This window comes from Leptonychotes weddellii, chromosome 1, assembly GCF_054177405.1.
Source record: "Leptonychotes weddellii isolate Sample4059 chromosome 1, ASM5417740v2, whole genome shotgun sequence".
Taxonomy (NCBI): Eukaryota; Metazoa; Chordata; class Mammalia; order Carnivora; family Phocidae; genus Leptonychotes; species Leptonychotes weddellii.
In genome coordinates, this window is record NC_138369.1 from 183,466,028 (window position 1) to 183,531,663 (window position 65,636).

The 65,636-nt window shown below is 40.3% G+C and overlaps 1 protein-coding gene across 4 annotated transcripts; it reads left to right on the top strand.

The window, feature by feature from the left end:
* The first annotated feature begins 18,042 nt into the window (after positions 1–18,042).
* On the top strand, positions 18,043–52,664 carry SLC5A3 (solute carrier family 5 member 3). Of its 4 annotated transcripts, none has more exons than XM_081799678.1 (3): positions 18,431–18,645; positions 23,421–23,521; positions 41,077–52,664. In XM_081799678.1, exon 3 carries the CDS (start codon positions 41,415–41,417, stop codon positions 43,569–43,571), a length of 2,157 nt encoding a protein of 718 aa, XP_081655804.1. In that variant the 5' UTR covers positions 18,431–18,645; positions 23,421–23,521; positions 41,077–41,414; the 3' UTR covers positions 43,572–52,664. The 4 variants fall into 4 exon arrangements, with proteins under 4 accessions (XP_081655808.1, XP_081655804.1, XP_081655803.1 ...); XM_081799680.1 differs by lacking the exon at positions 18,431–18,645 and adding an exon at positions 18,996–23,298; XM_081799682.1 differs by lacking the exons at positions 18,431–18,645; positions 23,421–23,521 and adding an exon at positions 18,043–18,206.
* Positions 52,665–65,636: the final 12,972 nt, after the last annotated feature.

A 65,636-nucleotide genomic window follows, 5' to 3' on the forward strand; every position in this document is an offset into this window, starting at 1 on the left:
AGCGCTTACCAGAGCACATACCCTCCCCAATGTCTATCACCCAGTCACCCCATCCCTCCCACCCCACCCCCCACTCCAGCAACCCTCAGTTTGTTTCCTACAATTAAGAATTCCTCATATCAGTGAAGCACAGGGGTTTTAACTAAAGGCAAAGAAGGGAGAATTAACACTAGAAAACATTTGGTAGTCATCCACCATGAATCTTAAGAAATCTCATTCACTAGGTTTATGAAATTTTAATAATTACTGAAAGGCTTAGAAAGATTTCACTTGTCAGTTTTAGTTTGCCACATTGGATGTTTCAAGTATTTTAGAGAAACATATATCTTAATTTTAAATGCACTTAAAGTGTTTTAGCGAATTAAATAATAAGTTCCTAAATAGAGCTAATTACTTAGGAGGACTTACTACTTAAACTTTGTCAATTTGACGTTAATCAGACAAAAAATGAAAGTGATTAATATTATTTTTACATAAAAGTTACTAGATATAAATAAGGGTAAGATTTGTGAATTAAACATAAAGGCTTTGGAAGAACCCGGGTTTTTAAATATTGCAACTTTTCAGATTGGCCTCTTTTACTTAGGAATATGCATTTAAATTTCCTTCATGTCTATTCATGCCTTGATAGCTCATTTCTTTTCATTGCTGTATAATATTCCAGTTTTTGGATATACTATGGTTTCTTTATCTATTCCCTGCTGAAGAACATCTTGATTGCTTCCAAGTTTTGGCAATTATGAATAAAGCTGTTATTAACATCCACGTGCTGGGTAAATACCAAGGAGCATGATTGCTGGATCATATGGTAAGAGTATGTTTAGTTTTATAAGAAATTGCCAAACTGTCTTTCAAAGTGGCTGTACCATTTTGCATTCCCATCAGTGTTAAATGAGAGTTCCTGCTGCTCCACATCCTCACCAACATTTGGTGTTGTCAGTGTTCTGGATTTTGACCATTCTAATAAGTGTGGAGCAATATCTCATTATTGTTTTAATTTGCATGTCCCTGATGATGCATGATGTGGAGAATCTTTTCATATGCTCAGCCACGTATGTATCTTCTTCGGTAAAGTATCTGTTAAAGTGTTTGGCCCATTTTTTTTTGTATCAACAAATTTACTCAATGTTGGTAGAATACAAAATTTTACATGCAACATATTGACTTTAGTATTACAGAATTTAACCTTTTTATAAACTATTTTATGGTGTTACTCTTTGCCTATCTGTTCTAAGCTATGATGTGTTGCACCAACAGATCCCCTTTCCCCATAGATTTTTTTTTAAGATTTTTATTTATTTATTTGACAGAGAAAGAGTACAAGCAGGGGGAGCAGCAAGCAGAGGGAGAGGCAGAAGCAGACTCCCCGCCGAGCAGGGAGCCTGATGTGGGGCTCGACCCTAGGACCATGGGATCATGACCTGAGCCAAAGGCAGACTAAGTCACCAAGGTGTCCCCATAGCTTTTTACTATGTACTTAAACAGATGATTTATTTCCCTTAGGCAAGGTGAAAAAAAAAAACAAAAAATTCCCACCAGGAGAAAAAATGTTAACCCAAATTCTGAGTTTCAGCATAAGATAACACCGGAAATAGGTTATGGGCGACTCTAATCTTTTACCTGAATAGTACAATATGAGGTTACAGTGTTGGCCAAAAGAAGACATAGTTTTCTCATTAAACTTTTGTTATAATGGGTCTCAAAATTCGGTGACAGATTTTTGGTCAAGTTGTTTCCATTAAAATGTACTCATTTAAAAAAACTAATAACTTAAAACTGCCACACACACACACACACACACACACACACACACACACAATGGTCCACAAAACATTCTCCTTTCCTTCTGAAGCTTTTACAATGCACTGTTATCATTAGCCAGTCTTTTACTATTAAACTTAAATGGCCAATTGACACAAACAATTCTGATGTTCTCCCACCACTGCTTATGACTGGGGTGGCAGGTATTTGGGATAATATTTGCTTAGCCTTCTGAGCTTTCTGGGCAGACTTGGTGACCTTGTCAGCTCCAGCTGCCTTCTTGTCCACTGCTTTGATGACACCCACAGCAACTGTCTGTCTCATGTCACAAACAGCAAAACGGCCCCAAGGAGGATAGTTAGAGAAGCCCTCAAAGTGCCAGGAACCATATCAATGATGGCAGCATCACCAGATTTCAAGAATGTGGGGCCATCTTCCAGCTTTTTTCCAGAACAATCAATCTCCTTCAGCTGAGCAAACTTGCAAGCAATGTGAGCTGTGTAACAATCCAGCACAGGGGCATAAACACCACTCATGTGGCCTGGATGGTTCAGGATAATAACTTGAGCCATGAAACCAGCTGCTTCCATGGGTGGGTCATTTTTGCTGTCATGAGCCACATTGCCATGCTGACCGTCTCTGACAGATATGTTCTTTTTTTTTTTTTAAAGATTTATTTATTTATTTTGAGAGAGCGAGAATGAGAGAGAGAGAGAGAGTGTACATGAGTGGGGGAGGGTCAGAGGGAGAAGCAGACTCCCCGCCGAGCAGGGAGCCCGATGCGGGACTCGATCCCGGGACTCCGGGATCATGACCTGAGCCGAAGGCAGTCGCTTAACCAACTGAGTCACCCAGGTGCCCTCTGACAGATATGTTCTTGACATTGAAGCCCACATTGTCCCCAGGAAGAGCCTCACTCAAAGCTTCATAGTGCATTTTAACACACTTGACTTCAGTTGTAACATTGACTGGAGCAAAGGTGACCCCCATGCCAGGTTTAAGAACTCCAGTCTCCACTCAGCCTACCCATTTTGTAGATGTCCTAGAGGGGCAGACACAAGGGCTTGTCAGTTGGACAAGTTGATGGCAGAATGCCATCCAGAGCTTCAAGCAGCATGATTCCACTGGCTTTGCCATCTTTATGGTGACTTTCCATCCCTCAAACCAAGGCACATTAGCACTTGGCTCCAGCATGTTGTCACCATTCCAACCAGAAACTGGCATAAATGCTACTCTGTCAGGGTTGTAGCCAATTTTCTTAATGTAGGTGCTGACTTCCTTAATGATTTCCTGGTATCTCTTCTGGCGATAGGGTGGCTTAGTGGAATCCATTTTGTTAACATCAACAATTAGTTGTTTCACATCCAGTGTGTAAGCCAGAAGGGCGTACTCATGGGCCTGCCCATTCTCAGAGATACCTGCTTCAAATTCACCAATACCAGCAGCAACAATTGGGACAGCACGGTCAGCCCAAGATGTGCCTGTAGTCACGTTTTTGATAAAGTCTTGGTGTCCTAGGGCGTCAATGATGGTCATGTAATACTCGCTGGTCTCAAATTTCTTCAGGAAGATATCAGTGGTGATACCACATTCACGTTCAACTTTCAGTTTATCTAAGACCCAGGCATACTTGAAGGAGCCCTTTCCCACCTTAGCAGCCTCCTTCTTAAACTTTTTGATAGTTCTTTGGTTGATCCCACCACATTTCTAGATCAGATGACCAGTAGTGGTGGACTTGCCTGAATCTACATGTCCAATGATGATGATGTTGACATGAGTCTTTTCCTTTCCCATTTTGGTTAAGATTAGTGGTGGTGGCGCCTGGGTGGCTCAGTTGGTTAAGCGACTGCCTTCGGCTCAGGTCATGATCCTGGAGACCCAGAATCGAGTCCCGCATCGGGCTCCCTGCTCAGCAGGGGGTCTGCTTCTCCCTCTGCCCTCTTCCCTCTCGTGCTCTCTGTCTCTCATTCTCTCTCTCTCTCAAAAAAAAAAAAGAAGATTAGTGGTGGTTTTCATGACACCTGTGTTCTGGTGGCAAACGTGTTGTGAAAAGGTCCTTAGCCTATTTTTAAATCAGGTTGTTCTTTCTTTCATGGATTGTGCTTTTTGTGTTGTATCTACAAAGGCTACATATTGTATTTTTCTAATTATATGACATTCTGGAAAAGGCAAATTCATGGAGACACTAAAAAGACCAATGATTGACAGGGGTTAGGAAGGAGGGAAGGATGAATAAATGGAGCATAGAGGACTTTTAGGGAAGTGAAAATACTCTGTATGTTACTTGATAGTAGATACATGTCATTATACATTTGTCCAAACCCACAGAACTTACAACACCGGGAGTGAGCTATGTCCATGTAGACTATGGACTTTGGGCCATGATGTGTCAATGCAGGTTCATCAGTGGTAACAAATGTACTATGGCATGTGATGTGGAGAGTGGTGGAGGCCGTGCAAATGTGGGGGCAGGAGGGGCTTATGGGAAATCTCTGTACCTTCTCCTCACTTTTGCTGTGAACTTAAAATTGCACTAAAAAAATAAGGTATTTAAAAAACATTACAACGTTAACAACTTGAGTAGTAATTAAGACAAGTAACTGCAGGTGATCCTCTGCACATGAAAGCCTTCTTCACATATTAAAAATCTCAGGTGACATGCTTTAGAACTTTAGGATGGGTTTCAGTTATAACCAAAACAGTCTTGAGGAGGAAATGGTTTCTCCCTCAACCTCACTGTATCATGTTTCTAGTCTGAGTGTCATAGACCTCGTAGCCACATTTTTTTTTAAAGATTTTATTTATTTATTCATGAGAGAGAGAGAGAGAGGCAGAGGGAGAAGCAGACTTCCCGCAGAGCGGGGAGTCCGATGCGGGACTCAATCCCAGGACTCCGGGATCATGACCTGAGCCGAAGGCAGACGCTTAACCATCTGAGCCACCCAGGCGCCCTCGTAGCCACATTTTTAAACTTCATTCCGCTTATGACAACCTTCCATGTATGCATGGGTGGAGGATATACCTATTGAGATGCCTGTCTAGCCTCCCCTTTGCTGCAAAGTATTTCTATCTACCTGTAACCCCCCAAATCTGCAGGGCTCAGAGGTAGCTCCTTGCTGTCATAATGATAAGATTTGACCTAGTCTTTAGACTTCGCTGGTTGGTCAACATGGACCACTAACCCAACCAAGGCTAATAAGTGTGCCAATTGAAGGAGAGCCTCAGGCTATCTCTGGGTGGCTAGAGGGATTCTGGGTAGACCAAGAATCTAGGAATAGCCATTGTCTACTGTGCAGACTGGAGAACAGAGAAAAAGGGTCCTTTCGGAGAAAGAAGAATTAAGCTGATGGGCAGGACAGGAACAAAAGATGGAGAGCATCCTAATTTTAGTCTGTTCCAGAGGCCCAGTCAGCTACACATTGCCTTGAGTCCTGATACATAGCTGGCACACTTCTAATAATTCATCCCTTCCATATAAACAAACTAGGGTCAGTTTCTATTATTTGTAACCAAAAGAATACTATCTAATATGTGTAAAAATATATTAAACTCATCGTGTGAAGCAAACTTGTTGGTTTTGTTTTCAAAAGAAATGGCTGCTTGGTTGTCTCAGTTAGAAGAACTTTTCATTGTAGATCTGACTTCTGGGTTATAAGAATAGGGACTAGTCCAAGGCACGTGCCCTGGTAAATCCATGAAGTTGAATTTACCTAAAACTCAATTCTTAATGTAACTCTAGCCTGATAATCACTTGTAAAATACTCAATATTGAATATAAGAAAGTTACAGTCAATAAACCACTTGTGACTTGTATAACATCTCATTGTGTTGGAGTGTTCTATTGGAAGATACCCAAATTGCGTTATATGGTCTATGGTAGAAACTGCTAGTTCACATCCTCTCCCAGCTGAACCTACATTTCCCAGTCCTTCTTGGAAGGAAAGACAAAGCTATAGGATTAAGTTCCAACTCATGGAAATAAGTAGAGGTGATGGGTAAAACTTCTGGAACACCTTTTAAAAGGAATGTTGCAAGACTTTTATCTTCCCTTTCCTTCCTGCTCCTGGTTCTAGAAGCAGGAATGGCCATGCGAGAGTACAAGATGGAAACCGTATGTTATAAATGGATACAAATGGATAGCAACAAGCTGGAAAGAGCCTGGATCCCCAGCCCTATCTACATTTAGAACTTTCCATGTAATAAACCATCTTATTTAAGTCACTGTTGTTTTGACTTTTATTTCAGTAGCTGAACCAGAACCCTACTGTAACATTGCCTTTGCATGGAAAAATAAAAATGAATGACTGTTTCCTACAAGAGGTATTGTAGCCATCATTCAACAAATGTTTATCAGGTCACCAAGGTCTGAATGTGAACAGCTGAGCACCCTTGGAAAAACAGTCCAGGTTGGTGAAGCAATCTAGCCCACATGAGATGATGAGTGCCCAGAGGAACCCGGGGCATTTAGCCTAGGGAAAGAAAGGGTTAGGATAGGCCAGAGAGCTGTCTTTGGACATAGGAAGAGTTCATGTGGAAGAGAGGACAGACTTGTTCCATATGGATCCAAGGTGGCTGAACTAAGGCCAACAGGTTTATGTAGGGAACCGAAGCACTAAGATCTAGAGTTCTACATCAGTCCAGGTTGTTGGCTTCAAGCAATATAAACAGACTCTAAAATCTTAGGCAAAAATGAAATTTATTGGAATAATATTTGGGGGAATCTCAGAATTGACCAGAGTCCAGTGTACTGGCCAGGAACCAAGAATACTCTGGAGGGCTGGTTAGCAGGAAGCATAACCAAAGCCATTGAGAAAGGTCTGGTGAGCATGATGAATGACCTCTAACTGTTCCTCATGTCACTGAGTCATTCACTCAGGACTCAAAATCATGAGAGAGAGTCTGATGGTTGCACATGGGATCATTTTCCATTTGCTGGCTGAACACGGTAGAATAGTGGAAAATCTGTCCCTGTTGACTCTGTCATGGAAGTCAGGCACCACCTCCAAAAAGAGCCCAGATACTATGGGACAAATTTCCAGTGCTACCTCTCATGATGCTTTCAAAGTCCACGGTTCTGTGACCAGTGTCTCAGGATTGGGAGGGACTTGTCCATTCAGCAAAGTTATCTCCTTTCCACATTCCTCATATATGCTCATACACTCTTCACCAAATGATTCCAACAATGAAAGGCTCCCTACCTTCTTGTTGTTCAAATGAAATAAAGGCCAAGGGTTTAGACTCTCTACCTGGTATTCAAGACCTTCCAACTCTGGTCCCACTTTTGTAAAGTTAAGTTCCTGTGAGTCTTCTACAGACACCTTTCCTCCTGTCAAACTTATTCACTCAATGTCACCATCCTCTGACCCCACCAAAACATCTTGTGTTTATCTTCTTTTCTGCTCCCATCTATCTAAATGTTATCCATTCCTCACATTCCAGCTCAAATCCCACAACCTACATGAAACATTCCCAAGCCATCCTAGCCCAAAGTCATGCGTCTTTGGAAATTTTTGCCTATACTCTTCATCAGGCAGTTAATCACTCTCCTTCTATATACTTTCTATTTTTTAGAATTGATAATTAAACCCTGTTAGATGACTTAGTTTTAGACATACTTATATAAAAAACATTAAAAAATAAACATACTTATATCATCTCTGCCTATGTAGATTATAACTTCTTAAAGACATGGACTATTTCTTATCCATCTTTGCATCTTCTGCAGAACTTAAAATTCTTTCCACATGGACATTTTTTTCTTAATTGATATGAATACCAGAGGTGAGTGTGGTCTTGACCTCTTATTCAGGAACTTGAGGAAGGGGAAACAGGGGAAGATGTGAGTAGAGGTATATTAGAACAATGACCGAAAATGACTTTCTTGAGTATAATAATGATGTGATTTATATTTTTTACAGCTTTATTGAGCTATAATTGATACCTAATAAATTGCACATACTTCAATTATATAATTTGATAAGTTTTGACATATGTATGCATCCATGAAATTATTGCTCTAATCAAGATAATAAAAATATCCATTATCCCTAAATGTTTCTTCACACCCCTTTATAATCCCTCTTCTTCACTTATACCTCAAGCAACCACTGATTTGTTTTGTGTCGCTATAGTTCAAATTTTCTAGAATTTCATATGAATGGAATCATTCAGTTTTTTTTTTTTTGAGGGGTGATCTGGCTGCTTTCACTCAGCATAAATGAGGTTCATCCATATTGCTGACCATGTCAGTAGTTGACTTCTTAGTATTGCTGAGTAGTATTCCATTGTATGAAATGAGGATGATAACAGTATTCACCCCAAGAACTGCTATGAGCATTAAGTGCATTGATACAAAAAAGATATGTAGAGCAACATTTAGTAAAAGTTGGCTTTTATTTCCTACACAAAGCAATCATGGTCATTAGTTCAGAATTACCTAACCCACTTAATGGATAAAGAACCTAAAATGTAAAGAGATTAAAATGACTTGGCCAGGGCCCTCAAGGCAAAGATTACACTAAGGTCTTCTGACTTTCAACCCGGTGTCTTCTCCACTCTACCACTGAGACTATATAATAGAAGACCAAATCTTTTTATAATGTCAACTCAGAAGTTATATCCTATCACTTCTTCTGTATTCAATTCCTTAGAGGTCTTTAAATCTGGCTCACACTGGAGGACAGGAAATTATATAAAGTGTAATGCCAATAGATGGGGATCATAGGAGACCATCTTAGAGGCCACTTACCATAGGCCCCTTCTCTTTGCCACTGGCAGTGACTAGAATTTTCACAAGCCTGGTAGGTTGGAGTTGTGGTCAGAAGCTTCTGAACTATGGAATGAGGAGCCAGTGAGCGTGTTCCTAAGCCAATGACCTAATGGGAGACTTTGCTCTTCCCTCATGGAAAGGAAGTGAAATCTTAGTTTCTTTGTCCATCATTGTACACTGGCCATACCTTTTAAGTAGGAAGTAGAGCCTGTAGGCCCATGGAAAGAAGGGAGGTATCAGAGTTGGGCCAAGCAGTTTTCTTCTGCCTTCAAGATGACACCAGAAACACGTTCATATTGAATGGGCCTTGCATTTATTTATTTATTCATTTATTCTCTGATATTTACTCAGCATCTATACATATCAGTCCCTCTGTTTGGTGCTGGGGGTACAAAGGTTTATTTTTTGAGAATTTATGTATTCATTGTTAAGGCCACAAGGTAAAGAGGAGATGACATTTTATTAGTTCCGGCTCTCTAAGAAGCAGACACCAAGACAGGATCAGACATGTAAGAGACTTCTTGGAGGAAATGCCTGTGAAGGACAAAAGGAGGGAAGTGGAGAAGGTGGGGAGAAGACTGCATTGCAGATCTGACATCTGTGCTGGAGATGGGGATGGGAGAGAGAGTCTCACACTGCAGGACAATTCCAAGAAAGGTCTGGTCAGGTCACTGGGAAAGGTTGGGTCAGGTCACTGGGAACTCCTTGAGCCCAAATCACCTATCAGAGGAGTCCTGGGTATAATAGAAATGAACCTGAATTTGTACCTTCACTGTGCTCCATCCTTGACTGGGAGCAGCCTGGGGGACATGTGGCCTCAGTGATAATAAAGCAATGGATCCAGAGGGCCAGCAGCTAGGAATCTGAGCAGGATCTTTGCACTTCTGTCCTGTGCATGCAACAAGGTGTGGTTCATGGGATGATGGAGTAAGCACAGTTGCTAGAAGAGTACAGAGGAAGTGCACCTGATCCAGACTTTCAAGTTTAGGGTAGGCTTTCTGCCAGGCAGTGGTCGAAACTGAGATGTGAGTAGAGGAAAGCAAATTGACATATACCACTGGAGAAGTGCCTGCTGGTAGCAGCACTTTGAGGAACTGCTTGGCATTATATAGAAGAGCTTGGGGTTTGCATACCCTGGGAGAGAGCATTCCATTCTTTGCACGTGTACATATATGCACTGGTCTGCACGTGCAAAATGTTCCTGGTGGTACTCTTTGTAAGGAAACAACCACATTCTCCTAGCAGAACAGATAGACAGTGGTTTAGCTGTAGTAGTTTCAGGGATAAAAATAAGTGAGCGACAACTACACCCTATGACTTGGATGAATCTCCTAAACACGATTTTGAGGGGAGAAAATGTGAGGCACTCACACAACATTCAGGAAGCGGGCAGAAATGGGCTCCTGCTTGGGGAATGCATCCAAAGATGGTAAGACCAGAAAGGAAACCAAGGAAAGTGGGGACGAGAGGGGTTGTGCTTCTAGAGAGGCAGGGAAGAAGATTCTGGGATGTGGGCTTCTGAGATGCTTGTGAAATAATTCTTTTTTTTTTTTTTTTAAGTCGGCTCCACGCCCAGCATGGAGCCCATTGTGCGGCTTGAACTCACGACCCTGAGATTAAGACCTGAGCGGAGATCCAAAGTCAGACCCTTAACCAACTGAGCCACTCAGGCACCCCTTGTGAAGTAATTCTTATAATTCTCGATATGTGTTTCATGCAATCCCATGAAACATCTCATAATTAAAAAAAAGAAAAAGGTGGGGGACAAATAGAAGTAGGCTAGGGGAAGGGAGTAGAGTGTGTTCCAGGCAGAGGGGAAAGGACAGGAGGGGAAATGCATGCAGAGCTCAGGGATTGCAAACACCATGGAGTAACACTGAGGAGTGGCAAGAGGGATGGGGGTGGGGTGGGGGGCGCACTGCCAAAGGAAGGGCCTTGTAAACCCCTGTTGAAGAGTTAGGGACTTTACCCTGTGGGCAAAGGGGAACCATTGAAGTATTTAAGCTGTGGAGAAACTGAATCAGATGTGTGTTTTCAGAAAGATCCTATGGCCACGGTGTGAGGAGGTACCTCACAGTACCCAGGTGAATGGAGGTGAGGTGGTCAGAGAAAGGGTTCCTGGTCCTTGCATGTTGCCCATGGCACTTACCCAGGGCTTGCAGCTGTGGGCTTCCAGCCGGAGTCAAGTTTAATAGCACTGATTCCCAGGCCTGAAGCTGCCCTTCCTCACCACTGGCTGACCCACAGCCCTCCTTTCTGCATCGAGGAACTTGGCCATGTCTTAATCACTGAATCATTAACAACAGGAGGAGTTTCTCCAATCTGGCTGCTCTCTAATGTCAACCAGGCATATTATTGATTGAAGATAAAGTGCTGTCCTCGCTCCCAAAGGCCCTGTCTTCTGGATTCTGAACATTTTGGGGCAGAAGGGGAAAGGAAAAAAAACGACTTGTAAATAACTGATCACTGCAAAAGTTAACCCCTTAAGAATTCCCTAGTAGGAGTATTTTAACGATAGCACTATGTGTAATCGCTTAAGTGACTTGTTCCATTTGTAGTAATATAGAGGAGCAGTTGGTTAACATGGTTATTTAAAATTTTCTTAGTAACTATGTATTTGGTATTAAGGTCAGTTGTGGACTTTTTTATTCAAATTGGGAGCTAAATCCCCAAGATATTTCCTGCATATTCTCCTAAGGTCTTGGTAACCAGAAGCTGAAAGTTCAAGATGATTTATTGTAGGAGGTATCACCTGATAGCTCCCAATTATCTTGTAATTTTAATTGCACGTAAGGATTTTTTTCTTTTTGGCAGCATAAATAGCTGCTGTTATTGTTGCCAGTAAGTTGATTTTTAAAAATATGGGCAATTTGAAAAAATAGATATTATCTAATACTAAAACATTATATCCTGATTTGCGATACACTCTCAAGTATAAAATTTTCCTCACAGCTGCTTTTGAGGGTTTGACTTCCTACCAGATACTGTCTCCATTGCAAAGGACCATTTACTTCCTGAATATGGGCTCCGTTGGAATCCCCTCTGCTTCCCACATGCTCTTTACCTGCTTGTCATCTGCCTTAGTAAAAGGAAGGTCCAGTGAAGTTCAGATCAAGGGCACAACTCTGTTTTGACCCTGAGTCAATGGGGGGCTGTGTAACTACTGGATATAATCTAGTGCCTATGGGCTTTGCTCCTCGTACCAACTCTACGCAACCTCTTCTCATTATAATGAGGGCATTCTCCCCGACATGAATCAACAGAGCCCTAGCAACATGGGCGAGATGATCCTCACAGAGGGTGGACTTTGAGATGATTGGCATATTGACCTTTTTACCAGGATGTGTTGACTGATGGTGTCATGACCCCCAACTATCAACAGTCCTTGGGTGGCCAGATCATTTAGGTGGTGGATCTGCCACTTTCTTTCCTTTGGTTGAAATCTTGAAGAGGGAGACTCTTTAGAGAAATAAAAGATAACACCTCAAGTCCTTCAGAAGATCATAATCTTGCTATGAAGATTTATGAAGATAAGACATCCAGAGAGAAAAAAAATACTAATATATTGAATTGTAATATAAGCTTTATGAATTAGGAGTTGAGGAGATGCCGCATAGGGGCGTGACCAGAACAAAGGCAAATCAGTCCAGAATGTTTATTGAAGAGAAACCCAGGATCCACTGTTGACACTTGCCTCACTAATTTCCCCTCAAATATCCAATCAGTCACCACATCCTACAGATTCTATCTCCTCACACTCCTTCCTTCAACTTTCGTCAGCGCCTGCGCCATGCCCTCTGAGCTTGACCCAGCTTGTGCACTTGCCCCCTTTGAATCCATTCAGGCCTGATCACGTTCTGCCCTTTCATGTCCAGCGTGAAAGCTGCTCTATGCTGTGCAGGCCTGGCTTGTGTACCTCTCAGGCCTCACCCTGAGTGAGGGCCCCCCTAGTTTATTTTGCCAGGCACTCCCTACTGGCTTTGGTTTGGTGCCTTGCCCCCTTCAGGCCCCTTCAGACAGTGCTTCATCCTCCTGCACCCTCTCCAGCTCATGGCCTTCTTTCCTTTTACTAAATCTAAAATCCTTCCACGTGTGTTCTGGATTTTGCACTTGTGGAGGAAGAACATAAAGCTGTTTAACACCTCCAACATTATCGACATTTAACATGAATGTCCCACAATAGGCTGTTGGAGACACTTCTTTTTTCTTTCTTTTCTTTTTTTTTAAAGATTTTATTTATTCATTTGACAGAGAGAGAGAGAGAGAGCACAAGCAGCGGGGTGCAGCAGAGGGAGAGGGAGAAGCAGGCTCCCACTGAGCAAGGAGCCTGAGATCATGACCTGAGCTGAAGGCAGATGCTTAATTGCCTGAGCCACCCAGGTACCCTGACACTTTCTAACAATGTCAGAAGGAAAGCTAAGTCCTTCGATAAGTGAAGATGTAGGAAGGATTTTGTTTTTTTTAAGTTAAAAAATATATTAAGTATTTTTTCCTATAAAAGATATTATGGTAAAGAGAACCTCTCCCACAAACATCCCATAATTTTTTTCTTTTTTTTTGCAGGGGTGGGTAGGCAGAGGTGAAAGTAAGAAAACATTCCATTTAGGCAAACTTTGCCTTCCTTTTTTTTTTTTTCTTATAAAGTGGAACCCAAATTTGAGCTCCCTCCCCGCCAAAAAAACATACTCAATCAAAATTAGAAAAATGCTGGGGCACCTGGGTGGCTCAGTCATTAAGCGTCTGCCCTCAGCTCAAGTCATGATCCCAGGGTCCTGAGATCGGTCCCCACATTGGGTTCCCTGCTCAGCGGAAGCCTGCTTCTTCTTCTCCCTCTCCCCCTGCTTGTGTTCCCTCTCTCACTGTGTCTCTCTCTGTCAAATAAATAAATAAAATCTTCTAAAAAAATTAGAAAAATGTTTTGGAAATTAGTGGATTAAAAGAGCTCCCCAAATGCCTGACCTAATAATATATGTATGTTGCACACAGTGTTTCATTCTGCAAGGCACACAGCCAACAGCACTTTGAGATGACCCAGTGAGTCTATAAAAGGGTAGGTGACAGTGTGCGCAAGGGGGTTTAGAAATACCAGCGAGTTCACTGGTAAAACATTTAAAAACAGAGTGAATTTGAAATGTGACTTGGGTCTGGGCCTTGGGCTGAGCAGTCAAGCCGAGAAATGGTGATGTACTTTCCTCAGGGGAAAGATGATAGGCTGAGGAGAGTGATGATTGACAGCTGAAAATATGACTTGGTTCGACTGTGGGATTACTTTCTCCATTCATTGAAAACATTCCCATTTCTTCACTTTTTTGAGAGTTGTCTTTAGACGCACAAGGCCTGTCTGTGACGTATCTTTGAGAATTAATGACCTACTGTGAGCTCAACGTAAAGCTTTATTATACGGTAATATAAAATAAGAAGGTAAAGATGATTAAGCTGCCCCAGGGCATACACTGATGTTACTTTTTGAAATAGGACTGGATTTCAACTTATTTTTTCTTTTTTATTGCCTCTCATAAAACCTTACTTGAAAATGAGTCAAGATTTCCGGTTAATCAAATCTTCCAATATATACCACATTAAATGTTTTGGAGACTCTAGGTTACAGAATATTCTTTTTTCTTGTACAACCAAAGTTTTGGACTCGTTCACTAATACAACCTCATGGACCCTTCTCCCAGATCCTGCCAACCACCGTTCTACTCTCTGCTTCTATGACTTTGAATATTTCAGATGTCTCATGTAAGTGATATGTAGTATTTGTCCTCCAGTTTCACCCATGTTATCTCAAATGGTAAGATTTCCTTCTTTTTAAAGTCTGACTAGTATTTCAATGCATCACATTTTGTTTATCTGTGCAGGGACATTTAGATTGTGAATAATGCTGCAATGAACATGGGAGTGCAGATAGCTCTACAAGATCTGATTTCCATTCCTTCAGATGTATAACCATAAGAGTGATTGCTGGATCATACGGTAGCTCTATTTTTAACTTCTTGAGGAGTTTCCATACTGTTTTCCACAGTGGCTGCACCAACTTATTTCCCTACCAACGGTGACAAGGGTTTTCTTTTTTCCACATTCTTGCCAACACTTGCTAACTGTTGACCTCATTCTACAGGTATGAGGTGATATCTCATTGTAGTTTTTAATTTTTTTAAAGACTTTATTTATTTATTTGAGAGAGAGAGAGAGAACAAGCAGGGGGGAGGGATAGAGGGAGAGTGAGAAGCAGGCTCCCCGCTGAGCAGGGAGCCCAATGTGGGGCTCCATCCCAGGACCCTGGGATCATGACCTGAGCTGAAGACAGACACTTAACCAACTGAGCCACCCAGGCGCCCCCTCATTTGTAGTTTTGACTTGCATTTCCCAAATGATTAGTGATATTGAGCACCTTTTCATGTACCTGGTGGTCCTCTATATGCCCTCTTTGTAGAAAAGTCTACTTTCTTTGCTTATTTTTAAATCAGGTAATTATTTGTGTTTGTTGCTATTTTTTTAATCAAATCATATGAGTTCCTTTATATAGTTTGTATATTAACCCCTTATCAGACGTATAGTTTGTAAATATTTTCTCCCATTCTGTAGATTGCCTTTTCATTTTGTTAATTATTTCCTTTGCTGTGCAGAAGCTTTTCAGTTTGACACAATCCCATTTGTCTATTTCTGCATTTGTCACCTGTGTCTTAGTGTCATAGCCAAGAAATCATTACCAAGGCCAACATCAAGAAGTTTTTTCCCTGTGTTTTATTCAAGGAATTTTATGGTTTCAGGTCTTATGTTTAAGTCTCTAGTTTGTTTTGAGTTGATCTTTTAAAAAAGATTTATTTATTTTAGAGAGAGAGTGCAGGAGCAGGAGGAGGGGCAGAGGGAGAGGGAGAGAGAGATATTTCAAGCAGCCTCCCTGCCGAGGATGGAGCCTGGAGCAGGGCTCGATATTACGACCTTGAGATCATGACCTGAGCCGAGATCAAGAGTCAGACCCTTAACCAACTGAGCCACCCAATTCTGAGTTGATTTTGGTGTAAGGAAAGGGTATGATTTCATTCTCTCGCATGTGAATATCCAGTTTTCCCAACACCATATATTGAAATGACTGTCTTTTTCCCATTGTGTATTCTTAGGCCCTTGTCAAAGATCAGTTGAACATTGATTGGCCATATATGCGGGTTTATTTCTGCATTCTCTATTCTGTTCCACGAGTTTATATGTCTGTTTTTTTATGCCAGTACCCTACTGTTTTAATTGCTATAGCTTTGTAATATAGTTTGAAATTAGAATGTATATTGCCTCCTGCTTCATTCTTCTTGCGGGAAAATTGCTTTCATTATTCTTTTGTGGTTCCATATGAATTTTAAGATTTTTTTTCTATTTCTCTAAAAATTGACATTGGGATTTTGATAGGGATTGCACTGAATCTGTAAATCATTTTGGGTAGTCTGGGCATTTTAACATTGCTTCTTCTAATCCACAAACACGGATATCTTTTCTTCCGTGACTGCTTAAATTTCTTTCATCAGTGTTATTATAGTTTTTAGTGTATTAAAATTACTATAAAATATTATAGTAATATTTTATAATTCTAAATGCTGACTTATATACATAGTATAAAATTCAAAATATCTTTCTGGTGAACTTAAATTTGTAGTTATAAGAGAAGGACGCTAAATTTGCATCAGCATTCCTTGTGATTTTATCATCTGTTAGTGAACCCATGAGCATCCTGGTGCTGTACTTAAAAAAAAAAAGTTGAAGGGGGAAAATCAGGGTAGCTGCCCTTTCTCTCCCTTTCAGAAGAAATGGAGTGAGCGCCCTGGGCAGCCACCAGATTGGGAGGGTTGGGGGTGCTTTGTTGAGGCATTATGCAATCAGACTAATTTCCTCATACTAATTGTCAACAAGCTAGACCCTTCACTCATCCCTGGCCATTAGGGAAATTATGGAGCTTCCAAGAGGACATGCTAAAAGTTAAAGTCAGCTGGAGGTATTGCCCTGGTCTTTGGCTTGGCATATTACTTTGGAGTCCATATTTTCTCATTCCCAAACTGGGACATGTGGTTGATAACAGGAGGGACTGTTGAAGTGGGGAACCATCCTGGAAAACCTGTAACTCACTTAAGGTTCAGAAAGTCTTTGCTTCCTTCTGTTATTTATTTATAATATTCTACTTTTTTTTTTTTTTAACCAAAAGTGAAATGAGTCAACACTAACCAGGTAATTTGTATCAATACCTGTGTAGTTTTTCTTTGGAAGAATAGGGGTTGTGGAGAAGTCCAAGAATAGAAAATGTTAAAACCCAAATATCACAGAATACATGTGTTCAAAAATCATCTTTATCTTTGATGGGGGATGGGAGGTAAGATCTGAGAAATACCAAGGTCTCCGGATAAGGTGACAAAGGGACTCTATTCTTGGTTTACATGGGATACATGGCAAATCTACTGAATAATATTATTGGCACTTTAATCTGCGTGTGGGAGAGAACCAGAAGCTGGACTAAGTATGGGTTCAGCCTTCCTATAGTCTGGATCCAAATTTTATCTCTATTACTGTTTGACCTGGGCCTGGTTACATAACCTTTGCATGCCTGTATTTTTGAATCCCTAAAGCGGGGGTTAATAATAGTACTTGCCTCACAAAGTAAGAATTTTAGGAGAGGCATATAAAAGCCTTAGCGTGGAGCCTGATACACAGTAAGTGCTCAGTAAATTTTACCTATTAGCGTTAAAGCACTTTAAAGGACAAACATTTCACCTACAGGCCCTTTTAACGGGGCAAGCATCGTATAGAGGGGCGACAATTGCAGGGACTCAGTCTCTAAGGAGTGCAGCTGGAGAAAATGCATTTTGTACAACGCCTACCAGAACAGTACAGCCCATGGCTGGAGGGCAAGGTGAGCCCTGTGTGCCTGTTTGGGGGCTAAAGGGAATGTACCACGGGACTCTCCTCCCTCCAGGGCACGCTCATGCTCCCATACGATTACTAAAGGGCTTTCCAAGTTCTCAGCTGGTCCTCTAAATAAAGGCTGAGCAAACATTTAAAGGATATCGGTTTGAGCCAAAGTATTAGCCTGCCCTTGGCAACTACACGTGGGGCAGGCCGGGCTCACACAACAGATGCCTGTGTCGCGCCTGTGTGCAGGCATCGTACTCAGGTTTACGTGCATCAGCTCACTCAAAGGCATCGCGGCCCTGGGAAGTAGGTGCCCTTCACATCCCCTTTCTTAGGAGCCTGCCAAGGTCAGGCAGCGGGCGACGGATGGGGCCAGACCCGACCACGCGCGCGGCGGCCCACAGCCTGCGCCTTGCGCCCACCTCGCCGGGGAAGGGGCCCCGGGAATCCGCACCTGCAGCCGCGCGAGGACGGCTGTGGGCACGGGGCGCGAAGAGCAGGCTATCCCGGGCAACCCCTGCGCGCGGAAGCGCAATCCTTAGCCGGAACGTTCTGGAACTCCCCTGCGCAACCATGGGCGGGGAAAGCCCAGGTCCGGCCGCGACCCCACCCGGAAGAGCGTAGCCGCCTTAGAAGGTTCCCCACGCCGACAAGTCGCGGGCGAGGGGCGCGCGCACGGACAAGACCGCACTGTTTAGCGCACGCGCACACGAGGGCACACGCTCGCCCGCCGCCCAGAATGAGACGGAGGCATGGAAAGTTCCAGCTGGTTCGAGAACCGTAGGTAGCTGGAGCGGCGGCGGCAGGGTCGGAGGCGGAGTGCGGCCCGCGCTGGCCCCTCCTGGCCGAGCCCGCGGCGCCACCCCCTAGCAGCGGCTGCGGGGCCAGGGGTCCCGGCGGGGGTGGCGCGCCTGGGGGAAAGGGACTGTCGAGGGGGCGCGGCGCGGCCGCCTTAAGAGGGAGCGGGGCGTGGCGCGCGGGAGGCGGGGCGCGCCGGGGGGCGTGGCGGGCCGTCTGCGCAGCTGCCAGAGCCTTAAAGCCCGGGCTCGCTCGGCCGGAGCGTGCTTTCGCCGACCAGGAGCCTTCCGGCCCAGCAGTCCGTCAGGCCCCCGCGGTCCCCGCCCCTCCTGCGTCCCGGGAGCTGGCTCGGTCCGGAGCCGCGCGCGGTGCGACCGGGCATGCCCCGCTACGAGCTGGCTTTGATCCTGAAAGCCATGCAGCGGGTAAGTGACCTTCCCCCCAGAGCCCGCCTTCCCGCGCGGGCGCTCCTCACCCCCAGCCGCTAGGCCGTCGCCCCCCGCCCTCCCCGCGCGGTCGGGGGGGGCAGGCCGGGGCCGCGGGCGGGCGGCGGGCGTCCGCGCTGAGGGGGCGCGCGTGGGCCGGCCGGCGCGGCGAGGCCGCGTGCGCGCGGGAGGCGGGGGTGTGCCCGCGCGGGAGCGCGGCCGCGGGAGGGTGTGCCTCGCACGCGGCCGGCCGGCGGGGCGGGCGGGGGGCGGGGCGGCCGCGGGAGTCTCTGGAAGGTCCGCGGGAGGACACGCGCGAGCGCCCGGCCCCGCGCCTGCCGTAGCGAAGCTGCCTCGTCGCCGGCCCCGCCGCCGCCGCCGCCGCCGCCGCCGCCGCCGCCCGCTCCGCCTCCACACTAGCGCCCGCCGGCCGCCCCGGAGCCGTCCGCGCTCAATAAAACGTTCTCCACAGCGTGTTTGTGCAGTTTTCTGGACCACGGGCGTTTATAACCGATCTCACGTTAAAAAAAATCTTTGACTTCTCTTTTTCTGACTTCAGCGACAATCCTGCTCCGGGTGCCCTTAGCCCAGTTTCATTCATCCAAGTTGTGGCCTTTTTTGCGCCTTCCGGAAGAAACTTTTCTCTCCCCCGCTTTTGATTGATCTTGAGGTAGGGGATTTCAGGTTTGGAGGGATGCTAAGCGAACCTGCAGCCCGTTCGTTGCAAGTGATGGTGTGGCCGAGGACAGGGCCCCGCGGCCCGGAGGCAGCTCTTCGTCCTCTGTTCTGGGTCAGGTACTCCACAAGCCTTCGCCGAATCCCCATTCTTCCCGTGAATTTGGTAACGTAGAGTGTGGTGTGTGCTTCCCCTCCCCTCCCTCCCCCGCCCAGGTATGATAAAAAAAAAAATAACTCCACCATGTCTGAACTTTGCAAAGCAGAACTTTCTGCGGCGCTAGAATCACGGTTTGGGTCAATTTGGAGGAGTAGCTATTCAATGAAGTTTGGTTGAACTTAAATTTAAGCCTGGGATCACGGACCTGCCTCTACAGAAAAACTGGCGATCACGGAGCGTTAGGAAAGGACTAGAGTCACCACACACTACAAAGTGGGAGAGGACACTAGTGTCTCTTGATAAGCTCTAGAGAGGCTGGCCAGGCGTGCCATTGTGTCCCCAAGCTTGTTCTCCCAGAATTTGGGAGAAGATAAGATTGTATTGTTTAGCCTCTGGAGTATTCCCCCTTTCTGGCTCTTCTCCCTCCACTCTGAGATATTACTGCTTAAGGAGAATAGGAACAAGGAAAAACCAGAAGCACATTATTAAAAAGGAAACATTTTTAATTCTGTAGAAATTGGTTAAGCCCTCCCTTTAACCTGTGCTTTTTAGGCAATACCATAGAGCCTGGGAAATGTGGTTATTGAAATTTATTTTACCTTGTTTTAGGGATGAAACGGGTAGCATTAGTCAGAGTATAGGCATAGTATTTGTTTATTCCATAAACCTTTGAGATGAAAAGTTCACACTCTTTGTTTTTAGCCTAGCTGCCAAGTACATTGGTTAGTTAACAGGGCTCTAGGCAGATTAGTTTAAGTGTATTTGCTTTATCATGTTACTTGTATTTCTTTGTATCCTGTTTTTTTGTATGCCTCTGTATGTGGCGGAAACATTTTTTACTTTAGTTCAGGTAAGACACACATAGTGCAGTTTGGTGCAAATGATAATTCAATGCTTTCCTTGGAATCCCTGCGGGGAGGGGGCAACCCATTAGCAGATAATCAAGGTGAACTCCTCCTTGGAGAAGGAGGCCTCCTTGGGTACAGATAAGACATTGTAACAATGGTGAAGTTGTGTGGAAGAGTTCTTGACCTGAATAAAGTCAGATTAAACAACAGCAAAAACTTATCTTTTATTTTTTGTTCATAAAACTAGTTTTGGAGTAGGTTGTAACTGTCTAACAAACAGACTTTCTGGTTTTGAACAATTTTGCTTTCAACTTAGGAAAATTGGATTCTAAAATAGGATCAATACTTGGGGGAAAAATGAATGAAAAAGTTCACATTAGGTTTATGTGATTGCAGAATCCCACTTGTGAGCTCCTACACCTTTGGCAGGCTTGGGGAACCCCAGTTCTAGTCTGTAGCAGTTTGTTTCATCTGCAGGAGGCGTGTAGTGACGCCTCAATTCTGAGTGGCATGTTTTTCATATTTTTAGATCATAAAGTGTACACCCCTTTAAAGGGATGGTTTAACCCCCAACCAATCACTGATGTGTCTTGGAATTGAGGAAATGGGCTTATGTTGACAACTCTTAGAGCAGACATGGAAGTTGAAACTGATGGGAGTTTTTCCAGCATTTTTGGTTTGGATTCCCAGAGGTGTCTTCCTTTGTGCTTCTTTTTCGTAGTGCTCTAGAAGCCTGAAGAGCATTCCTGGTCTCTTTGGAGTGTGTTACTCCCTTCTCCCTATTTTATTTCCTTTGACCCCTAGCTGGGCTCCTTAAAAAGGAGCATGCAAGAATTTTTAAATTGAAGATGCAGAAACTGTATTGAGGCTATCAGCATGTCTTATATGGAGACCCCTTGTGCTGTGTAGCACAGTCACCTGTGGGGGTTCCTGTTGAAAGGTTTCGGGGTGTAGTATACAGAGTGAGTCCTTCTTGAACTCTACAATTTTGTGTTGATTAGTCACTTGAATTTCCAGTGCTATGTTTTTCTCAGTTTGCAACTGGGAGTTAAATGAGTCTGCTTTTGTCGCATTTCCAAGTTTATGCATTTCTGAATGTAGTTACCAGTCCTCCCAAGAAGAAATTTATTTGCAGGTGCCATTTAGCTGCAATTTTGTTTTAGTGTGTGTATTTCAAAAAGTTGTCTCATTTTTGTTTCTCCTCAACTTTTAATTTAGTATGAAAAGTAGGTAAAAGTGTGGCTAAATTCTGAAATTGGACATGGTAAAGTAATGGATGTTGTGAAACCAGGCCTTCAGAGGTGATGACTGAAGCCATTTGAAAAGGTTGTTGCTTAGACCAGTCTTAGACCATATTTATAGAAGGGTCTCCAGAATAAAAAGATTTGAGTCGTGTTACACCTATGTCAGATAATATCAGAGGAGTTTTTTAACAACTGAAAAAGAAACAAAGTGCCTGTGAGGAGAGTTCTCTGTTTACCTCCACGTTGTCCCCTTGCACTGGGAACATTCAAGTAGAGAGAAGAGGGGTCATGCATTGGTGGTTAAGGTCTGACACTGATTTCTGAGGACCCTTCTCTGGAGAGTCTGAGGAAGTGGCTGATGTCCCTTCATTTCACCTTGAAATTAGATTTTAAAGATTGGTACTTAATTTCAGTTAGGCAGAAGACAACTGCCAATACACGAATGATAAAGCCACATACTGTGTAGAGAAGCCTAGGAAAAACTGTGTAAACTGTATAAAATTTTTACTCTTAGGATGGGTTCAGGAAGAGGAATTTTGAGGTGAAAAAAAGATCTATGCAGAACATTTATATTCTGTGGTTACTTAGTTTAGGAGCTTTTTAAGTTTAGGAACATTTTAATTACCATGTCTTAGTATGTTTGCCCAGAGTTGGCATATTTAGAGTTGTGAAAGCTCTGGGCAAATATTTTTTCCTGAAGTTTCTCAGTTGCTACTCAGGAATTTTTACATGAGGAATTAAAGATTAATGGTTTAAGTAATAACTAGCTTAATTGCTAAATGAATACATATGTGTTTGATAAAATAGCATTTATATATTTTCTTGTATATTACATTTTCCTAAGAGGAATAAAAGAGCTGATAGGTACTTTGGAAATCTTGAGTTCTTTTTCATTAAAAGAGTTCACCAGTTACTTTATGTTTAATATTCCTTATTTTAAATTTCATTGAAAAACAATATGTTTTAAATTTCAAAATCACTCATTGAAATAGTTCTTTGTAGGTAAAGAGTTTTATGTTGTAATCTGAGTTTAATTTATAACCTGGGTTTTGTAAGTTTAGAAATAGAAGTGTAGTGATATTCCAGTTCTTGAAATGTAGAAAGCCGTAGGTTTTCTGACTGTGCAGTGAAGAGTCTTGTATTTTTCTTTACTCAAGCCTTTTTGATTAGGAAGAACTGGCAGAAGTTTTGTATTTGTTCTAGAGTTGTATCCAAGGTAGGATCTTCTGAAAGTAATGCTTACAAAATGTTTACAGTTTAGATAACTTTTGGAGACGTAGATAAACTCAAGTATGGGACTAGCCAAACCTAGGTCATTGTAGCTTCGCTTGTTGGCAACATTTGATAACAAGGAAATAGTGACATTTTTGCTCTCAGATGGTAGCAGAGTAAAGTCCAAAAGGAAATCTCTTTGTTCTAGCTGTCAGATGGCTAAGTTAGTGTTTTTCTTCTCATGGGCCCTCCTTGAACAGCTTAGCTTGTATCTTTAATAATCACCCTTTGTGTTTTGTCTGCTTGAAACCAGACAACTTAAAATAGTTACCCAGTAATGAAAGACTTGAGCCTTGTGGGCAATGTTATACTCTCATTTGGTATTACAGTTTTCTTGGGTTACAGCTCATTGCCGCAGCAAGTGATTGAAGAAGGAGTCCTGTTCCTGCCCCTGAGCTACAGCTAAGGTACAAGGAGTGGCTTGGGGGTAAGGAGTCCTTCCTCACCAGACATGGTTTGTATTTATTAAGACTGCTTGTCAGAAGTTGACGTTCTGCACTGATTTTTTCCCCTTAATTGTTATTCATGACTCATACATTCATTACTGATGTTTATAGGTTTTTTTTTTAAATCTAGGAATTTATATGCAGACTGCTATTGAATCTTCTCACCTTTAGATTACAAAATCACTTTAAAGAAAACTAAGAGCTTGAAAGCAGTGAGGGACAAGCTCTAAGGTAATAATTTTCGTCCAGTGCTTTTGCTGTATTTGTAGTACAAGTGTAATTTTTCTGTTAAAGATAAATACCTCTTTTTAGTGGAAGGCAGTATTCTTAACCAACAGGGATTATTGTCAACACATGTAGTTACCTCTTAGCGGAATCAAATTTAAGGAATTAGTCAAATTTAAGGAAATCATTCAAGTTTAATGAACACCTGGTAAGTTATTAATATATTTAAAGGAAAAACTGCCCTCAAGTTTGGAAAAGGACAGTTAATCCATTTCTCATCTTTGTTGTTGTGTTACAGCAGGAGTTGGCAAATGGTGGCTCACAGGCCAATTTAAACCTGCCACCTGTACTTTATGGCTTTTGAGCTAAGAAAGGATTTTACAGTTTTAAGTAGTAGGAGGAAAAAATCAAAAGGATAATTTATGACATGAAAACTCTATGAGATTCAGGTTTCAGAGTCCATAAATGTAGGTGTGGTGGAACATAACTGTTCATTTGTTTATATTTGTTCTCTTGTCCGTTACAGAAGAAATTTGACCCTTGATTTAGAATATACAGACACATAATTTCGTAGGTTCAGTATTTCTCTAAGCTTCTTATGGTGCTGTTTTCTGACATTTCTGCTTTGATTCCTTCCTTTCCTTCCTTGTATTATTATACCTTTCACCTTCATGTGGATGATCTGCCTTTTTTTGTGTTTTTTGTTTTTGTTTTTTGGTAACAAGCTAAGAACTCTGGCATTTTGTTCTCTCCTGTGTGCTGGTTATAGCCTCCTGGATATTCCCTTGGCACTGCAAACAATATGGTTCAAACTTGAGTTGCCTACCCTAAAACTTGTCTAACTTTACTCTATGACTTCTCTGTCTTCTGTCACCTGTGGCTGAACAAATTCCACTCCTTATATTCCTGTTATCCCAATCCCATGTAGTCTTCTCTGCTCTGGTTGAACCACTAATATTTCTAGCTTGATTCTTACAGTTTCTTAGCTGGTCTAACGCTCTGCCAAGGGGAGGATAGTTAATGCCTGTAGTGAAGCTGCTTCTTGGAATGCAGAAATAGCTGTTCTTGAGATACTTTAAGACCATTAAATGGAGATTTCAACTGAGATTCATTTTTAGCAAGGAAATAATACAAAGCATTGTATAGTGGTGACTTTCTGATTACTTTATTACCTTTCTGTAATAGTTGATCCTGTCAACACTGTTGCCACATTCCAGCACACCTCTCGTTTTCACAAAGCCATTCAGAGTGAAGTCTGGCATCTAAGGCCACCTCTGATGGGACCCCAATTTTTTTTTTTTAACTTCATCTCTCAATTTCTTTCGTTCTCCTTTCCATATATTGAGTAAGCAACCTGTTGCAGATCCCCATAAATACCATTGCCTTTCATTTTCTTTGGTGCCTGTGTTATACTGCTTTTCTTGGAATGCCCTTCCTCTCCATATTACCCATGGTCTACGTGAAAACTTGCCTAAAGTCCATTTTATCTCGTTTAGTACATTAAAAAAAATATTGAGTACCTACACTGTTAGGAGTACAGACTGTAATCTATAACCTTTCCTTTGGATTTGCATGGTGTTTTCCTGTGTCTTATCACATGGATCACTTTCGTATTGTAGTTAATTGGTGAATGTTCATCTCCTTTGCTAGATTACAAATTCTTGAGGGCCTGTTTGATTTCTGTCCTCTGCTCTGCATTGCACATGTCCATGTTCACTTAGCTACCTTATGAGGATTTCTGCTTTCATCTCTGAAACGTTATGGGTGATAGCGTGCTGACCTCTTGTGTTAGTAAGTTGTTTTCAAGTCCGTGCACTTGGCTTGCATTGGGCGGGGGTGTATGCTTACCAGAAGTTGTCCTGGTTTCCAAGACTATTTCATGGCAGGTAATCTTGTTTTTATAATAATAATAATAATAATTTAAATATCATGTAAACAGATGAAATGAGTGCAAAACTTTTTTTCCCTGAAAACCGAGTTGGATTCTTTGGAAAGACTTGATAAAGGTGAGTTACTAAAATAATGGCTGTAGAATTAGATGGCTGCAATATCTAAAAGTTTGGGAGGAAGAAGAGCATTAGTCCCAAAGGATTCTGCTTTACAAGGATTTTTTAAAGCTTTCCACTTTAATGAAACTGAAAATGGAAAATTGTAGATGATGCATTTATAGGTGTGGTTTAGATCAAGCAGAAGGAACTTCAATCAGCAAGGAGCTCCTCATCATCGATCCCATTCTCCAAGTGCTTTCACCCCATATTAAGATTGGCAAATGAATGTACATTTATGTGTTAAACTTAAATAAAATGTTTAAGGTACGTATGTATGATATTTCGATTTCCTACTTTAGCTTTAATTCATTTTTTTACCTATTATTTTTGGATATGATTGTTTTGGTTATGAAAGCTTCTGCTTCAGTAAGTGCTCTGATTTTTGTTTTCTAAATGAATAGAAGAATGTAAGATCCTCAATGAAGATACTGGTTGTGTATTGTCGGAATAAACAAAAGAACTGACACTGGGAAACTAGAAAGAGCTAGAGACAGATCGACCTGGTTTTGGTTCCTGGCACCTACCTCCTAGGGATCTTAACCTTTCTGGATCTTCATTTCCTCGCTGTAAAATGGGAGTGATCCCTAAATTGGAGAGTCTGAAGATAAAGTGGTAACATGACCTTGGACGTTATAGGTGTTCAGTATGTCACCAAAGTAGCTTTGTAATATCAGGCAAGTTATCCAACGTCTATTGCCTAGTTTTCCATTATTACCACCTTAATGATGAAGAGACTCCAAAAGGTAAATTTTTTTATATGTAAGTTGTTTTATCAGAATCTGAGCCTTAGTCAAACCTGGAGTATAGTAGTTGCTCAATAAGTATTTGAAGTCGTAAACATGAGTCATACTACATAATAGCTTGTGTGCTAATTAAGCAAGGGCAAGTTTTTGCATCTAGAGAGATGTAGAGTGTGTATACGAGGGTTCCCATGGACTCCACCAGCTTAGAACGACCTCTTTGTTAGACTGATGTCTATCATTTAGTAACAACTGCTGGCCTTTGCCAGGCTCTGTGAACTGGGACTCCTCATCAAGAACTAAACTATTTGCATCTGGTCTTTGTGTTTATCTCTCCCATCCAACTTTATTGTAACTAGTACTTTAAGACTTAATGTATGTTTTAGGTGAGAAGTTGGGAAAAGTGAAGAATAGGGAAAATCTAAAGAGAATTACTTAAGATAGGCTGTTAATTATTAAGGTGATTTGAGGCAAGTGTAGGGGGAAACTTAGTATTTTAATTTATTTAGTAAATGTTTGATTCCTAATGGGCAGAGCTAAAGCTGTAAGGATGACCTCTTTTCAGTAAGAAAAACAGGTGTAGCAGATAGATGGTAGCCTAATCGATTTCTGCCACTACATACATCAATACATTTTCAGTTAGCATTCTACTTTTCATTTTTTATGCAGCAGTGGATTATAAAACTACATATTTTATTTTAATTGGTGATTTAAGAATTTGTTCCATTCCTGTTGGTAACAGATTTTATTTTTATAAAGAATTAAAACAGTATTATTTTACAGCACATGTTGCTGGAGTGTATATATTTCAGTAATATGCTTAATTTTTTTTAGTAATTGTTTTGTAAGCCAGAAAGACTTGTGATCTAACAAGTCCAAGATAAGACCTTCTACAAGAGATGATGTTTACTTAACTGTCAGTCTTCTAAATCCAACTTTATTTCAGGCTTAATTTGTGACTTGGTACCTGATTATTTTATTTTACCTGAAGTTGCATAATGAGCTTGGGGATTGTATAGGGTATTGGGCCCCACTTGGAGCAGACTTAAGAAATGTGTGTGTGTTAGCGTATAAAGGAAGAAACAAGAGTGTGACCAAGAGGAATAGTAATGCTGGTAACTGAAGTCCTTTTCATTCTGTTTGGGAGATGGCAATGTGAATTGTAAATGTATTCATGAGTTAATAAAAGCTATTTAGCAGAGTTGCCTGAGAAATAGCCAGGATGTGTGTTAATTCTTTTAACTATTGTGTTTTAAAACTGGGTAAGTATGAAGGGTTGTCCTCAGTTTAGATTATACTTTGTCATAGTTTGGAGTGTTTTAATTCATGACTGTGAGGGGATGGGTGGGTCCGTGGCGAGATGGAAGAGCTGCGGGGTGGAAAGCGCACGTGTGATGGTGGTGCTGGTGCTTACCTACCCAGTCTGTTGCCTGGGAGGGTGGGCCTGGTTCACCAGCGCGTCCTTTTCTCTCCTGTTCGTAGCCAGAAATCCAGATTTCTTAGGACATCCAATTTTTAAGATGTTGGCAACTAACTCAAAATTACTTAAGCATCCTGGACCAAATGAAATAAATCTGTGGGTCAGATATGCTACCACCTTATAATTTCTGACTTAGATAATTGGCTTTAGACATTTTTTAAAGATGTCCATGATTGCTTTTGTACCTCTTTAGCATTTAGGTGTCAGAAATTCCTGCTTACATGTTGATAAAACCCATTTTGTTAATTGGTCATTGGTTTACAATAGGACTGATAGTTAATTAGTAAATGGCAAACATGTTCTGTTCTTAAAAAAAGTAATACTAGTTTCTAGTTTTGGACTATTGAATTATGTATGTCCATATAGGCTAAAGTGTATGTACAGACTTCAGAGTAGCACAAGGGCTAAAGTATGACGTAATATAAACTGTCAGAAATTGGTATTCATAGTCCACTTTTTTTTTTTTTTTTAATGTCTGGATGAGTGCTAATTTTAAAGCCCGCATTAGTGCAATTTGGTTTATACCCATTGTACTAACCTCTTAGGGGCTTGAAATACTGTTTTGAGCAGACTGCTTGTCTAGAAAATGAAATTTTTTGAAGTTCACATTAGCTTATATGACCCATGATCCTTGGAACATAGTATTACCATGAAAAAAATGTAGTTGCTCTTCTAGTCAGAGTATAGAACAAGGGAGGGATAGAATATTTTTATTTTTGACTAGGCTTCATGTTTCCATAGAGTGGAAGCCAAGCAAGCTATTGCCTTGATTGACTTTCCATTTTTGTCTTTCTCACTTCCCCATCCTCACTTCATATACATAACAGCAATTGCAAATGAAAAAAAATCTCAGGTTCAGTTTGTTCTTTCCAGCCTTTCAAGTCCAGGGTATAATTGATTGTGCACCACCCCCCCGCCCGCCACACCCCCAAGCATTTTTACTGTGATTGTGGCATCCTAGTTAAGGGAATCCCTACCCACTTTGGGAACACTTCAGGACTGGCTGGTGTGGGTGAAACCTTACAAATGGAATTGCATGTGAAAGTTTGGACTTAACCAAACCTTTAAACCTCAACCCGGAGCCCTCCGTGCTCGTAAACTGGCATTTGCTTGCTTCTGCCCCAGAATCAAGAAATGCTGGTATTGTCTTTGTTTAGTTTTTATAACGTTCTTGTTGACAACTACCCTTACTGTTAAAATGCTTGAATTTTGTCCGTTGAAGAAACCCAAGTGCAGCTATCATAGCCAGATTGCTGTGGATGTAGTCCAGTATGGGAAAATTCTCACTGGGGTGATCAAGACCTTAGCTGCACTTGGATTTCAGGTACTGGGAAGGTCCTTGTGTGGGAACCCGTGTGCAGTGTTTGCTTCGGTTAGATGGGTAAATTATGAATATAAAACATTCAGTTCTGGGTTTGATTCAGATACAAGGTGAGTTTCTGTTGCTGAATGAAAAGCTAAATTTGAGGGTAGGGTCTTTGCCAGGCATATGTTACATATAGAAAGATGTACTTAAGTGTTCTTTTAAAAAATTTGGTTGACCCTCTTAAGTAAATATATGACCCAGTAGTATGTTGTTTTGATTTTCATTCTTTTGCTGGCATACTACTTGCCTTCTCTTTTGTTAGCAATTATATGAGAAAGCAATTGTGTGAAGCATACTATTTTGAAAACCTGAAATACCAGGTTTCCACCAGGGACGACCTTGAGTCTGTAGTAGCACTACTGGTCTCGGGAAGGCCGTTCTCATGTGTGGACTGAGGGCCAGGAGCTTTTGCAAATTCATTTTAAGAAGGTTGAGGTGAAGAAAGAGTCCTAACAAAATTTTCTTTATTCAATATTTTATCTGATTCGGATGAAATAAGTGGAACCTGTAACGTCGGGATCTTCCTATCTTCTAACATTCATGGAAAGCAGTCGTGATCCTGTTTCTCTGGATTTTTAGACCAGTCTATTTGTCCTGTCGTTGAAATGCAAGAGGAAAATCTAGCTGCATTCATAATCTGTAACATCATACCTCAGTTTTATGTTTACTTTTTACGTTCAATTCAGGCCATAATTTCTGCCAGTCCTTCCAAATACAGATCAGGTTATCGTGTTGTCTTACTTTTTACTTCTTGAAAATCTTATATTCCCTAAATCTTGAGGAAAATTAGAAAGTTTAAAAATTTTCCAAAATAGGGCGCCTGGGTGGCTCAGTTGGTTAAGCGACTGCCATCAGCTCAGGTCATGATCCTGGAGTCCCGGGATCGAGTCCCGCATCGGGCTCCCTGCTCAGCAGGGAGTCTGCTTCTCCCTCTGACCCTCCCTCCTCTCATGTGCTCTCTCTATCTCATTCTCTCTCTCAAATAAAAAAAAAAAAAAAAAAATTTTCCAAAATATATCTGCTTGAGGAAACATCCCACTTTTAGGATCTCTATTTATGACTTGGCCTTCTGGGAGAATTAAAATCTGGTCTACAAGAAGGCTTGTGTTTACATTTTCTGGCCCCAGTCACATGGAAAAACAAGAAACATTTTGGCATCTGTTCTTCTAGGAATGATTTTTCCAGGAACATAAGACTGGAACCAAGTAGGATAAGTACAGAAAACATGAAGGTGAACCACAGAGTTGACATGATTGCATGTTCTACCTCTAAACCTTATGTTTTCTACTTCCAACCTTAGTGGGTAGTTTAAGCAAGGTGTGTGTGTGTATGTATTTTCCCCTTGAATACTCAGCCATCTTAAGGGTTAGGTAGTGTGATCTCCATTTTACGAGTGAAAAAACTGAAGCAGAAAGGTGTTCAGGGTCCCACAGCTCAGTAAATGGCTGGGCCAGCATTCCAGGGGGCAGTCTCAACCTAGAAGCTCTACTTTTCATCACTATATCTGTGAAAAGAGTGTACAACATAGTGGTGTAGTAGAGTTAAAGTCCCTTTAGATTGAGGGAAGTATTTCACATCTATTTTGAGTGCCTACAGAGTACCAGCATTACCATGTTAGGGGGAAGTATAGTGCTAAACTGTAAGACAAAGTTCTAGCTTTCCTGGAGCGTACATTCTAGTAAAGGAGACAGACTAGCAAATGCTAGAGAAAGCATGATGAGAGACCAATGTGGCAAATTTCATTTCTGTTAGAGTGCTCAGGCGAGGCCGAGACTTAAGTGAGGGACTTAAGTGAGGCCATTGCCATTGACCTGGGCAGCAGAGCAGGAACAAGCGCAGAGATCTTGGGAGTTATGTTAGCTTGCATTCAGTTCAGCAGGCTTTTGTTTGTTTTATAGGTCATCTTCAAGCCTTCCCTGAAAGAACTGACAAGCATAACAATTGTTTAATGCTTCATTTTTTTCCCACAGGGCTTTTTTATTTAGTAATCTAGTTGTTGCCTTGAGATACCCGTTTTTCCCATTTTGTAGAAGTGAGAGTTAAGATGCAGACTTGGGCACACATTAAAGGAAATAGTTTAATGAATCTCCATAGTGTGCCCATCACCCACCTTCAACAACCGATCAGCATTTACCAATCTTGCTTCATCTACACTCCCACCACTGCTCTTGGTTTTTTTCTTGTAGTATTTTTTATTTTCTTTAGAAAAGTTACAAGACCAGTTCAGTTAACACTTGCATACTTTTCACCTAGATCACTGAATGTTAGAATTTGCCATATTTGTTCTTTTTTTTTTTTTGATCTGCACTGTTTGAGAGATGCAGACATCTTGACATGCCTTTTTTAGGAATAAGGGCAGTTTTCTTCCTAACCACAACATAACCATTCCCCAATTTTGACATTGATACACACTGTTATAAAATGTTCAATACATACATGTTCAAATTTATCCTGTTATTCCATTAATATTCTTGAGCGTTTTGATCCAGAATTCAGTCAAGGATCATGCATTGAGTTGTTTAGTCTCCTTGATCTAGAACAATTCTCTGGGCTTTGTCATTAATGACAGTAGCACTTTGAAGAGTCCCGGCCCACTGGTCTGCAGAAACCCTCAATTTGGATTTGTCTAGTTGATTTTCTCATGATTAGAGATAGGTTAAACATTGTTGACATAATTATTAAATAGGGATGTCCGTGTATCCCATCAGGAGGCATGTCCGTTTGTCTCACTATTGATGTTAAGCAGTCATTTGGTTTAGGTGATACCCACTGGGTTGCTCCATTGTAAACTGCCTGTTTTCCTTTTGTTATCAGTGATTTATAGAGTGACAAAGTTGAGACTGAGTATTCTTCAGTCTTCTACTGGCTTTAGCATCTGTTGATGATTCTGAATCAGTTAACATCTCCATGGTCAAATCCCTGAAGTGTCTTAAATGTTTCTCCCCAGTTGGTTTGCTTGAATCTGAATCTAGACAAGATCCACGGGCTACATTTACTTGATGGCCCCTTGAGTCGTTACGGTAGTTGATTCCCCACCCTTTCTTCCTTTCTGAATTTGGTTGATCATTTCCTGGTGTTCTGTGTGTTCATCTAATCCAGGTATTTTCTGTAAACTGGCAGGTAAAAATGTGCATAGTTTTCAGATTTTGTTTTGCAAGAGCATATAAGTATTCTGGGGGTAGTGTCGCATCAGGTTGCACATCTGTCTGCCTTTTAGAGAAGATTCATTCTTGGTGGGCGCAGATACCGTCAGCCTCATCCATGCATTTTAAAGTTCCCCATCAACCTTTCACCTAAGGATTCTAGCATCCACTGTAATCATTGCCTAGGATCTGTATATGATCTCACGATGGGAGATAGGGTTAAACTTTGTTGATTCATTAGAGACTGCAAAGGGTGATTTTCTAATCACATTATTCCTTCTTTATCAATGAGATGTTTTTCCGACTTGTGTTTATTTCTGCTTTTTTATGTATATCTTCCTGGGGAATGTTGTCAAAAGAATACATTCTTCACCTTCACAGAGGATGTTTCTGGAATTCTTTTTTTTTTTTTTTAATATATATATATATTTTTTAAGATTTTTTATTTATTTATTAGAGAGAATGAGATAGAGAGCATGAGAGGGGGGAGGGTCAGAGAGAGGCAGACTCCCTGCTGAGCAGGCAGCTTGACGTGGGACTCGATCCCAGGACTCCAGGATCATGACCTGAGCCGAAGGCAGTTGCTTAACCAACTGAGCCACCCAGGCACCCCTGTTTCTGGAATTCTTAGTGATCATCTAGTATGTCCTCAGTTTTCTCATCTATAAATGGGATAATTATCATGCCTGCCTCTTGGAGTTTTTGTGAAAATTGGATGAGCTGGTACATGTAGTGTAGAAATGGTGCCCGGCACTAGTGTTGATATATGGTGGTTCTTAAAGTAATTCGCTCAGTTTCGTGGAAACATTTAGTGCTTCAAGTGTAATGGAGAGGTGGAGGAGGGAGAGAGTCTTCATAAGCTCAGATCAGCAAGGGGCTGGGCTTGTATAGAGTAGGCTGAAGGAAAGTGCTGCTTGCCCACACTGACCTGCCTTTTGTATGGAAACAACCATAATACAAGAAGCGCTGGGGTATCATTGCACACTGTGAGGTGGATGTTGATAATTGCAGGGGTAATAATATCTAGAGCACAGTCTGAAATGGAGTACAATGAAGTAAGTACACCACTCTTATGGTGGGTGGGTCTGATGAGATAGTGGCTCTGGATAAATTTTTACTGTAATGGCCCATTGAGATTTTTATCTGAACAAAGGGCTTCTTGCCTGGTTTGATTTGCCTTGTCATTCCACACACACCGCCTCCAAACTGTTTACGGTAGCAGATCACTTTGGTAGGGAAGGAAATTCTGTACTTCCTTTTGGCCTTTTACTCTGCCATCACTTAATTGCTTAAAAAAACCCTGCTCTTGAGGATTGTGTAGGATATTGAAAGCTTAACACACTCGGTTGGGTACTTCATCATTAACATTTTATTTAACAAACATTTGCCTACGCTGTGTGCCAGACTGTTCTAGACACAGATCACATCATTGAACAGCACAGACAAGAATCTCTGCCCTTATGGAGGTTGAATTCTGGTAGTGAGGAAACAGACCTAAGTAAGTTCTATAGTATGTTAGAAGGTATTGAGTGCTATGGGAAAAAAATAAAGCAGAATGGGGCTCCTGGCTGGCTCAGTTGGTAGAGCATCCAACTCGATCTCGGGGTCTTGAGTTCAAGCCCCATGTTGGGTGTAGAGATTACTTTTTAAAATAAAGTAAATAAAAAAAAAAAGCAGGATGAAGGGCTGAGATGCTTAGGGGAGTTCCTTTTGAACAAAAATGTAAATGAGAGGAGAGCAAGTTTTGTGAAAATCTGGGAGTGCTGAGTGTATCTTGCATAGGGAACGGCAAATGTCAAGGCCCAGAGGTGTGTTTGGTGCGTTGTGAATTGTGAATAAAAGGGTGACTGCTTGCTGTGTTGATTAATGCCCTGCAGTAGGCCAAGAGCCAAAGCTTGCAGACAGGTTAAGAGGTGAGGGCAGTGGTTAACTAGATGAGATGGGATGGTGATTTGGACCGGAGTTCTAGAGGTTGAAATGACAAGTGGTCCGATTCTAGATATATTTTTGGAGGTAGATCCAGCAGATGCTAGGACTTGAGCAATAGTGGGGACGGAGTTGCCTTTCCTTGAGATGGGAATACTGAGAGTGAGACAGGTTTAAGGGATATGAGCCAAGTTATTCACATTCCCAAGCAATGGTAGGTGGTTAGAAACAATAAGAACCGTGGTCCATAGATTTTACTATGAGAACTCTTTGATCTGTAGATCATACATTGCTGATTCTTTTAACCTAATGTGTTAAGGATGGAGGAGTTAGCAAGTGAAGGAAGATTGACTTGGGTAGATTCATATAGCCCATGGTAACAAAGTCAGGTGTAGAAGGCACTAGATTTAATTTTTTTATTCTCTGGTGAAAGAGCTGATTAACACGGCAGAGAATGAAGGCACAAGCCTTGGGTTTGGATGGTGAGAACCAGGATAAGCCCTGGTCTTAGAGCTGACTCATCAAGGTTTTTCGGCTCTATTTGTTAACTTATCTAAGAAGCCTGTGCCTGGGACTTCTTTTGTTTTGATTTCTTCAGTTTCTCTTTCCATGTATGCATTTACGTATGATCACACATAAAGACTTCAGTTGAATTTTGTCCTATGTACTGTTGTAGTCTATTTTGTATGCATTTGTTAAATATACATCTCAGGTATTTTTTCTACAAGAACAGATTTTTAAACATGGATGATACGGAATGATCTTTTATTAATTGATATTGTTTATTTTTCTTTTCTATTCGTTCCTATCACTGAAGGTAGTATTGCCTAGCGATTACAAGGGCAGAAACCATTTAGACCCATAGATGTGAGTGCAAATCCTGATGTAAATACAAATAACTGTCCTGGGGCAAGTTATACTACTTCCTTGGTTTCTGTTTTCTCATCTATAGGATGATCATAGTAATTGTACTTATCCTGTGATTGCTGTGAGCAGTACAGTAAGGCACACAGCACTCTAGGTACAGGGTCTATAAGGTGTTAGGACTTAGGTCAGTAAGTGTCAGTTGTTTTTTTTTCTTTTTAATCTCCATCATTTAACTCACTTATCTTTGACAACCAACCTCCTAAAAGCAAACATAGGCACTGCTGCTGTCTCTGCTCATATTTTCATTTCTCTCAAAAATGTTACTGGAGTTGGTTCCATGTACATGATCTGGTATAATCCACATAAAAGTTGAAACCAGTGATAGTTTGAAAGTTGTCCCCATACCCAAAAGATTTTCATTCTCTGAGACTTTAAAAAAATAAAAAACAAAAAACCACAGAACATTGTGAGCCAGACTTGTGTATTGATAGAAGCAGGTTAAAATGAGTGGATCTCGAGGGATGTGTGTATGTGGATGAAATGATAAATCTGGTAGTTTATGATTTTTCTTAAGTGAATACAATTTTATTTGAAGAAATAGTTTACTTACATGGGAAACCATCCTCCTAAACCCCTTCTCTCCCCAATACTTTGCTAAAAGTAGAGCTGATCTGGTTGGTAGAGGGTTGCTGGAGGGAGGCTCAAATCCCTGCCGACTCTGCCTTGCCTCCCACCCCTGTGATGATACACTGGGACTAGAAATCCACAGAATATGGTTTAAATGCCATTTGAGTTCAATCAGGGTTTCATGCATTTCTTAGATACTTTTAGAAATTTGAATACCTGAGGTTGTAGGTATAATAGAAATGTTTTGCCAAAAAAATTTAAGGGCAACTCCTTTTTTTTTTTTTGAAGATTTTATTTATTTATTTGAGAGAGAGAGAGATAGCAAGATCAGGAACACAAGCAGGGGGAGTGGGAGAGGGAGAAGCAGGCTTCCTGCCGAGCAGGGAGCCCGACGTGGGGCTCTATCCCAGGACCCTGGGATCATGACCTGAGCCGAAGGCAGACAGTTAACAACTGAGTCACCCAGGCGCCCTTAAGGGCAAACTCCTTACATGTTTTAAGGACTGTTGTATCATGATTACATACAGTGTTACTTTAGCTCCACTTGTAATTTAAAACTGGCTGGAATTCATAGGAGTTGTATTAGAAACCCTCATTTTGCTTTTAAGTGTCACTGATAAACTGCTACCAATATCCATTTCTACATTTTTAAAGTAACAATGGGTTGAGGAAGGTCTTATACATACATATACTTTGTACCATGCACCATTGATCTACTCTGCTAGTGGAATTTGCTTTACTGAACCTTAAATTAGGATGACAAAAGTGAAAATGTGTATGAAAGTCCATAAGTAGAATTTTGTATAAATTTGGTTTTTTTTTTTTTGTATCTTACTTGAAGTGACGTCAATAGGAGCTAATTGTTCATGAGATGGTTGAGAGCCTCTTTAAAATATTTGTGAGGGAACTGAATATTTAATATTTTATCTATAAATAACTTTTGTAAGGAGCCTCATATGTCTGGCATATAGTTGACAGTTTAATTTGAAAGAAGCTGATATCGTAACTTTTAGTCCATACAAGTTGTAGAAGGTAAAGCAACATTTGCTGAGTACCTGCTCATTGCACTGGGCAATCTTATGTGTTTTCTGTATGTCAATTATTCCTTACTAAGCCATTAGTAGCCAGATGATGATTTCATTTTACAGATGAGACAGTTGAGGCTCATAGATGGTTACTTGCTTAGATCCTGCATTTAGGAAGTAACAGCTTGGGCTCCAGCCCTTCAAAGCTTGTCAGTGTTCTTGATCATGCCACCCATACATGTAAGTTTTCAAAGGTGTCCATGTGTTCCATAATCCTTAAGTTACTAGCTGGTACAGTGAACATTTTTCATTGGATTGGAATAGAAGCAAGACCTGGCAAGCCTACTACCACTGACAGTGCTGGGCTGGTCTGTTCAGATTGTCCTTCGAGTGTGTGGTTTTTAAAGTGACTCTAAAGCTAAAAAGATTGTTGTTTGGTCACTTTTCATGTCACTTTTCTACCCTTTGTTAGCCCCTTTGCCTCATTGATTTTGTTACGACTTGGAGTCCTGATGGCTTTAGGAATTGTTTTTCTTGTTCTTGGTTGGGTTTTTATGACGGTGACTCTCTTTCTAGAGTGACTCTATGCCCTGGATTTTAAAGATTGTCCCAGAATAATTTCCTAGTTTGGAAGATAAATTATATGGTCACCCTAGATAATAGAAAAGAGATGTTGGATTTGGTTATTATAACTAATTATATTTTGATTATATTACCTAAAGGGGGGATTAATAGCTGATTCAATTTGGTGTTACCTATTTTCCTCTTTCTAGTTCAAACACAGCAAATACTTAGGTATACTTCTCTATTTGGATTAATTCTTCAGTTATAATTTAATTCATCCAGGTACATGAAACAGTACCAAAATTGTATTCTAATTTTGTGCAAAACTCAACAACACTTTCTGAGAAGGAAGCTCTCTCCTTTGGGGGGAGGGGCAGGGGCTTCTGTTTCACAGTGAATGCCCTTGTGTTTTGAGATTTGGCAAAATTTATTATACTGCCCATCACCACTAGGGGACCACTTTATACATTCCACAAATAATACTCTTATTATAGAAATACTGTTTTCTTAAAAATGTACTACCAAGGAACCAACCTGTATATTTTATTATTCCTGTACCTATTTTATTACTTGTCTCATATTTCTTCCTTAACAGGATTTACCTGACTTGTGTAACAGCTTAGTCCTAGTAATATAAAAACATAAATTCAAACGTTTCATTTTAGCTGATGAAAAAATTTTTCCATGTATATTTTTTCTGAAAATGAATTCTGGTTAGTGTTCATTGTATTTTTGTTCTAGAAATACTTATTTAAAGGAAAGAGAAAAAATATGCAGAACTTATATTGTATATTTTATTTGGAACCATTTTTAGGAATGCATAATTTATCTCCTAACAGAATAAAGTTCAAGGCTGTGACAATCTGTTGATGACTAGAATGTGAAATTTAGCTGCATTGTATTATAGTATATCTTTCCATAAACTAAATTGACCTTTTTTTGGTTTTGTTTGTTTTTCCTTTTCCAGTCTTTACCAGGTGCTGGTCTCTGGATGTTTTTTGTTTAAATTGGAAAAATCTTAAACCTGCCCACAGACTGGTATGGTATCCAGTGAGATGGGGACTGTCAGCAGTGGTTTCCGAATGGTCTCAGGAAGCATAGGCAGATAGAATTGAGAAAAGTCAGCCTTGAGCTGGTGTCTGGCCGCTCCCTGCTACCTCTCTTGTGGGCACAGTGTCTTTTTCTCTCTAGCTTACCTGCTGTTCCAGAAAAGTTAGGGGTTAGACCAGTCTGAACTTCGTTCACCAGGGAACAGAATATGGCTCAGAGATTTGACTTGTATAGATCATATTTGACAAGAAGAACAATGTTACTGATGTTAGCAGTGCTTACCAGTGATTGAAGAAGAAGGTGCTTGTTCTGTTTCTGAGCACTTGGTTCTCTGAAAAACAAGCTGCTGGTAGCGTACCTTCCCCACCTCCCCTCCCAGCAGAAACACCGGGGCTTTTGTTTGTCCCTTCTTGGGGGAACCACATGGCTGGTCAGCTGTCCTGGAGAAGAGCAGCACCTGAAAGGGCTGTTCTGCCTGGGGAGTTAGGCTTTTCTGTGTAAGTTGAAAGAAGTGGCTTCAATCATGAGTGGCAGGGAGCTTTGTCCAAGGCAGGATTTCACAACTACCTGCAGCTATTTTCTTTGTAATTAAGGACCTGCTGCTTATACTGAAACATTAAAGGCACCTTTTAGGTAGTTAGTGTTTATTAATCATCTGATATTTTATTAAAAATTTAGGTGATCCTTCTGGATAATGTCCAAGTGTTTCTTTTTTCTTTTTTTTTTTTTTAAAGATTTTATTTATTTATTTGAGAGAGAGAGAATGAGAGACAGAGAGCACGAGAGGGAGGAGGGTCAGAGGGAGAAGCAGACTCCCTGCCGAGCAGGGAGCCCGATGCGGGACTTGATCCTGTGACTCCAGGATCATGACCTGAGCCGAAGGCAGTCGCTTAACCAACTGAGCCACCCAGGCGCCCCTGTCCAAGTGTTTCTTTAGGAAGTTTTTGGGGTGGGAAAAGTGGTCACAGAAATATGACCAGCTTTCAAGATTTGGCAAGTCTGAAGTGATACAAATCCCAACTGTTAGTGTATTTGATGCTTTTGTGTGTGAGAGTTTTATTCATGTCAGTCATTATTGACACTGCCTCTTAGGAAGGATAGTAATCCATTTTCTTAGTATAATTATTATAGTGCTGTATGCTTAAAAAAGGCATAAAGATGGGTTTAAGACATTTACAACTAGGCAGCCTTATGAATTAGACCTAATAACCTAATTCAGTAGAATGTTTATCTTTAGCCATTATTTCCAGCTCCTTTCCTGGTCAGTGAGAGGTGTGTTTTTAAAAGTTTTTTTAATACTGTGGTCTATTTTGAACAGTTTTGGAAAGTAGTGGCTTTAGTATCATTTATAGGTCTTTTTTTTAAAGGAAAATGCGTAGATTATCAAAAAGCATCTACTTAATTGAGTATAGAAAAACACTTCACTTTGAGGTTGGTTTATCACAAAAGGAAAACTCACATTAGAAGTCGATGTGTGGCAGGCATAGGATGAATAACAAAATGTTCTTCAAATTGATCTCTTAGCTACAATTATAATTAACTTTGTAGATGTAGAATTTGTCTCTTTTTCAGGAGAAAACCATCAGATTCATAAACTTGATTTTAGATGGATTTAAATGTCTGTTTTGCAGAGTGATTTTTTTTTTTTCCCCTTAATCCAGGACTGAAAAATGTCTGACTGACTTAATTGAAGATAACTTGTTATCTAATGGTTGATAAATGTTTGTTTCATTGAGGTTTGGAAGAGCTAATACATTATTTTTCAGTCTTTCAGAAATTTTGTTCTCCTCTTCCCTACTCTCCTTGCTTTCTGTACCCTTCAATAAGAAAGCATAATTAAAAGGAAAACTACTCAACAAGATCAAACTTTGTGTCACTGTGCCTTTATCCTCTCAGAGATTCTCTTAGAATTACTAATTACTGCCTGGTGAAAGGAAGGGAAGGAAATTACCTTTTTGAACATTTTTCAAAAATCTTCTGATGTCTTCTAGCTAGGAGAAATAATAAAATGTTAGGGTTTTATAAGTTGTATGTTCCTAGTTTTTTGTTTTTTTTTTTTTTTTTTGTCTGGAATGTCTTGTTTCCCTCTAGGGCAGGAGTCATTTCACAATTTCTACGTTACTGTATAACTACCACATACACATTTGTAGTAGGAATTTAGGAAAATTTTACAATAATAAATTTGCATAGACTAAGTGATACTTGATTTTGTGTTTGGGGGGTAGATGATAACACTGAGTTGAGTCTATTGAGCCTATTCCATACAGTACCCTAACTGGCGATAGAGTGCATTATTCAGGATTCATAGCATTTGAAGATTCATTCTGGTGCCCTTATGAATAATTAGTGTTTTTTCCCCACCCTTTTCCCTTAAGGTGCTTTAAGATCTTGGTGTCTGTTCCAATCTGAGACGACCACAGCAAGACAAAAAAAGGGCAATGTCATGGTAGGCAGTTCTTAGTTGCTAGAGAAGTTAGGTCACTTAGTTATGAGGTCAATGAATTTTTGTTCTTAGTTCAAAATGATAAATATTCTCATGACTTTAAGTACCTGATGTGCTAGTTTAGATTGCTCTTTCCTGTGGAACTGAAGTATATTAAAAATTTTTTTTCTTTTTATAAAGAATGTCTTATTGCGCCGTTTTTGCTAGACTGAAAGTTTCCTCATCACTTGGTGAGACCCTCCTCTAATTCAATCTTTGTCTTTTGTCTTTGCTGCCTTGCAGGGTTGGTACAGTAGGCTTCACTAACTTAGCTGCAACTCAGAATTTCTCCTCCAGCACCTGAGTAAATGCTGATGGTCTTGTGGAGAGTGGATTAAGAGTACGAGCTAAGTTCTCAATCCCAATTAAGAAGCGGAGGAAAATTTAAACTGTCTCCTTCAAAGTTTATCACAACCACCACCATCAAGACAGCAAACCAAAGGACAAAGACTTTGACCTGCTGTGTTGCTCTGTGTAGTCCAGTTCACGTATGGTTTACAGACTTGTTTGGGGTTACTAATGAGTAAATAAAAAGTCGGACACTTCTGTCATTGGACACTTTTATTCACAAAGTTACCAAAATGAGGGCTGTACTGGAGACAGCAGACATTGCCATAGTGGCCCTGTATTTTATCCTGGTCATGTGCATTGGTTTTTTTGCCATGTGGAAATCTAATAGAAGCACCGTGAGTGGATACTTCCTGGCGGGGCGCTCTATGACCTGGGTAGCAATTGGTGCCTCTCTGTTTGTGAGCAATATTGGGAGTGAGCACTTCATTGGGCTGGCAGGATCTGGAGCTGCAAGTGGATTTGCAGTGGGCGCATGGGAATTCAATGCCTTACTGCTTTTGCAACTTCTGGGATGGGTTTTCATCCCTATTTACATCCGGTCAGGGGTATACACCATGCCTGAATACTTGTCCAAGCGATTTGGTGGCCATAGGATTCAGGTCTATTTCGCAGCCTTGTCTCTGATTCTCTATATCTTCACCAAGCTCTCAGTGGATCTGTATTCAGGTGCCCTCTTTATCCAGGAGTCTTTGGGTTGGAACCTCTATGTGTCTGTCATCCTGCTCATTGGCATGACTGCTTTGCTGACTGTCACCGGAGGCCTTGTTGCAGTGATCTACACAGACACTCTCCAGGCTCTGCTTATGATCGTTGGGGCACTCACACTTATGATTATTAGCATGATGGAGATTGGCGGGTTTGAGGAAGTTAAGAGAAGGTACATGTTGGCCTCACCCAATGTTACTTCCATCTTGTTGACATACAACCTTTCCAACACAAATTCTTGTCATGTCCACCCTAAGAAAGATGCACTGAAAATGTTGCGGAATCCAACAGATGAAGATGTTCCTTGGCCTGGATTCGTTCTTGGGCAGACCCCAGCTTCAGTATGGTACTGGTGTGCTGACCAAGTCATCGTGCAGAGAGTCTTAGCAGCTAAAAACATTGCTCATGCCAAAGGCTCTACTCTTATGGCTGGCTTCTTGAAGCTTCTGCCAATGTTTATCATAGTTGTCCCAGGAATGATTTCCAGAATACTGTTTGCTGATGATATAGCTTGCATCAACCCAGAGCACTGCATGCAAGTATGTGGAAGCAGAGCTGGGTGCTCTAATATTGCTTACCCACGCCTGGTGATGAAGCTGGTTCCCGTGGGCCTCCGTGGCTTAATGATGGCAGTGATGATTGCAGCTCTGATGAGCGACTTGGACTCTATCTTTAACAGTGCCAGTACCATATTCACCCTCGATGTGTACAAACTCATCCGCAGGAGCGCAAGCTCCAGGGAACTAATGATTGTGGGGAGGATATTTGTGGCTTTTATGGTGGTGATCAGCATTGCATGGGTGCCAATCATCGTGGAGATGCAAGGAGGCCAGATGTACCTTTACATTCAGGAGGTAGCAGATTACCTGACACCCCCAGTTGCGGCCCTGTTCCTTCTGGCAATTTTCTGGAAGCGCTGCAATGAGCAAGGGGCTTTCTATGGTGGAATGGCTGGCTTTGTTCTTGGAGCAGTCCGTTTGACACTGGCCTTTGCATACCGTGCCCCAGAATGTGACCAACCTGATAACAGGCCAGGCTTCATCAAAGACATCCATTACATGTATGTGGCCACAGCATTGTTTTGGGTCACAGGACTCATTACTGTAATTGTTAGCCTTCTCACACCACCTCCCACAAAGGAACAGATTCGTACCACCACCTTTTGGTCTAAGAAGAGCCTGGTGGTGAAGGAAAGCTGCTCCCCGAAAGATGAACCGTACAAAATGCAAGAGAAGAGCATTCTGAGGTGCAGTGAGAACAGTGAGGCCATCAACCACATCATTCCCAATGGGAAATCTGAAGATAGTATCAAGGGCCTTCAGCCGGAAGATGTTAATCTCTTGGTGACCTGCAGAGAAGAGGGCAATCCGGTGGCTTCGTTAGGGCATTCAGAGGCAGAAACACCAGTAGATGCTTATTCCAATGGGCAAGCAGCTCTTATGGGTGAGAAAGAGAGAAAGAAGGAAACAGAGGATGGAGGCCGGTACTGGAAGTTCATAGACTGGTTCTGTGGCTTTAAAAGTAAGAGCCTCAGCAAGAGGAGTCTCAGAGACCTGATGGAGGAGGAGGCTGTTTGTTTACAAATGTTGGAAGAGCCTCCACAAGTTAAACTAATATTAAATATCGGACTTTTTGCTGTGTGTTCACTTGGAATTTTCATGTTTGTTTATTTCTCCTTATGAACTTTTTAAGGATATGATGAGACACTAACTTAAGAAAATACTGGTCTTTGGAAAAAAAACAAAAACAAAACTTATGTAACTGTTGCATCTCTCAGGCATTGTTTACGCTATAGGTTTTAGCCAAATTTTACTTAGCAGAAAATCATCTATTTGCAAGACTTTATTTTCCCAGAGATGGATGAAAGTAAATTTTCAACCTAAATGAAGTAAACTTGTTTAACAGACTGAATTGTGCAAATGTGGTTTAAAATTTTCCATACCAAAGTAAGGAGAGACCAATTATTCTCATAGAACATGTAGAGCAGAATATATGCTAAGATTCTTACAAATAAGGTATATTGTGTGCACTGCCAAATCTTGGTAGGCCTTCTTAATCCTGAAGTAGAGGACTTGCTCATTTCAGAGTTTTTTCTCTGTCTCTGTAATCCCTACTACCATTTAAAACTGAATTCGTGGACATGTATAATCAGTTGTGTACTGAAAACCTAACTGATGTGCTTGTGGGGTCCTTGTATCAGGACAGGTTAGTTTGTTTGCCAGGTTCATTTTGCTAGCATGAGCCTGTGGATTCTGATTGCCAAAAGAAAGGAAGAAGAATGTTTACCTGTAGCTGTTCTTGTACCACCAACATACGGAATGTTGGTAAAAAGTTTGTTTCAGTTCCTTTTTTTTTTTTTTTTCCCCTACTTTGACTGAAGTTTAAGTGAACCATACTCAAATGACCACCAACTCTGTCTTGATAAAAAAGTTATGTCATGATTGTATTGTCAGATGATTAGGGGAGAAAATGAAGTAAACATTGCTGATGATCCCCAAATTGATTGACCAAGTTAAGGTTGTTTATATAGTTTGGGAATTAGCAGTCCTCAAGCAGTGTTTGATCAGCTTATGCTAAACAGGCTCATACTCCACTAATTCTCTAGCTTTGTTCTTTGTTCTTGTCATTTGGTAACCTTTTTTATTAGCCACACACTTTTCCCAGTGGATTCAGTTGGAAGATATGTCCAGAAATTTGAAGAAAATTGTCAGTGCCTTTGTGCTGGGTTGCCCTGCTTGATTAGATCATGATGTATTGAAGTTGAGTTTTTGGAGGGAAAATATAATTCTGAGATCATATTTTATCCTTGATAAGTTTGTTTTCCTGATTTACTTTTTTTTTTTTTGGAAAGACTTGCCATCTGTACACGGCCTCTACATTTTTAAAAAGTTACATTGACTTAGAGCATGAGGAGGTTCCAGTGCAAACTCGGCATCAGTAACAGAAAACTGAGTGCATGCTTTGCCATTGGTAGATTGTCAGTATAGTCTTTCTATAGAGTGGGTAGCATGTTAAAGAGGTGTCATGAATAAGAACTTCTGGGTTTAGTAGTATGTCTTGTGGAGGATATCCTATGACTTGTGTACTTACAAGATCCTCTGTCTCCACGTGGCTTGGCACTCCGTTGTAACCTTCGTGGATGGGAATCTTTTTCACAGGCTGATTCCCCTTCTTGAGGACAGGATACAAAAGACATTAGAGAAAAGGTCTACAGATTACGAAGTTCTGTGTCTGTGTGCTCAACATGGTCCTTTTTCCTCCATGACATATGAAGGAAACTAATTGTGTATCTACTTTCTTTGACTTTCCTGTAATCTCTGATACTTTTTAAATTGCATGATTTTATGAAGCTTGTATTCTTTAGGGAAAAGTATTACTTTTTTAGATACTTTTGTAGATTTTTGAATCAAAACTCAGTCCTAATGACTTTAAATTTTTTGTATTCTATAAACGAGTTTCATTATGATGGACTTGATTAGTCCAAAGTTGATTTTAGAAATTATCAGGTAGCATAATGTCTTCCCATCTCCAGGAGGCTTTCTGATGGACTGAGTCTGTAGATGAAAAAATAACTCATGTATGAATAGCATGATTTCTGAGAGCTTAGAGTGCCTTGTAGAGTTTTTTCTCAATTTCATTCTTACAGTTTATAAGCTGGGGGCCAAATAAATAGGGACCATCCTTTTCTTTGGCGGAGGCTGTGGCTCTGATACGTCCAAGGTCACAAAAAGTCTTATTGGGAAGAACAGAAAAACCATGTATGCAAAGCTGGACTCATGGTTTGTCCTCTTCTGAAAGGAACTGTTTTTCCTTTGAGACAACCTTTTGGTATTTGGGAAAATAATAGGACCTTAGATTTTTTAAATTGGCATTAAGTCATAGGAATTAAAATTTTCTTTGACTTTGAACACATTGCTGTGTAACTCAGCAAAGAGGATTGACACAGTGGCTGGGCAGCCTTCTTACCCCTTCTTACAGCATAAATTAATAGGTGGTGTTTATGTGAGTTTTTTTCCCCTTTATTTAATGTTGAGCCCTAATAGTTTGAAGTATTAGGATCCCGCCCCCCCCTTCTCTTTGCTGCTGTCTTAGTACGATACATGAAATACATCATCTTGTGTCTATTTGTGTATATATAGCGGTAGGTCAAGTTTAGAGTACTAATGTCTGTAAATAAGGAATGACTGTTAGTATATCCATTAGGATGTTTATTCTTGCCAGTATAATCATCACTGTTGAGACTGAAGTCCCTGAATCTTGCCCTTCTTATTGCTTTCCAGTAGTAGGTAATGTGCTTGAATAAGTATGTGAATTGCTGATTGCAGCTTCATTCAGGGGACCACTGTTCAGTATGTGATGGAGTGATACCTGGTCTGTGTTAAGCTAGCAAAATGTTCTTACTTTACACTAAATGGGTCCTAAATGATGACATTTCATCTGTAGACATTAATATGTATATATTTTTATATTGGCTCAAGCTAAGGTTCAGAATTGAATAAGAGTGATATTGACTAAAATAGTTACCCAAGAGTCAAAATGAAGTGAGGACACTGGTTCTTCAAAGGTAGAGAAAAATACTGTCTGATCTGCTGTTAGTGGTATCCCCAGTTCTTAGATTTTTATCCTTTCAGGCAGTCTCAGTCCTAAGATCTGATGAGCAGAGCTTATTACTCTGGCACGCAGAAGAATTATTGGCTCCAAAAATATATGTCCTTTTGCTCCAAGATAGTAAGTGGCTTTTGAAATAGCTGAGCCAATCTTTTTCCACAGCCATTCTCTTCCTGGTGAGGTTTTCACTCTTATCTTTAGGTTAGGAAAGCATCAAGCAATAGTGGTGGTACTGTGTCCTTTGGCCTATTTTCAGCAGATCTCCTCTCGCAAGGCTTCCTTTTCAATTGGCTCAAAGGATTCATTGTCTTTTTGCACAAAGAGTCTGGCCAGGATCATAGTTCTTAGCATGGTCAAGTAATTAGCAGAGACCTATCACATGTGAAACTTAACATTTTAAGAATTGATTGGGAGGTTGTCACTCAGTTCTTTAACCCGAGGCTAATTGGGAGTGGGGGAACTGAAAAGTCTTGTCCAGGGCACTGAGAGTCTCTAAGTGTCTCCATTTCTCAGTCCATTGCTTTTTCTTCCCTATACTTACAGGGTGCATGGATCTTCCCCTCTCTATTCAAATATCATTCAGTGCAGCCTGTGCGTTATTCTCATTCTTTACCATCCTACAGACTGGCTATATCATTAGCTATTAAAAGGTTAGACCCATCAGTGCTCCCACTTGGCAGTATTTGGCTTACTTACTTCCCTTATAGTTTTTACTCCGCTGTGTTGTTTTCATCTGTGGTATGATGGCCGGAAAGGACCACGTGGGTATGGAGTAGTGAGTGACACCTTGCCACCATTCCCCAGTTCTGGATTGAGTGATGTGTGTAGACCATTCCTGTTACATTATGTGACCACAGAGACTTGCCAGGACAAAATTTTCCTAAGAAGTCAGAAAAACTATTAAATGAGATGCTGAGAAATACCTGGGTGATACAAACTTAACAAGTTAGGCAAAGGACAAACATTAGCTTAAAATGTGCAGATGGAGAATTCTGTTCAGTGAATTCTAGAACTGGAAGCATCTTGGCTGTCGGCTAGTTTAAACCTTTCCCCTATAGATTAGGATACCAATGAATAAGATCCAGCCAGTTAAACCCTGGTTTGATGTTAAATATTGTGAAATAGGAGTTTTTAAAACATATTTGAGGTTAAAAGGACTGATATTTGATAGTGATACTTTAGTAGAAAAAAATGCTTTTAGGCTTGTATTCATAAGATTGCTCATTAATGAAGTGTTAAATTGCATTAAGACATTTTGATGTTGACATTAGCTTGAGCAGACTTTACAAATAGGGTATATTCCTATTTGTGGTATACCCACCTACCTACCATTCAGAGAGACTGGTCTTTGCCTCTGTTTGTCTTCCCTCACATTGCTTTAATTCTTCACCTGTTCTTTCTTTTAACGCTTCTCAAATTCCTATTTTGATCTTTTATCAGCTTAATTCACGTTCAGGCTTATTGCTATGATGCGCAAAAGTGCTGCTTTGCCCCAGTTTTGAAGACTTGGATCCAAATAATTTATTATATATATAAAACATAGTTGTGTTTAAATACACTAAATTTCTATTAGCTTAAACTATTAAATTCTCAAGAATGACTTTCTCAGACTAATGTTCACTAGTGTTCACCAATAATAAAAGCCCTAGTAATTCATCATTATTATATTCCGAAAACTCTTTTCTTCAAAAATTAGGGAGGCAGCAATAGTTAAAATTCATACCAGTCCCTTTGAGATGGTGGTATCACAATACAGAGAGGAATGGAGTTTGTTTTGATGCCAAAAAGCCTTGTTCTTGCAGTACTTAAGGGTAAAAATTGGAACTAGTCAGTTGGCCTATAGAGAAACCCTTTTGTACTAGTTAGGTATGAAGCTGAATTAAATAAGAAGCTTTGATTACTACCCTTGGTTAGACTTGGTTGGCTTAACTCAGGGCTACAAACCCCTTTTCCTCCATTAAGTCATTTCTCTTAATTTGGTATGCTTTTTATCAAACTCTCCCCCTCTGTTGGAAGACTAGGTGTTCAACTTCTTTCACTCCTAGAACTGAATTTAGCTAAGGTTCAAACTGCTTACAGGCTTTGCCAGCACTGAGTCCTACACCATTGTTCACGGAGTCCTATAAATGTGTTTATTTAAACTTCTTTCCAGTGCTGGGAATAAGGCTTTAAACTACTGATTCACCTTTAAAGGAATGTTGTGAAAATTGATATAATTTATGTTTCTGTTCTCCATCTTAAATCCTTTATATAAAAGATAAGATTTAGTTTTTTGTTTTGGGTTAAGCACCCAGTTTATCTGGTAACTAACAGCCTTAACCATGGATACATTGTCTTACTCAGAAATAGGTGAAAAAGGTTTGATGTATCTGTATCGTTACTGATTTCACATACTTTACTTTTTAGGGGAGGACCATAATCTGAAGCTTTTGATTTTAAACCAATAACCTTACTTTATGTAATGACTTTTCAGTGTGGTTTGGTTATCTGGATTCATACTATGATTGAAGAGAGGGATGCTAGAACAAATAAGCAAATTAAGAGCAAGTCAGGACAAAAGCACAGTGGTCTCAGATTTTTCTTAGTGTGGGAGCAGTGGCTTTGCTATCAGAAAAGCTCTATATCATAATTGTTGTCCATGATAATGAAGCCCCTCCATCCTCTCCTACCCCTACCCCAAGTTTAAGATAGTTTACAGTCTGTGAACTCTGTCAATAAGGGAAATACATATTTCATTGATTTCCGCAACAGCACAAATTGACGGTAGATAACCACAACCTTATTGGAGACTTACATTTATCTTGGTAAATTCACCTTGTACCCCAGTGCTGCTGGAGGAAGGAGTGTTTACTTTTTTTTAATTGCCTTTGGACAAATTAGTCTGGATAATTTTTCAATATATCATTGTAGCCTAGACTTCTATTAAGTGGAATGACTGTTCCTTAATTAACTCACTTTTTGGTTATAATAGTTGGAAACTGAAATTAAGCTCATTGCTGTTATTGAAATCCCAAATTGGCCAAGGCCAATATATAGGGTATTTTATAATATAATCAGCTTCTGAAATTTATGTGTTTTTATTAGTGCCTTCTGGTTGCCAATATTGACTCTGCTAGTTTACACATTTCCCTTTCCTGATAGAATATACTTATTTGTAACAATTCCTCTTTTTAAATTTTGTTACAACTAGTCAAGGAAATACAAAAAATACATTTATATTTACATACTTTATACACAGCCTTTGTTTAGGTTCAAGGAAACCAGGTAGCTCTAATTCCTGTTGCAGTTTAAATGTTATTTATTCATCTATATTTGTTTTATATCCTTAATTAAAACTGTAAGGTTACTTATTAATTCTGTGAGTATATTTTAACTATTGTTTTTCCAGTGCAGGTTTGATAGGCATATCTGAGAACATACATCTGACAACAGTTTCACATTCCATGATAGGTAAGAAGCTTAAAGTAAAAGTCCATAGAAAGCACAAATCACGTCGTGCAGGTGTGTGTCTCCACATGTAGAAAGCACAAGACTGACAGGATTTCTTAGGACCCCACAAGTGCCGCTTGTACAGCCCACCGGGTGTTTGTCTTGGGAGTTGTGGAGGACCCCAGTATTGGAAGCCCCAGACAATGAGGGATCCTGAGTTGTGGTCCTAAATGATAAGTGATTCAAGTGTAATAATCTGAGTAAGTTTGTACGACTTTGGTAGAGGGAGAAGAGACAAATAATCAAGAATGTTGGAGCTATATTTGGGGGTTACTAGCGAAAATGGGGTCTCTGGGTTCTTTCCTACAGTCTGGAACTAAAACAGGGACAGACTTCTAGGCTTTTGGTGGGTGGAAGAGTTTGACAAGCTTTTGCTTTAAGCTGTACAGCCGTTGGTGTTACTATTTTTTATCTTAAATCTTTAGGCAGTTTTACCTGCTATCAGTAGTTCCCTGAAAACATGGAGAAATTTTACATTTTAACAGGGCAAATACTACTTGTCTTGAATCTTTGTGTAGGTTTGTAAGAGGTGAACGTATCTTTATTTTTTCATGTGCTTTACTGCACTTCATTTTAATAGAGCAGAATTTGATCCAAGTGTTCTGAGCATCAAACTAAATCTGAGACATATCTGCCAAACGAGCTACTTTGCTTTTCACAGGGGTTATAAGAGTCTAAAGCATTCTTTTACCTGTCCCATTCCCTGCTTCATGGTTAGAGTAGATGAAATCAGAATGTGCGTGCAGAAGAAAATGTGTTTTCTTGCACTCCGTATTGCCCTTGTCTTATCCCTTGCTTTCTTTACCTGAATAGTCCCAGTTTATCAAGAATGAATAAATAGTCTTTGTCTTGGATTTTGCCCATAGGTCAAAAGCTGTAACTCTCAGAATGGGAGAAAAGTGACTACCTTTGTTCCCACTCTCCTCTAGTTTGTGTATTTATCTTCTTAAGGAAAGACTTGGTCCACTCTGGTAATACATGGGATGAAGATTAAAGCTGATGTAGACTAATGTCACATGTTTGAGAAGGGTTAACCGGAGCACCTTGAGGGAGAGATTGCTCCTGTAGTAAAAGACAGGTGTGTTCCCTCAGTATTTTAGAAATGTAAAACCTCTGGTTTGGGGGATGAGGGCAGAGGAGTGCCAGAAATGCAGGAAAAAAAGAGAAAGGTTTGAGGAACGTCTTTGGCTTAGCAATGTGTGTTAAGGCAAAGCAGTTACAACCTGTTAGTCCTATATAGTATGTGTCTGTATCTTTTTAAGTGTTGTTTTTAAATTTAAAATCATTTGTAAGAATTTAATGCTTTTGAAGATTCCTTTGGCAGAATATCTTTCATTTATAATTCCATGGAAAATTGCTTTAATTAGTCTAGGTGAAAGTCGTCCTAGCAGTGTAAATATGTATAATTAGAATTTTCTAATTTCACTTTGAGATCTCTAACTTTTGAGTGGCAAAAACAAATCAACAAGTCTTTTGCTCATGGACTTTTCTGTGGCGTTGTTAAAATGCAAAAGCTTTATTTTTGTTAATAATGACATATTACATTAGTGTCAGATGATACGGAATCTGTTCCCTGCTTTCCCCCACCAATATTGCTTCTGTTTATAGATTGCCAACAGAGTTCAGAAATACAGCAGGGATCTACCCATTCTTTGCTTGGATATCCCATTTCCTGTTGCCCAGACTATGTTGGCAATCACATATGAACTACGTTACGCTTCTCAGTGCTTTTTTTTTTTTTTTTGATAAGGTGGATATCAAAAATAGTTGCTGTGCAAACGTTAGTAGTCTTCTTCAAGAAGAAAACCAATTCCTTTTCTAATATCCTGTGAAATCGCTTCATTCATTTCTTTATTTTTAAGCCAAATGTCAGCAGAGTACTGCTGCTTTTATCTAGTACTTTTGATATGTAAGTATTGCATTTTAAAAAGATGTCTTCGTTGAAATTGTTTTTCCTAGTGTCCTCCCTATTATGCTTTGTTCATATTTTCTGTAAGAGACCAGTCTGTGCACTGGGGTGTGTATTGTGTACATGTATCATTTCGTCAGTTACGCATTGTAGACCAAATGTGACTATAAATGAAGCTGTTGCATTATTGGTGAGTTTTTGGAATTGTAAACTGATCTCCAGTGTACCCTTTATTGTCCAGTTTTTTTTTTTAAGGTTTGATTGATGGGGTCCATCTTCACATTGTACAATGTTTTAGTTGCAAGCAGAAAGTAGAATTTGGTATAAACCAGGTTATTTCCATATTGAAGGGAATACAACTGAAATTGTAGATTTAGGATTGTTAACCATACATGACAATTCTAACTTGACTATTATTCTAACCTACTGTATACAATCTGATTTTTAAAAATTGTAGACATGTATGATCTTGGTTTAATGTGTTTTTTAAAAGTGTTATTGTTGAAAAAAATGGAAAAACAAATCTGCTTAAAGAGCTGTCAGTTTTCATTACTGACTCTGTAAAATACACTGTCGTGTGTGTACTGTGTGTACTTCTCCAGCTGCTGCATTAGCCTTCAAGAGTATTTGGAAACTTCAGATGAACCTACATTTCTTGCCAAGTATATTCCTTTCTGTGGTATCTTGTCCTGTAACTGAAGTATAGTAATTATTTTATGGAAATGTTATTAGCACTTCTGTACCAACTTTGAATAAAATGAAAAATTTACATTTCTGTGACTGAGTATTTTCAGTATGAACACGTCTGCCCTCACAAATGTACAGAGTTCTGTGTTAGAGTTGAAGGGGTTGTCCTTCACTGCCTTTTCTCTTTCTCTTATTGCTCCTATTTTGAAATAATTTCAAATTACACGAAAGTTGTGAGAATAGTATAAAGAATTCTGGAATCATTTTCATCCAGGTTCACCAGTAGTTCACATTTTGCCACATTTGCTTTGTCATTCTCTCTTAATCATACACTTTTCTGAACCATTTGAGTGTTAAGTTGCAGACACCATTCCCCTCTACTCCTTAAGTACTTGGAGTATATTTAAGACAGTCACTCATAAAATCACAGTATAATCATCAAAATCTGGAAAGTAACAGTGGTACAATATTTTAATATGAAGTCTTGATTCAAATATTGCTGTTCCAATAATGTCCTTTTACAGCATTTTTTTTTCTTTTAAGTTCAGAAGCTTTTATGTCTCTCCCTTTTAATTGGCAGCAGTTCCTCATTTTTTTTGTCTTCCATGGTATTTACATTATTGAAGTTTAGAAGCCATTTTGTGAACGCCCCTACCCAGTTTGGGTTTGTTTCCTTATGATTAGATTCACACTATGCGTTTTTGGTGGGTATACGGCATAAGCAGTAATATGTCCTCAGAGCTTCACATTGGGAGGTGTGTGATGTTGTGTTGTCCCATTATTGTTGACACCAACTTTGATACTTGATTAAGATAGTGTCTGCCAGGTTTCTCCCCTGTCAAGTTACTGATTTTCCTTTTGCTAATAAGTAATTTGTGGGGAAATAATTGGAGATTATGTAAATAACTTATTCCTCATCGAGCTTGAACTCCTGATTTCAGCATCCATAGGTAATCGTTGCCTGAGCAGTTATTACTATGATGATGCAGAACAGTGATTTTGTTTTTGTTTTTGTTTTGTTTTGCTATACTAAAATGAAGAGTTTCCCTCTTTCCCCAATTATTTATCAGTATGAACTCATTTACTGGGTTATAATCCATTACTGTCATTATTTTGCTCAAGTGTTTCCAGATTTAGCCAGTGACACTCTGCAGGCCAGTTTCTGTGTCCTTCATGACACATTTCCATCACACACACTTCCTTATTTCCCAGAACAGTGAGGTGTTTTCATGGTTATCTTGTGCTTTCCCTGCCCCCATCAGGATCAGGCATTTGGTAGGGAATGGGATTTAGAAACCAGGGTCTGGGTGTGCTCATTCTTAACAGGGGTAAACATGCCTTCTCCCTGGCTCTTTTCAGTATACCGAGGTAGGAAATTCATACATACCTACTGATGCCTCCCAATTCTAAACGAGCACTAGAGGGTTCTTTTTAGCTTTCCCCCATTCTATGTATCTCCCTTCTCCAAGTGCAAGAAATCGGATAATATTGACACATTAACTCATTTTTTTTCCAATTCTACAAATCCTTAGAATTAAAGTTTTGCATGTCAAAAAATATCTTTAAAAGTTTTGCTGAATATGGAATTGTAGATTGGAAAGTGTTTTTCTTCAGAGATTTGTAAGCATAAGACCATTATTTTCCTAGCTTCTAGTCTCAGTGTTCGGAAATTTCATTATTATATGCCTTGAAAGTTTTCATTCATTGTCCTGGCCCTCAGTGGGCTCTTTCAATTTGACAGTCCTGTGTCTTTCATTTCTAGGATGTTGATTCTCCCTGTTTTCTCCTTTCTGGAACCCCTTTTGTTCAACTCTTGGACCACATGTAATGGTCTGGTTAATTTCATACAGTCTTTTGTTTTTTAATTTTCTTAATTGTCTTTGTCTTTTTGCTCTTTCTAAGGGTGTTTCTAAACTTTATCTTCCAACCCTTCTGTTGAAAAAGAATTTCTCAGATATTTAATTTTTCAGGGCTCCTTTGTTCCCTGAATCTTTCTTTTTTTATTGTCTCATTGCGTGGATGCTGTCTCTCCTCATCTCTGAAGATACTGTTTTCTCCTCCTGCAGTGTTTGTTTACTCCAGTTTTTCCCATGTTGGGCTCTCATGTCAAAGGCTTTTCTCAAATGTGTGCTCATCTTTGGCTGTGGGCTTACATCGAACAGGATGGACTACGGAACGTGTGGGCGGAGCTCGTCAGCTTCATTGTTTGGCCTTGGTGGCCTGGCTGTTTGTTGGATGACTCCTGAGGTATCTTTTGAACAGGTCAGATTCCCCAAAGAATATTCTTTGAGTTCTTGCCTGAAGGATAAAAGGCCTTGGGCCACTGTTCTGGGAGCTAAGGGGGGAAAGAGCACAGGGGTCTCTTTCAGTATGCATTTTTTTCTCAATTTCTTTTTGGTATGGAACCCCCACTTACAGCTGTGTGTGTATTTCTTCCAATCCAGAGGTTTCTCTCTGTTTTGTCCACTCCAGAGAATAAACTTCCAAACATGCATCTAAGGATCCAATTATCCTTCCACTTTTGACAAGCCTTATTTTAATCTCTCACTTGACCCCCACTTTCAGAGGCGTACCCAGTGTAGCCAGTTCTCGGATCTTTTGAGGAGTTCTGCAGTGTAAGTGTGGTTGATTCTCGGTTTTCCACATTGCTGCTTTCTTCCATCCGCTTGCCTTCTTCTAAAATTGAATTGCTGTTTTCCCATCTTCCTCATTCTTGCAGAATTGTACGTTTTAAAAAAAAAAAAAATCCCTTTACTATAGCTTTAGTAGGTTTTCAGGAGGGAGCATAATTAGATGCTTGTGTTGAATCTTCCAACATCCGGGGAAGTCCTGGAATCCCCTCTTCACTTAGCGTTTGAAAGTTGAAATTTCAGAGCCTATAGCCCATTTCAGCCCTTCGCAAAAAGAACATGTTGCTAACCAGAAGCACGGTTGGAGTTTTAAAATTCTGCTTATCTCTGTAAGTGCAAAGCTAATGATTGTTTACATTTTGAAGGGGCCTGAGAAATTGCATATTTCATTCTTCTGTATAATGCATGAAGCCCACCTATCAAAACATTCTTTTTGCTTGTGAAATTGAACATATACAGTCCATGAAACATGAACAGGTGTACAGCTTAGTGAAGATGTTAGTTACTGTTATTTGCGGTAGTTACGTTCTGCAAAGTTGCCTCTAACACTGAGTCAGTGAATATTGAGTCATTGCCCCTTGAGGAAGTACATGGGTAGGTTCCTGTGAGCCTCTGGCTGGTCACCACATTTTAATTAATCGATACGTAACCTCATTTTTTTTCTCATAAAGACATATTAAATATGTATTTTTGATTTGAAATCATTGAGCTCAAAGCCTGTAATAGCATCCTAACTCATGCCCTGAATGAAGCTTATCTAATACATTTTTTCCCGTAAGGCATAGCACATCCTTCTTGCACTTAGGGACACTAAGACAGCACTTCACTTCACTCAGGGGCATTTTAAACAGCACCAACAAAAAGCACAAAAATGTGAAAAACATGGCTCTATGTAGGCTGCAAAAAAAGGCACCTGCTTTACCATGGGAGATCTGAAGCAAGGCAGAGCCTTGGTTGTTGGACCTCAGCTGGGTGTATAGGGTGGCAGATTTTCCACCAGTCTCCACACACGCATGTCCTCAAATGACTGTGAAAGTGGTGGGAGTGCTGATTTGGGGGTGACAAACAAAATTGAGCTAGTAGGTGAACTGGCATGTATGCGTTCCACAAATGATGGGGATCAGCTGTATGTGTGAAGCAAACACCCATGTAACTACCACCCACAGGAGCTAGAACTTTTATCAGTCCTCTCTCCCAGAATGTGCATTTTGCTTTCAGAAAGTTCTGCTTTTAAAGGGGTTTCTTACCTCCAGTCTGCTGCTTTAATTTGATAGTTCGGGTTCGGCCTCTGCAGTGTTACCTTTTCTTCTCTTTAAGTATTTGAAGATAAATACACTCTTTAAGTCTCAAAATCAGGCTTCATCTTCTCCATTCTCTTGGGTATGCAGCACAGGACTTGGGTTTCAGACCCTTTACCTGTCAGTCTTATTTTTTTCTGGACAACTTTGAGGCAGTTGATATCCCTTTTTATATGTGGCCTCCTAGTTGAATACAGTACTCCAGGGTACACACTGAGGTTAGACTGTAGGGATGGGAAGTAAACACAACAAAAGAGGACTGCCATTTCCTTGCCTTCACTCTCCTTCCAGCTGTAACATGAAATTTCACTGTCATACCCTCTGGCAGACTCTCTGTGTAATCCTGTTGACTCTTCATAGTGCATAGAGATAGCATGACTTGCTGACTCAGTTTCCAGAAATTTTCAAAGCTTTTCAAAGTGTGAGTTTGGATGTGTAATATTCCCTCTATACGCTAGGAGTAGAATGTCCAGTGATTCTTGATTATGTTCCAAGAATCTTGAGAAGTTTGGAGGCACCTTTATGAGCCTGGCTGTTTCTTTTACCTGTTTATTCCTCATTCCTTGACCGTGCATCTGTTTTTTAACCAACAGGATGTGCTTTAGCTTTATTAATGCATCTCTGTCTTTTGAAAATAAAATGGTGCTGTTTTCCTCTTGTAGTTGAAGATCTTATTTCTCCTTGAATTTTACGACTTGGCTTAACCTTCTCTTCCTTTTCAGTGAATTAAGTGCAGTTAGCAACTTTCATCTCTCATCTTTCCATTTATTCTTTGACTTAACGTATTCATCATTTATCGAACACGTTCTGTGTGCCAGGTTCTTTGCGTCTCCAGCACCTACTAAAGATGAGTAAGATGCAACCTTGAAGAAGCTTAGTTAAGAAAGGGGACGCACTCCTACATAATTACACTTGGAAGATGTGTGTGGAATGAGAGGGATAACACATGGGATCGCAGACGAAAGGCACAGTTCTCGGAAGCAGCTGAATCTTGAAGGATGTTTTTATTCCTTTAATTCCACTGTGCTTTTATACCCTGCTCCTCCCTGCTCTTCAGAGGAGTGTGATCCCTCAAGTGCCTCCTCTCATCACTTGAATTAAGCACCACTGCAGCGGCCTGGTCAGTGGACACACTGTTGGTCTGTTGTTCAGTAGGGTGTGCAAATCTGACTCTTGCCAAAGCCCAGGTTTCTGCGTCTATCAATGCGTACTTTAAAAAATAATTTCCTTGAACCCAGTCAACGAACACATTTTTGCTAAAACCGTACACTGATGTTTAGAAGATTTACAGGATATAAACATGATTTTTTTTATAACCCTTTTATCTCCACTCACTCAATCTTTTGCCGGTTCTTAGCTCCCCTAGTCTTCATGTCATTGTGGTGCTGCCCTCCTCCTACTCTCTAAAGAGGCTGAACTGTAAGGTGAAGGCAGGGAACTGAATTGTGCATGAAGGAGAGCAATCAACAAGACAGGTAGCTCGATGATGTATACCTGATTCCTGCCCTATCAGTTTCATGAGCTTTGGCATTTCATTTACTTGCTGCCATAGTAACCAGGACTCCTGCCAATCTTCCTGTTTCCCATCTTTTATTCATCTGTACGTGCATCTGGAGGGGGGGATGGGGAAGATAGAAGTGGAAATCTCCCAGTAAAAGGGTGTGGATTTTAGAATGTCTAAAGAATAGCAAGCATGGATATCTTAATTTTGGCATTGTTTCCAGCTGTTGAAGTAGTATTAACCACAAGTAGTCACCTGTTGGGGTTGTCATTTCTCCATTTCACATTCAGGGAGAGCTCCATTATTACTGTGAAAGAAGCGGAGCTATTATGTTTATTAGAGTTGTAGGAGATCACTGCTGAAAATTATTTATAAACTACAGGTCAGCCCGACTCACTCATTTTTGAAACGATGAGAAGCGGTGTGGTTCTTACCTCTGTCTGCACCTCGAGCGCTAGTGCCCGGGATTCTTAAATTCCCAAGCCACTTGGATCAAAGTATCTGAGGTGAGACATAGACCTCTCATTTTTAAAGTTCCTCAGATGATTCCAGGGTACTCTAGAGGAATGCCTTGGTGATGCTGCCCTTTTCCTTTGATTTACCCAAATCGTGAAAGGGATAGTTGATTGTATGTAATTAAGCCTCCAGATTTGGCCTTAAATAACATCTGATTGATATTCTTTGACTTGAGACCTGGGAAACAAGTAGATTATTTTAGGAACAAAACTGCATTATAGTTGAACTACACAGAATTGCTGTTAACCTAGGCCCGTAAGTAACTGACAACTAGTAAATTCATATAAAGTTGGATCTCATGTAATCATGACTTTGTTTTTGCTCTGTGAATTAGTTCTTTAAATTTATTCATTTCTAACCTTTTGATACCAAGGCTCGTATCGATATCTTCCTGTGGGCTAGCTGCAGGGGTCCCTTGGATGCCTACTGCATTTTGCAGCTGAAGTTACTTCACTGGTCATCCTGCTACCTTTACATTGGCAAATTCAGCCATGCTATGAAGTGTGACTCCCTTCTCTGCTTTATTATTTGCCCTTTGTTACTGGCACACATTAGTATGCGTGGAACTCAGGAGTCATTGGACTCTTGCTCCTGATTTTTTTTTTTTCTTCCATTCTTCCCTGGGTTCTTTTTATTTTCATCACATGCCCCAAAGAATACATTTTTATGTCTGATTTCCCAGTTTTCAGGAATCCCAGTTCTGGCTGCATGGCTATAGAATATTGTCAAATTCCTTTGATGTTTCTCATCCCCTTGATTTCATTGGCCACTGTGTTCTCAGGGCCAGCCTCAGCCTTGTCCTGTCACATCTCCTTGGTTGGCTCTGATTCTAGAACCAGTGATCTTGAGGCCCCTGACGTACAGATTTCCGGTTTTTCTCTGATTTCCAAGACACGGAGCAGCCAACATAACAGCTCATGATGCTGGAAGTACAGCTTGCAAGACTCTTTCAGTAACCCCTGAGCTATGCATCGATACCTCTCTGATTATTATTAAAAAGCTATATGGATGTGGAGTCAGCGAATGAATTCTGAATGTTTGAGGCATAGGTTTAAGACTTCAACACAGTATTCGCAAATTATGGCATCCATCGTAAGATAGCGAACAGTTGACATAGATTTAGGGGAAGAAATCCTTTTATTTATTTATTTATTTAATTAATTTATTATTTTTAATTTAAATTCAGTTAATTAACATATGTATTATTGGTTTCAGAGGTAGAGGTCAGTGATTACTCAGTCTTATGTAACACCCAGTGCTCATTATATGACATGCCCTCCTTAATGTCCATCACCCAGTTTCCCCATCCACCAACGCCCCTCCCCTCCCAACAACCCTCAGTTTGTTTCCTATGATCAAGAGTCTCTTATGGTTTGTCTCCCTCTCTGATTTTGTCTTGTTTTATTTTTTCCTTAGAAGAAATCCTTTTAAAAACAAAACAAAACTGAATTTTACTCAATGGAAGTTTGTTTCTAGAACAACTTTTATTGCTCATTGTGAAAAATCAGATAATAAAGCAAAGTGTAGAAAAAAGAAACAAACCATAATAGTCCTCTCATTTTAATGCTAGGGAAAAATAGTAACATTTTGCTGTATATTCATCCAGACCTTTTCTCCATGTATGTATGCATAAGTACTTTTTTTTCCTTTTAAAAAAATATGGATTGACCTTACATGCTTATTTTTAATTTGTGAAAATATTCTTATGTCTTATATAAGGATCAACATCCTTTTTCTAAATGGTGGTATCGTACTGGTTCATTCAGTAAAAATAATTTAGCGAGCCAGTCTTCTGTTAATGGGACAACTGCCTTTCTATTCACTGTCCTAATAACTTTATGGTGAGACTTTTCAAAGCTAAGTTCTTGTGCATGGGTAGTATGGCAGTTTTCTCAGAGTAAATTCTTAGAAGTGGCTGTGGGATTGAAGGTATACACATTTGAAACTCCTATATCCTGCCATTTGCCTTCCAGAAAGTTTACATTTTTACCAGTAGTGTAGGTGAAGGTTTGAGGAAACTGAACTCAACGTGCTAAGCAAAAAAATTGCCTTGAGTGGACAAAAGCGATGGCTTCCGTGTGTATGGAACACAGTGCCCGTGTTGATTCTGCCCCGAATATAAATTCCGTCCGAATCTTCCTGTTCTTCTGTCTTGCTGTTAGTACAGACCTGCCCTGAGAGAGCGCCCTAACGACCCTCTTCCCGCTGCTAGAGGAGGTATTCCGCTGTTGGGGTCCGCCTGCAGTCTCTCCTCCCTAGCCCACCAGTCACAGGTAGCTGCTCCTTTGGAGTTCTTTTTGCTTCGGTCTTGTCTGTGTTTAACTTCCGTTTTAAATTAATTTACCTACATGTGTCTGTCTTCATGTCTATATCACAGACTTTTAAAGGGCTGGGACTTTGTGTTTCACATCCCTGTGGCTGCCCTTTCGGAGGTGGATCTCACCGTAAGCAACCCAGAAATACTTGGCTTGAAGAGGCCTTGAGGAGGATGTTACCAGATAACAAAAATTAGTTGGAGCCTTAAGAAATGGTCAGTGTCTATACTTAATCCCCCCAAATGGCAGTTTCATCAGGTTCAGCCTGTATTTCTGGTACCCATAGAACGAACGTGGTATGAGCATTCAGTGTTTTCTCCCTCCTTTTCCAGACATCAGGAACGAGCTTCCTCTTTACAACTGATTTGTGTCGTTAACATTATTTTAAAATTGTTCCCCAATAAAGATTTCCAGGTGGCCTCGTAAAGATGATCATGTAAATTAAATACCATATTCATGGGTGCTTTTCACTTGCTCTACATTTTAGCCACTTTCGGGGCTCTGTAACTTTGTTAAATGGTCACATGATACGTCTGAACTGTGAATGTACACTTTTTAATCTAAAATCATTTTTAAAATTTGAGGTACTTTTTGCAGAGCACATGACAGTTGCTTATAAAAACGTTTTTCAGTGCATTCTCCTATTTGTTACTTTCCTGGTACACTGTATGCATGTTGGTTCCCTTCTCTTTTCCCATCCTTCCCCACTTTTGACAGCCTGTTAAGTCTTTGTTTAGTAGTTAGTCCATATTTGTTATAAGTGGTCTTGTAAATATGATTCATGGGCAAAGTGGTAGAGCAGTGCAGTTCTACTTCTGGAAGCATTTTCTATCTTTAGCCTTTGAAAAAGCCTATGAAATTTACTATTCTGGTCACTTAACCGATAAGTTATACAGTGTATAATAGTACATAGTTTGTAGTCGTGTTTGAATGTGCATTTATGTAGCTTTACTTTTTTTTTTTAGTGTTCTAGATTTGTCCGTCCTGAATCTTATACTAATTTTTAGAATAGCTTCTGGGCGTACTAGTCTTTAATCCTTAATTACCTAGAGAACTGCAACTCTTGATTCAAATTGTGGGGCAAAAAGGGGGTTCTCTGAACATAAAAGTATTTTATAAAACCATTCCTGTGGAACCATTTTCAGGGTTGGCCTTTGCAGATGTCGTGAGGCGGGGCTGGCACTTGACACATTTTGAGGTAGATGGTGGTCCCGTGTGTTCTTCCAAGGTCTGTTAGTGACAGAACTGCCCTTAAAGCCTGTGCTGCTGTTGAAAGGTGCTCACAGATTTTCTTTTTTCAACTGCTGTCAGAATCTCAGTGCAGAATTTCAAGGACATTTTTTTTTAAGGAGATAAATCCCGGAATTAAGATGCAGCAGAGAATGAGAAAGGCTCTCACATTTACATTTTCCCAGGTTTGGGGAGTTTTCTGACTTGACTCCGCCTTTCATAAATCCTCCGTGCTCCTGGGAATTGCACACCTCTTTGTTACGTGAGAAAGGCGAGGTGTAGGTAGGTGCTGCGTGCTGTTCGATGTGCATTCCATGTGCCTTTTATTTCCTGCTGGACTGTGAGGGTGTTGTAGTGAAAACCGAGTGCATATGAGGGCCACCAGCTTTAAAATCTTAACCATTGCCAGAGAGTCTAATTCACAAGGTAATTTTGTTGACAAGCCTCTCTTCTGGGATGAACATACGTTTAATTAGATAAAACATTGGTTATTGACCAGTGGTATTTATAGTACTCCCATGACTTTTTAGCGTAAGTAACCTTACTGAAGGGGGATTTTATTTTGCCGGCAAGCAGAGAGATCCTTCCTTTTATTTTTCCTATCTGTTTGCTCCCATCTTTATTGTAGAAACTTTGTCCATTAGAATCTCTAGAACTGCCGTTTTCAAAATGTAGCCTGAGCAGCCTGGGCTTCCTAGGGCCCCTCTCAGGAAATCGTTACAAAAGCAGTAGTGGGTAAAAGAGCTGGTGCCTTAATATAAATCCAGGCAACAGCGCCAAACCTTACTAGTTGTCAGTGTGTTCCTCACCACTGTGCAACTGTAGTTTTTTTAAAAACCCAGTTTCACTTCAGAATGTCCTTCAGAATGATGGGTGGTGCCAGAATAGTATTGGAATTTAATCTTGGCAAGGGCTTTAGAATTAGCCAGTCCAGCTTCCCACCCAATGCAAAAGATTGATTCAGTGCTCATCCTGTATCTTTGCACTTCTGGTGATGGGAGGGAGGCTCGCTGCTTCACATGGCAGCCCGTCTCGTTGATATAGCTGGAATTTTCAGAAATGTGTGGTTTACCTATTGAGGCTCTGTTTCTCTATAATTTTTATCCTTTGATTCCTGTCTAAATCTCAGGGTCTGATCAAAATATGACGTACCTATTTTTTTCAGAGTAGCCCTGCAAATATATGAAGTTTTGGGTTTCCCCCGAGTCTTCTTTTGCAGCCTGAATACCAGTAGTTTTAGTAATTAATAATAGTAAGACCAAAATTGGTTATTTTGTCCAGTGTGAATTTTTTAAAGTATTGTTTAATATAAATTTTTTGGCTCGTACTTTATCTTACCAGGAAATAATTAAAAGAGTCTAAGTTTAATATTTATATTTGTATATGTACTTGGACTTGCTATCTGAAATACATGAATGTTTAGTTTCACTTCTATTAGATGAATTCTGGATTCTTTTAAACTACAGCATTAGTATTAACAGCATTTTGGCACTACATGAAATAAATAGAAAAACACTAGTATTGTCATTTTGCTTGCTTCAGTATTGCAGTTACTAAGTGACAGTGAGCTATGTTGTATATGGAAAGAGGCTTCAAATTGTAGTTGAGATGGGAGGAGACTTAGGGTTCCTCAAGAAAAAAAAGGGAGTAAGCAAGCAAAGGAGGTGGAATTGATACATTAATTTACTTATTTAACCACTGTTTCTAGTGCCTGCCCCCTGATATGTGGGGTGTTTTAGACTTTGGGAGTACAGATGAGTCCATGACGGACAAAAGTCCTTGCTCTCTTGCAACTTACATTCTAGTGATGAAAGAATATTTACAGATTGCCACAAGTGCGGTGTAGAAATAACAGGAATGGCAGAGTACCTGGGGTGGGCGGGGCGCTTGTGGGTGATGAGGAGCACAGAAGAAAAGAGAGGGAGACCACTTGCAAACTCTGTGTGTCCCCAGGATACTTTGAGAATTACAATATAAATGTTGTTTGTGGGAAGCTTGTAGAGGCAGAAAAGTTGTTGGGAACTGCTGATTCCGCACACGAGAATACTGAGGCACAGGTTTAAAAATGGATAAATTTTAACAATTCATCCAGGGTTGTAACTCATTTGTGAATGAGCTGGGACTCGAATCCAGTTTTTCTTGTTCCCGTTCACATTCATTCATTGTTTCTTTTCCATAGTTTTCTTCAAGTGAATGTTTTTAGCCCCTCAGTCTGTGCCTTGCCAAAATAGTGTTTCATTGCCATATGGTGGATTGGAGGAAAGTCTTAAGGAGCTGCTTTCAGATGGGATGGGAGAAGCCTATGAGAAGCACACACAACCTTTCTTAGAATAGTTGGAATTAAATGGTTCAGAGACCTTGAGAATGAGCAAGATCATTTACTTCCTATAAACCATATGTTCTTAGAAATTGAACATTGTGCTGGGTTGGATTGAGGAGAACATTTTGTTTTGAAGCCTAAGAATTTTATTTTAATAGAGCTATAGGTTTCACCAGATGAGGAAAGTTGAAGTTGGCACCCTGGGTTGATGAGGAGATGAGGAGCTTGGTGGTTGGAATGGGGAATCTGTACTCACTTCTGTGAATCCTATGGTGATGTGAACAGCCAGGCTGATGTTGTTCACTTAGGTTGATGCCATGTGTGTCTACCTGATGACCCATCCCAGGGGGCATTCTCTCTCTGCACACCTCAGTGGCCCAGGCTCATGGTTTTTATTTGTGGTGCATTTTAGGGTTAGTGGATTGAGGCCTTGCCAGCATTCCTCAGTCCATTGCAATGTAGAGCAGAGGTTGGCCTGACAGTAAATAACTTAGGCTTTGCAGGACATACAGTTTCTGATAAAATTACAGATCTACCTTTAGCACGAAAGCAGCCATGGGCACTATGTAAATGCATGAGCTAGCTGTGTTCCAATAAAACTTTATTTGCACAAACAGGTATTGAGGCAGATGGCTCACGAGCCCTTGTTTGCTAGACCCCTGCTGTAGAATGGTGAGGTAAGGTAATGGGACAAGTTGAGCTCTCCTAATAAACAAGAAATATTTTTTTTTGGTTGTTAAAGATTTTATTTATCTGAGAGAGAGAGAGAGTGCACACAAGCAAAGGGAGGGGCAGAGGGAGAGAGGGAGAAGCAGACCCCCCACTGGGCAGGGAGCTCCACATGGGGCTCTATCCCAGGACCCTGAGATGATGACCTGAGTCGAAGGCAGACACTTAACCAACTGAGCCACCCAGATGCTCTAACAAGAAATATTTTTGCTCCTCCATCTTTCTTTTAAAACTTTTGGGTTCTGTGAAATTACCATGAAATGAACGTGGCCATTGCCACAGTCTACAATTTGACCTTGACATACTAAAGTCAAACAAAATGTATTGATATTTTCCTAGAGTTACATTCTTGTTAGGTAGCTTTACCTTTTTTTTGGACAGAAGAAATTTTTTTTTTTTTTTTTAAAGATTTTATTTACTTATTTGACACAGAGAGAGACACAGTGAGAGAGGGAACACAAGCAGGGGGAGTGGGAGAGGGAGAAGCAGGCTTCCCGTGGAGCAGGGAGCCCGAT

Excerpts from the sequence above, each read along its gene's own strand:
- SLC5A3 (XM_081799682.1), top strand. The coding sequence starts at position 41,415 with ATGAGGGCTGTACTGGAGACAGCAGACATTGCCATAGTGGCCCTGTAT.